This window comes from Paramisgurnus dabryanus, chromosome 2 (assembly GCF_030506205.2).
Source record: "Paramisgurnus dabryanus chromosome 2, PD_genome_1.1, whole genome shotgun sequence".
In the NCBI taxonomy this organism is placed as follows: Eukaryota; Metazoa; Chordata; class Actinopteri; order Cypriniformes; family Cobitidae; genus Paramisgurnus; species Paramisgurnus dabryanus.
The window spans coordinates 1,875,657-1,947,745 of NC_133338.1; the positions used below are offsets into that span (position 1 = coordinate 1,875,657).

The 72,089-nt window shown below is 39.4% G+C and overlaps 1 protein-coding gene across 1 annotated transcript; it reads right to left on the reverse strand.

The window, feature by feature from the left end:
• Positions 1-8,316: 8,316 nt before the first annotated feature.
• On the reverse strand, positions 8,317-52,156 carry LOC135783390 (uncharacterized). Its single transcript, XM_065294067.1, has 10 exons — positions 52,127-52,156; positions 51,994-52,045; positions 43,079-43,126; positions 42,441-42,705; positions 40,408-40,541; positions 39,133-39,153; positions 15,398-15,659; positions 11,535-11,677; positions 11,175-11,257; positions 8,317-8,472 (listed from the first exon to the last, which is right to left on the reverse strand). Exons 1-10 carry the CDS (start codon positions 52,154-52,156, stop codon positions 8,317-8,319), a joined length of 1,194 nt encoding a protein of 397 aa, XP_065150139.1.
• Positions 52,157-72,089: the final 19,933 nt, after the last annotated feature.

The following is a 72,089-nucleotide window of genomic DNA, read 5'->3' on the forward strand; positions in this document are numbered from 1 at the left end:
AAGTGTTGTTAAATAAAATGAAAAATAATTTATTAAATAATCTCAGTTTCAGTGCTCAGTTTAGATTCTTCGATGGTCTGACTAACTTCATCTGACTAGAAACAGATTCAATCAGGGGCGTAGCCAGTAATGGGCCAGGGCGGCACTGGCCTCGCCCACATAACTCCCTGGCCCGACCAGGCAAGTTTAACCAAAATACATTTTTAGTTTATTTTTATTATTCAAATGTATTTAAGAAAATACATTAATATAATCCGGATTTATTGTTGACTGGTGTGTGTTTAATTTGCTTTCTAAATAAAATGGAATTGTTGAAGCAAGTTGTAGGAAGCCTCCGAAACGTAATTGGTTGCTTGGTTGCTAGGAGTTCTGACAGATAGACTCTGTGGGGGGCGGCGGCCGGCGGGCTCTGGCAGTCTGCCAGCTAACTTTGCTAAATGCTTTTTTAGCTTATATTAACATTGCCACAATAATGGCTAAAGTTTATTTAATGTGTTATTTAAAAAAGCAAGAGTTGATGAAGAAGATACGCCACTGCCTCCATCTACCGAGTCTTACCAGCCCAGTTCTTCAGACTCATTAACCCACAAGAAGGCTAGTCAGGCGCTGGTGGCGCCGGCTGCCGCTTGCTGGCTACAGTTCCAGTGCTCTCTCCCGGTCAGTCTGACACAGGTTACCCGCCGATCTAACTGCAATTGATGAACCACCCTCAAAACCCAATTTGCATCCATGAGTTACTACCCGCCTCAACAACCTTTTGTTTTTTGAAAAAGAATGTGATTCTTTGGACTATAAAGAGATCATTTCTGTTTTCAACATTAAACCCAGGCAATTGCGTCTTGTTTTGTATTAAAACAACAAAGGTAGGCATGTTGTTTAACTAATTTCCTTATTTTTTGCTCGTGAAGAGATATAACTAAGTGGTGTGTTGTGTGTAGATGTATGCCAGCCTTATAGGTTAAACTTACATTGTTTAATTTAAATGAGTTGCTATTTTTGGCACAAAAGCTTAATTTCCAACAGGCTTATTGCACTGTATATGGTTGATTTAACATAACTTAGGCAGTGTGTTGTTATTTATTTCAAACCGTGCTCTGCTGAGAGTTTTCGTTATTTCAATTTATTTTTAGCCTACTTTATTTCAGGTGAACTGTTTTTGCACTGCTGACTAGCCTGAATAAGCCTGGTTTGTCCAGCCTTTATTGAGCTCTGTTGGTTGAACATGTTTAGACAGTGTTTTATTATTGACTTCGCCAAAAATTGAAAAGTAAAGATATCACTGTTTTTGCAGTTTGTCTATTCTTTTTTCCACTCTATAGGTTTAATTATTATTTAAGTAATTTTATTATGATAAACTATAGGCCCCCTCACTTTTGCTTCGGCCCGCCCAAAATACAATTTCTGCCTACGCCCGTGGATTCAATAGATATTATTATAGCATGCAAGATAGTGGTTATAAATTACATTATTGACATTATTATGAACCTTGAGATGATAACCACTGGAGACTATACACCATCACCATAAGTTTAAACAACATTAAGAAAGTAATGAAGAAAAAAATAAATAAGGTAGAATAAACGAAATATAATATAAACTATATATACAGTGAGGAAGTACTTATGTAGAAATCATGGAGGGGTCTGAAATTTTCATCGTAGATGCATGCCCACTGTGAGAGGCATAATCTAAAAAAATCTAGAAATCACAACGTATGATTTTTTAACTATTTATTTGTATGATACAGCTGCAAATAAGTATTTGAACACCTGTCTATCAGCTAGAATTCTTAGCCTCAGAGACCTGGGCTGCGTTCAGCCCCGACAAAACGTTGCACAACGTTTATTAAACTGAAACGGTGATGCATTGAACACCCTGTTGTGATGACGCAAGAGTTGCAACTACGGTAGCTGAGAGGCCATTCTTTGTGTTCTTTTTTAAATGTTTCTGAAGCCTGATGAAATCGTTATAAATGTGTGTTTAATACTGTAAAATACCCTCGATGTTACAGTCACTGACCTTGCCGTCCAGAATGAAAGACAACATTCCAACTTGAACCCATTGAGCGAGCTGTCTCTTTATTATCGCGTGGTTTTATACATCTTGCCGCTGATTGGGCTGACATTTCTGACACACCCACCAAACAAGAGAAAACGCTTCTAAAACCTGTTGCATTCCGTTGCACACCGTTTCAAGGAAACATGTCGTTCAACCCGGAAACCGTAGCAAAACGTTGCACACCGGTGTGAGATTGAACGTGCCCCTGTTAGTATGCCAATAAAATGTCCACCTCCACTCCATTTATTATCCTAAATTAGATGCACCTGTTTGAGGTCATTAGCTGCATAAAGACACCTGTCCACCCCATACAATAAGAAAAAAATCCAACTACTAACATGGCCAAGACCAAAGAGCTGTCCAAAGACACTTGAGACAAAATTGTACACCTCCACAAGGCTGGAAAGGGCTACGGGGAAATTGCCAAGCAGCTTGGGGAAAATGGTCCACTGTTGGAGCAATCATTAGAAAATGGAAGAAGCTAAACATGACTGTCAATCTCCCTCGGACTGGGGCTCCATGCAAGATCTCACTTCGTGGGGTCTCAATGATCCTAAGAAAGATGAGAAATCAGCCCAGAGGAGCTGGTCAATGACCTGAAAAGAGCTGGGACACCGTTTCCAAGTTTACTGTTGGTAATACACTAAGATGTCATGGTTTAAAATCATGCATGGCACGGAAGGTTCCCCTGCTTAAACCAGCACATGTCCAGGCCGTCTTAAGTTTGCCAATGACCATTTGGATCAGCCAGAGGAGTCATGGGAGAAAGTCATGAGGTCAGATGAGACCAAAATAGAACTTTTTGGTCATAATTCCACTAAACATGTTTGGAGGAAGAAGAATGATGAGTACCATCCCAAAAACACTATCCCTACTGTGGTGATGGTGCAGTGGATAAGACGCATGCCTTTGGTGTGAGAGACCTGGGTTCAAATCCACTGTGACACACCATTGTGTCTTAGAGCAAGACACTTAACCCCTATTTGCTCCAGAGGCATGTGACATAGCAATTGTAAGTAGCTTTGGATAAAAGCGTCAGCTAAATGTAAATGGTAGCATCATGCTTTGGGGAGGGGGGTTCTGCACATGGGACAGGGCGACTGCACTGTATTAAGGAGAGGATGACCGGGGCCATGTATTGTGAGATTTTGGGGAACAACCTCCTTCCCTCAGTTAGAGCATTGAAGATGGGTCGAGGCTGGGACTTCCAACATGACAATGACCCGAAGCACAGAGCCAATATAACCAAGGAGTGGCTCTGTAAGAAGCATATCAAGGTTCTGGCATGGCCTAGCCAGTCTCCAGACCTAAAACCAATAGAGAATCTTTGGAGGGAGCTCAAACTCCATGTTTCTCAGCAACAGGCCAGAAACCTACTACTGTACCAAATATAAACATTGATTTTCTCAGGTGTTCAAATACTTATTTGCAGATGTATCATTCAAATAAATAGTTTAAAAAATCATACATTGTGATTTCTGGATTTTTTTTTAGATTATGTCTTTCACAGTGGACATGCACCTACGATGACAATTTCAGACCCATCCAGGATTTCTAAGTGGGAGAACTTGCAAAATAGCAGGCTGTTCAAATACTTATTTTCCTCACTGTGGGTAGCACAGTGGCTCAGTGGGTAACACTGTTGCCTCACAACAAGAAGTTTCCTTGTTCGAGCCCTGGCTAGGGCAGGTGGCCTTTCTGTGTGGAGTTTCTGCATGTTCTCCCTGTGTCAGCGTGGGTTTACCCTGGGTACTCCGGTTTCCTCCCACAGGCCAAAAACATTTAAGTTAGGCAAATTGGAGATACCAAATTGTCCCTCCCCCAACTTGTGTATGAATCAACTTGTCTGAATAAAACTTGTGTATGGATTACCTGGTTCTCACCATGAATATAGCCGTAGATGCTGGAATGGCGTTAAGAAATAAAGGAAGAGGAAGAAGAGTTTCCTCACTGTATTATGGTGGTCCTTATTTTTTAACAATTTTTTTATATTAATTAATATTTAGAGGTTCAAATTTTTGAAGTTTAACACATTCTTTGTGCTAGCATGTATAATTGTTTAATAACATAAACTTATGGCAGCAATGGACTTATTAAACCATGGTCCATGCAATTAAAACTCCTGTCTATGTCTTTCAAAGCAAGAAAGCTTCAATGTGAATGAAGCACAATAGACAATATCTACTGAGACAATGGCTGAAGCAACACGAAGCATTACATTATTCTTTACTATATATATGTATATATATGTATATATGTATGTATGTATGTATGTATGTATGTATATATATATATATATATATATATATATATATATATATATATATATATGTGTGTGTGTGTGTGTGTGTGTGTGTGTGTGTGTGTGTGGCTGAAGCAACACGAAGCATTACAATGGCTGAAGCAACACGAAGCATTACATTATTCTTTACTATATATATGTATGTATATATATGTATATATGTATATATATATATATGTATGTATGTATGTATGTATGTATGTATGTATGTATGTATATATATGTATGTATATATATGTGTGTGTGTGTGTGTATGTGTGTGTGTGTGTGTGTGTGTGTGTGTGTGTGTGTGTGTGTGTGTGTGTGTGTGTGTGTGTGTGTGTGTGTGTGATCAGTCACAGAAAGTAGTGAAACAAGTCAGATCTGGGCCATTTTGAGTTATTCACAGATTCTGAAAGTGCAGTTTCTAAGCTTTCCAACGATGTGTAACAGACTCAGAAATACTCAAACCGAGAAAATCGAGAAGAAAGGGACTCTTCTTTCCAACTGGAAATACTACATAGCATCATATGTAGTATTTTATGACAGAAGTCCAAATGACAACATGCAAAAATAAACATGACTCTTTTTACCTTTGTGGGGAAGTCGAATCCAGTCTGTTTCAGATGTGTGAATTATCCATTGACCATTTTTGTCCACAAATGCGTATAATCCGTGAAATATAGATATATAGTCTATTGCAGGGGTAGGCAAGTTACTTTGGCCGCGGGCCAATATTTTTTTTAGCCAGTAGATGGCGGGCCAGCTGAATTTAAAAAAAAAAATTATTTTGTTTTTATTTCCTATTTAAAAGACGAAAGATGGCATTTAAAATTGCTTAAAACATGGTTGTTCTGCTGTTTCTTTGTCTGTTTGCACCCGCAATAGGCCTATAATCATGGAATATGATGGGTCCGTGTTTCATTCGTTCAATCGTTTTTTCAAATTAAAAACAAAAATGAAAAAATGAAAAAAAAAAAACTTTTTTTGTTTTTCCATTATTTATTCCTGAACTTAACACCTTTATAGGCATATATCAATGAAATCATTTTAAGCAGATCAAGTACTACAGGTATAGTGGTAACATTTTACAGGCATTTATGCTCCCATAAAAGTCTCTTACAGTCCGGCTTTTGAACTTTATTCCATTTTTAATTATCATTTATTCGGGACATATACATACACACCTAAGGTTTAAGGAGGTCTGCGCGGGACTGTTTTTTTTGTCCAGCTCCCACAAGTTTCTATTCAGCAACGCTTAAAATACACTATGTGTTCACACGCTTTATTTCCCGACCTGACGGGTCCGCAAAACCTAAATCTCGTTTCCAGAATCTCAAATTCAAATGTCTCTAACTGAAAGAGAGAGATTAAGTAGCCTATAACAATTATAAATGCTATACAAAAATTGTGTTCGTGTCAATATAAATATTATTTTAACATTGTACTGTCAGCAGAGAAAAAATGTCACAGAAAAAATAATGAAATATAAATAATATAAATTAAATAGGACAAAGCCTATCACTGAAATATCTAACCAACATAAACGGAAACCATATTGCCCTACTTACAAATGAAGTAAGCTATTTTCTGCCAAACTATTTCAAACATAATTGCACAAAAATAATGTTGTTGGCTGACAATGGTTTCAGTACCAAACAGCTCCTAAAGCTGTACAGGTGGTCAGAATGAAGTGCGGATACGCTGTCACAGGAGGGCTATTGTCAGTCAGACCACCCGCTCCGTCCAAAGTATAGGTGCCCCAGAGTCCCGCTACCATCTTTATACTTTAAAATTTCATCATGCGCCGCATGAATCCTTTTGGGCGTTTCATACAGTATGCAGCGGGGAAATCGCCGCGCGGCTACGGCTTTTCTCAAGTAGGCTAGTGGAAGAGTTTTGTGCAGCATTTAGTGCAAATATGTTTTATCAGGTAATACATATTATTTATTACGAATAAATAATAATGAAAAAAGTTCAAAAGTCGGACTCTAATAGAATAAAACTGGTGCATGGTTGCTATTCAAACCATTATTAAAACGGCTGTAATCTGTTACCACAATAGTACCTGATCTGTTTAAAATTATTTAATTGGTATATGTCTGCTAAGGTGTTAAATAAAAATTAGTCTTAACCCGTTTCATTATTTTTTTCTATTTTTGATCTGAGCGCACAATCAGAAAATCGGAAAACGAGACGTTAGGCCTATTTGTTTTTTTTCATTTTAGTTCAGAAAATAAATAATAGAAAAACAAGTCGTTTTTCTTTATTTTCTTTTTGGTTTAAATTTTAAAAAAAGAATGAAGGAATTATAGGAGCCATATTTGTAAACTGTTATTGTAAAATAAAAATAGTCTGATAAAAAAACGGACTTCCAAAATAATCTGGCGGGCCAGAAAATTTTGCTGGCGGGCCACTCTTGGCCCGCGGGCCGCCTGTTGCCGACCCCTGGTCTATTGTTTACATCAGATTTCGCATCAACTTCTTCAATCTGAGGATTATTTACATCGTTAAATGTAAGGGTATATGAGAATACACTCCGTAATTTACGTTCCGTTAAACACATGAACCCGCCTTTAAAGTTTGTATTTAAAATAGGGAGGTAGTATAATAGATAATCCAAAAACAGCACAGTCAAAAACCTGAAGTCCTTTAGGGATGTAACCAATCGCTCACTCGTTCTTCCATCAGCCAATGGCTTCATGGAAAATATTGATAGACAAAACATGAAGCCAATTATACAACAAATTCAACGATCTCTGTGTAACTTCTGTGTGTTTAGACTCATGCTGCGCTGCAAGAACTGACAGAGAGATGACGTCAAAGTACCGCAAGAGCGAGTCGAAATTAAACTACTCCGTAAGATTTCTTGAAGAGCTCTCGCCGGTACGATGCGGCTGACTGTTATTTGTTCTGCCCCAGCTTCTTTTATTTTTCTTTTGTTTTGTGCGCCCGAGCTTCGTTTACAGTCTGGGGAGACACACGCTTTAAGTTTGAAAAAAAAAACTTAGCAAACATGTCTGAGGAACAGGGCAGCCACGTCACTACAGTCACAAGACTTCACGCTCGAGCCGGAAGAGAAGACAATGCTGAATAAAGTCGTAATTCTTGCTATTATTGGACCAAACTGTATTTTCAATGCTTCAACACATTCTTACTGACCCACTGATGTCACATGGACTACTTTGATGATGTTTTTATTACCTTTCTGAACATGGAAACCGTACATAGATTTTCAATAAAGGGGACAGAAAGCTCTCTAAATCTAACGTTAAAACATCTTAAACTGTGTTCCGAAGATGAACGGAGGTCTTCCGAGTTTAGAATGACATAAGGGTGAGTCATTAATTACATTATTTTCAGTTTTGGGCGAACTATCCTTATTTAGTAGTCACGCTGTTCCCTTTGGGGGCGGAGGCGAAAACACAAGCTTATCCAGTATGTAAATATACACACAGACAATGACGCCCCCCGCTGCATGCTAGAATCTCCGGAAAAACAAGCCTATTTCAACCGCAAAATGTATGCTTTTAAAAATAAAAAACTGCTATCTCAAACATGGAGGGGCTTCTTCGTGATCTCAACTAACAGATTTTGCAATAAAATGAAAATCACAAATTTTGAAAAAAAAAAATTCTAATTTTCTCGAAACTTGCGCTGCCGACTTGTGTCACTGCATGGTTTCCGTGACGGGTCACACATATATACAGTCAAGCTCAAAATTATTCATACCCTTTGTAAATATGACCCAAAAGGCTGTGAAAATAAATCTGCATCGTTAATAATTTTAATCTTTAATTTAAAAAATCTACAAAAATCCAACCTTTCATTGGAGAAGAATCATTTTAAAATGGGTGAAAATCTCATTATGAGAGAAATATTTTTTTCTAATAGACACTGCTCACAATTAATCATACCCTTTTATTCAATTCTTTTTGCAACCTCCTTTCCCTAAGAAAACAGCTCTGAGTCTTCAACTATAATGCCTGATGAGTTTGGAGAACACCTGACAAGAGTTTAGAGACCATTCCTTCATGCAGAATCTCTCCAGAACCTTCAGATTCCAGATCCATGTTGGTGCTTCTTCTCTTCAGTTTATCCCACTCATTTTCTTTAGGGTTCAGGTCAGGGGACTGGGATTGTCATGGCTAAAGCTTCATTTTGTGCTCAGTGACAAATTTTTGTGTTAGTTTTAATGTTTGCTTTGGATCATTGCCCTGAAGGAAGATCAAACCATGGTCCATTATATGATTTTTTAACAGGGACGGTCAGGTTTTTATTTTTTATCTGTTGGTATTTCATAGAATCCATGATGCCATGTATCTGATCAAGATGTCCAGGACCTCCAGCAGACAAATAGGCCCACAACATTAAAGATACAGCAGTATATTTCATTTTACACATGGGGTACATTTTACCCCTGTGTGCACCAAACTAATGTTGAGTTTTTGCTGCTAAAAAGCTATTTTTTGTTTCATCTGACCATATAACCCATCCCATTTGAAGTTCCAGTAGTGTCATTTACTTTTCAAATGTTCTATGGTCAGATGAAGCAAAAAAAAAGCTTTTTAGCAGCAAAAACTCAACATTAGTTTGGTGCACGCAGGGGTAAAATGTACCCCATGTGTAAAATGAAATATACTGCTGTATCTTTAATGTTGTGGGCCTATTTGTCTGCTGGAGGTCCTGGTCATCTTGATCAGATACATGGCATTTGTAAAGTATAGTATGCAATATGACATCAAATTTAATCCTAAAAAGAGTGTCATCATGATAGTAAGAACTAAGGAGGACCAGCAGCTAAAGTTTCCCTCCTTTTATCTGTCTGAGAAACTCTTACGAAAATTAACCATGGTTTTATTGTGGTAAAAGTGTAGTAACCATGGTTTTTTGGTGTATTGATTACTATCAGCAAAACCATAGTTTTCCTACACTAACCATGGTTTTTTGGCACTAACTGTAGTATAACCATGGTTTTGTAAGGGAAGAACTAGATACTGTTACTAAAGTAAAATACTTAGGACACATTATCAGGGATGACCTAAGTGATGATGATGATATTTAGCGTCAGTGCTATAAATGTAATGCTCAGGCAAGTATGTTGGCAAGAAAATTTCATATGTGCATGTATAATGTTAAAATAGCTCTTTTTAGAGCTTACTGTACTCCACTTTACACAGCACATCTATGGTGTCGCCATACCAAAGGGAAGATTAATCAAAAAAAGGTGGCATATAATGATGCTATTAGAATTTTGTTAAAGTAGCCAAGGTGGGAAAGTGCAAGGAAGATGTTTGTGAATTGTAATGTTCCCACTTTCCAACCTTTGCTTTGGAATCTTATGTTTAAATTTATGTGCAGGCTTAATGAGTCTATGTCATTATAAGGTGTTTGACGGACCCTAACATAAGTGAGACAAGATACTCCTCCAGTCTCTGGAAATATTGGAATCAACATTTGTATGTTTTTTAATCAGTGAGCACACATTTGTGCTACGTGTTATTTATGTTATGTTTGATTGTGGTTGTTTAAGGATGTTTGTATATTGTGTGTGCTTTTTATATATTATGGACGTTTGTATGTTGTGTGTGCTTTTTATATTTGGACTTCGAGTCTGTCAATAAAGATAATAAAAAAATACAAATAAAGTAAATGATTAAATGATAAAATAAATGAATGAATATATAATATAAATTGCAAGTAAATAAATATATATTATTGAATTAATGATAAATTCAATTATTTAATAAATAAGATGAAATAAATGTGAAATGCATGTTTCTACTCAGATCTATCACAAGAAAACTATATTTCTTTCCTTCTCCAAAGACATTCTGTTCATTCAGTATCTGCCCTTAACACATGGACCTGTGAATAAAACGATAAGATGAATTATAAATACACTTTTATTTTATGTACTGTGGACTTTGAAAGATTTTTTATTGTTGTGTTTTGTAAAACTTACCACCCAGCTAAGTCTCCGATTTGACCTTCTGAGGGAGTTTTGTCCAGGTCAATATGAAAACAGATAATCCTTTAGAAGTCAAAGCGGTCTTCAGCTAAAATAAAAACATTACTATTGAAATATATATACATACTTTACTGAATCAGGGTAACTTTGAGACTCATGTGATTCCTCCAGCAACCACTGGATGTCACTGTGTGACATTGACACATAAGATGCATGTTTAACGGCTCAATATATATATCGTCAATTAAGAGAAAAGCTTCCCTGTCAATGATGAGAATTTCCGGCTTTCTGCAATACCGCTACTATCCACCAGGTGGAACTTATACAACCCGGAAGTAGCACCTCACGTGAAAGAGAAAGAACTCCGTGTATGTTTTAAAGATTGCCCTGCATCTGATCTCTATCAAAATTCCTTCACAAAATGGAATTATCTCAGCTTTTGCTCATAATTTAGTGTTTTTGAAGAAACCTACCCATAATTGAGAGGAGATAAAAAGAAGGTAGGATGAAGCGTTTTTTATTAGTTTGAAAGCAGAGGGTCTGTTCTTTCATTTGAAAGGCTATATTGTTTGTTTATATATTTAAAAAAAAATTTTTTTTGTGAAAATCATGAAGAATGTTGGCGCTGGCTGGCAACATTTTTTTTAAATGCTGGCGGAGAAAAAGTTCATAGGTTTTACATGTTTTCTACTCTAATTTATTCCTTTGGTATTTTAAGGCAAGGGGCATGATCTCTGAAACAAACACCCCCTAAACAAAACCAAAGCAAACACGCCCCTACCCCAATAGAATCTGGACCTTCTTTTATAGACCCCCTCCATTTATAGATGTCCTTTCAAAGGTCTCTTAAAATGTCTTTCGTACCTCATTAAGAATGTTTTTCCTCTCTGCTGGATCTGACATATCGAGACTGGAGTTAAATGTTATCCTTATGAAACCTTTTATGACTGGAAAACACAAACAATCGCAAACAAAATGGGTTACATAAAGTTTTCAAGAGGATCTCATTCAGATGTCAACTCTTCTGTACAGTAGAATTTCACCTAAACATCTGAAATACTAAAACAGACTCCCTTAACATCTTTGATTCATTCAGCTCTTTATTTTCATGATCTAACTTTACCAAAATCCTCAGTGTAAAAAACACTGCTTACTGTAAGCGTATACTCAGATATTTAAGAGTGACATTATGTTTACCTTTATAAGCTGACTATGCAAAATTACCTTTAGTTGCAAACACCTTTACATCACACATAGAGAGAACTTTTGAACTTCCAGGTATGATGATGTTCACATATCGTCCCTGTATGTCACAACAGGACACAGATACAACCTGACCCAATGCCACATCATTCAGCAAACCACATCTGAGGAGAAAAACACTCTCATTATCCACAGTTTTATGTTCATAAGTATTTTAAAGGGACACTCCACTTTTTTTAAATAGGCTCATTTGTTTCTTCAGTTTGGAATCCATTCAGCTGATCTCCGGGTCTGGCACTACCACTTTTAGCATAGCTTAGCACAATCCACTGAATCTGATTAGATCATTAGCATCATTTGCTACAGAAATATAATGAAAAAGGTCATGTAGTGTTGAAAGTGTCGCTGATGAATGAGATGGGCCTAGTACTGATCAGACAATTATGCTTCAGTCAGTAGAGTTCAAGAAGCTTATACTGCGCTTTCTGTAGAGGATTGTAAAGATTATTTGAAAGTAAAAACTGCAGTACTTAAAGCTTCTGAATTATTCCCGAAAGCGTATTGATTGCGTTTCCAATTTTGGTGGCACAGCAGTTTAATAAACCTTTTTAAAATCCAGGTGGATGCGGGGCAGGTGGGGTTCTTCTTCAGGCAGGAGGGGATGGGGTGGATCACACAGTTAGTTACTTTTCCCGTAAATGTAACAATTATCAAGCAAATTATTCATTAATTGAAAAGAAAACACTTGCTCTGATATGGTCTCTGCAATATTTCGATGTGTACATAGGGGGCGGTGCTCAAATTGTTAGTAAATTCCAATTTACTAAATTCCTACTTGCCCGTCTGTGTTGCTTCTCGTTAATGTTGCAACTACGAGCCAGTTGTAACGGTTGGGTTTGGGGGTAGGATTAGGATGAGAACAGTGCTCATCCGGCAAATTGTCATGAGATTTTGGCTATAGCTGTATCCCTTCTAGCCACAACCCACACGAGCAGTGTGGCAGCCATATTTCACCATAGCAGCAAGGTGTGAGTTGGACACTCATTATTGCATTATTCCTCAATAATAATCTTGATATGTAATAAACGTTAGGCTTTGTTACTTTATTTGTTTATCTCTAATTTAGTAATCTCTCATTTTTCATGACAAGAATAACCTATACACATTGAGGATCCTACAGGTTTACAAAATCAAGCTTTATGTAGTGGTGCACGATATATCAGCCGCCGATATAACATCGGCCAATATGGTCATTTTTTTACACATCGGCATCGTTCCGATGTCAAAATAAGGCCGATGTGAACAGGCCGATAATCATTCCTGTGTATTTGACGTGTGTGTAGGAGATGTGAGTGTGGGGGCGAGGATGTTTGTTTTTGCATGAGAGCATACGTTACACGTGTGCTGAAGCAGGTTCTGTCGTTTGCCTGGTCGTTCTTCAAAGTGTCTGAAAAGGATCCTCGCTATGCTGTATGACAGGGGTGTCAAATACGTCGATCGCGATCGCAAAGGCAATGCCGGTAGATCTCACATAAGTTAACTGTGTATCCTCATGCTGCTCCATGCCTCCAAGAGTAATTGTGAAACACGCAAGTGTTTTTGCATTGCTGTGCTTTTCTTCTCAAATGTGTTTTTATAAATCTTATGCCTGCCCGCTGCAGCTCTGTCGTGTTAACTTCTGAAATTTACCAGGATACAATCGCATCGGATTCTTGCAGGCACTGATGCATGCACGCACCCAGTGTGTGTTTGTGTCTATGTGTTTGTGTTTGCGCGCGCGCGAGCGAGCAAGCGAGGGAGAGAGAGCGGCAGAGTTGTGCTGATTTATATGCTTCTAATACTATTGTCATTTTACTTCTAGTTTGTTTTACTAAACCGTATCTCCGCTATTTTAAACAGTACTCGACATGTACTCCAGAATTTTTTTAAACTCCTTAAAAAAATAGAGTAATGGTGACAGCCCTAAATCCAATGTAGAGATATATGCAGTATAGTCCACGCATTTAAAGTGTTTATTAGCATGTAGAACTTGTCGGCTTTATCATTTTAAAAGTAGATCACCACCCAAAAAAGTCTGGACACCCCTGCTGCTGTATGGAATGAGAGTGAGGGCCGGGTGATGCGAGGGGGAGTTCGGGCAAAATTGTTCAATACAACCAATTTAATCACCCACTTAGTGCTGGGCGATTTGGCCTAAAAATAAAATCTCCGATTTTATTTTTTTTAATTCGACTTCCGATTTTTTCCGATTCCCCCCGCCCACTTATTAAGAAAAGCAATAAGTACAAACGGCAGACAACTTAAAGCAAATTTTGCTTTTATTTAATCAAAAGCAAGACAAATGTAACCTCATCGGTAGCCATGTTGTCGCTTGCTGTTGCCGTTTCGTGTGTTTGTGCTATGATGATGATGTTGTCGCTTGCTGATGCTGTTTCACGTGTGCTATGATGTTGTTGATGTTGCTATAATAACGCTATGGAAGCCCCGGGCAGCCAAAAATGCGCCAATTACAAAAAAATCGAATTAGTTATTTTTTAAATCGCCCACAACAAAAAATTCGAATTAATTCATTAAATCGATTTTTCGCCCAGGCCTACACCCACTTAAAAATAAGCATCCCGAAGCTTACAAAGAATATGGGAAATCAGCTAATTGATGACATTTTGCACATGGGTAAAGGTGCCCAATCAGTCATTTATGGAAATAAATTACAAAAGTAAAAAAAAAGTGTTTTTGGAAAATAGCTCTTTATCTGATTATCATAAAAAATGTGTTTTCTATATCGGCATCGGCAAATATCGGCATCGGCCATAACAGACAAGAGTCATATCGGTTATCGGTATCGGCCAAAATGTTCACATCGGTGCATCACTAAGCTTATGTAAGACAGAAACTCAACACATTAATAAACAAAAAATATTTTTACATTCTTCTTAGTGGACAGGAACACTTCACCCAGGGTTTGAACCCAAGGTGCCAGAATGCTAATCAAGAACACTATTAGGTGGGCTACAATCTGTTAACAGTTGTCTGAATCATTGACGAGGCTGTTTCACATCAACACGTGCAAGAGACCACAAGGTGTCACTGTGCAGGTGGTTTCAGATTGATGTTTCGAAGCTTAAACACTGAGCAGAGGACTGAGTAATCAAAGCCACTTGAATAAACAACAAGGAAAACAAGGGACAGGTGAAAAAGATGACTAATTATAAGGGCTGAAACAATTAAATTGAGTGGCAATGGGAGCCTCTAGTGGCCAACACAAATTCATAATCCTGACATGTTAATGGTTTCACTAGATAAGACCCTTATACCTCGGTTGGGATTGTTTAAAGCCATTTTGAAGCTGCACTGAAACCGTAAACTGTTGAGGTTCATTAAAGTCCACTATATAGAGAAAAATCCTGGAATGTTTTCCTCAAAAAACTTAATTTCTTCTTGACTGAGCAAAGAAAGACATAAACATCTTGGATTACATGGGGGTGAGTAAATTATCAGGATTGTTTTAATATAAGTGGAATATTCTTTAAGAAGTACTGACAGGAGTGTTGCCAGAATATTTCGTTTTGTCACATCATTGGCGATCATTCTCTGAGGACGTCAGCTAATTGGCTTAGGCGGAGCATCCGCTAACCTCGGCCCCGCCAACTGTCAGTCTGTGGTGAGTTCCGGTAAATTTTCTATATCCATTCAATTCACAGTGTAAAACACAAGCCACGCCCGCTATTTTTCTCATGTAATATTCAGTTTCACTTGGAAATACGATAGAGAAGTCGATCACAGTCATTTTAAGGTGAAATAACCCTTTAATACTACTTGGTGCAACACACTCTTTATCCTTCATCTTTAACCTTATATAAATACAGTTACAGTAATAACTAAACCTGGTATTATTGTTGCCATTGTTCACCAAAGAGTTTCCAATATGAATTTCCGCTCCATCGATTCGACCCACACAGCAGTCTGCTCTGTTAGTGACGACAACTCTGGAGATGTAGTAAGAATCCAGAAGATCCACTCTCCACCAGGGGTTTTTAGTTGTGTCCGTAATGGTGCAGGTTGAAAGTGAAGTGTCGAGAGCCCTTGCTGCTTCAAAAGTACTATATGTGGATGACTGTACAGCCTGTCCTCTTAAGGCCAGATTCTCTAGAATGAGTTTAAGAAAAGAGAGAAGCCTATATCACACATAAATTGATCAGAATTACTTTCCCAGTTACTTCAAAAATGTCCTGTTCACACACACAATGACGTTCTGTTTTTTTACAAGTAAAGTATCATTCACACATCAGTACCACAAAATTAGTAAACTCGCAGGAGTTTCCTCAAAACGGCGCGTGGCAAGGACGATGTTGTGTTGTAGACAAAGGTTTTTGAGCAAACAACATTGCATTCAGACTGAACTGTAGGTGAAAACGGTTGCGACCTGGCCCAGAACAGCAGTAATGTTTACACATAAAGCCTGGAGTATATTCTGTTTTTACTTGAATGTACGCGCATGGTCGAACACACAGCACAGCAACGAACATGTTTTCGGGTGCGTTCTCCGGAAGTCGCGTTGCTCGACCGCATACGTCATCGAGGTTCTCACATTTCAGTTAAAATACATTAGAAAATTAAGATCTATCTCTTTTAAGACATACAATCATTGTAGTTTCATTCTTACCTTGAAATGTAACGGTTGCTTTTCTGAAATTAAACCTGAAATATTAAACCTTGATGACGAATGTGGTCGACCGACGCGACTTCCGGAGAACGAGCCCGAAAACATGTTCGGGACTTGTCCGGCGGAACTGGCACGAATGGCCACCCTATACATTCTCCTGTACACACGTGCAACCTACGTGTACAAAGTACACACGGTTACAAAAATCTGGCAGTGCGCGTACATTCATGCATACTATTCTGCTGATGAGATTTGCATCACACACACTGTACAAGGACCCTCGCGTATTCGTATAAACAGGATTATACTTCTAGCTTTAGGTTTCACAGAAAGTGTAGGAAATGGGCAACTCTGTTAACAGTTTAAACAAACTGTGGTAGGCGATAACTTCAGGTTTGCTCGACTTTAAGCAGCATGCGTATTGTTAGAAACGTCCGTAAACAGCACGTTCTGGCACCTAGAGGGCTGGTTTTGTTCTGGGTAGGTCCCACAGCAAAGCCTTGATGCTATAGGCTATGCATCGTCGTCCGCGTTGACGTGTATTTACACAATCAGACCACTAGTCGATAGTTTTCACGCATGTAACATGCACATCTATAAATTGCACTTTACCGTAATCCTATTCTCGGATCACGTAATTCTATTCTCTGTTTACACATAGCGTCATACCAGTAAATTAATGGTAATCTTAAAACCTCTCTTAAATGTCTGTAAATTGTCTGATTTACCACTAAGGTTCCTTACATTATCTGTTAACTGCAGTTTAACAGTAACTTAACAGTAAAGACTGTATAGTATGTGTGAAAGGAACTATAGTGAGTCTGGATTGGTGAAAGCAGACTGTAAAGAATCTTCGTGTAACTCTTAATTCTGCTTTACAATTCAGTAAGTAACAATCTGGACTAACCAGAAACGTTTTAAGCATGAAACAGAATCTTCATTGAGATGTTACAAATTGTTTCAGTAGAGGTTTGTAGTTGTTACCTTCCTTCTGGGCATGTGTAGTGGTGAAAACTCCTGCACCTACAGTATAAAAGCAAAAGGCAAATGATAAACTGGCATGTAAACACTTCAGCTAGGAGACGACTATTTGTCACATAGTGAAACTGTCACAAAGGATTAATTTCGGTAACTATTTGGTTCTGAATCTTACATGCTTCTGTTCTCTAGCGGTTCATGACATTAACCAGTGTTTGCAAAACATCCTAGGCGGCACAGTGGCTCAGTGGGTAGCAGTGTAAGAAGGTCCACGGTTCAAGCCCTAGCTAGGTCAGGTGGCCTTTATGTGTGGGGTTTACTCCAAGTACTCCGGTTTCCTCGCACAGGCCAAAAACATCCAAGTTACAGTATGTGAAGTGGAGATGCCATATTGCCCCCGCCCCAAACTTGTGTATGGATTAACAAGTTCTCACCATGAATATAGCGATAGATGTTGTTAAAAATAAATAAACAAACATCACTCCATTGTTGACCCTGCTTATCAGCAGATTGCTTTATCATGCATTAAAGTGAAATATGTGAAAATACCATCAAGACATTTCTCAAGACAGTTTCTTGCAGAAGCATCATGCATACGCCTATAACAGCTTTGTTTCCATAATGCAAATCGGTCAAAATAAAACAAAGAAACGGTTTTAGTGTTACCGACTGGTTCAGAATTAGGCTATGGCCAGTTGATCTGTGAATCACTAATAAGAGGTTTACCAACGTCAAATAGAGCATATTTTTTAATTCATGTTCAAAAGTCACCTTATAATAAAGCATTCCGGACCCCTCCCCAACTACATTGGAACTGGATTTTTGTGGGTTAACACAAACATATGTACAGTTTCATCAGATAAGGGAGCTCGAACCAGTAACAGAAATATTTAATGGCTGACCTCAGGGCCAAAGCTGAGACGTGGACATTTTGATGGGTCTACACTATTTCTTCTTATCATTCTTTCAAACCCCCTTCATCCGAAGCCAGGGTGATTATAAAAATTCCTCAAGGAAACAGCATGGCTTTGCAAAGTATTGGATTATCAAAGAACAAATCTTTACATTCTTCCACCAACAAAATGGACTCTGTTCTTTATGCTATGCAAATGGATTCCTCACAGTGAAGAAGGGTGGGCCACATTCTGTGGGCTCCTTCTGACATCAACAGCGAATCACGGCTCTGCATCAGGAAAGCACCAATATGCAAACTCTTCCTTATCTAAAAAGTGCTAAAAAGAGAGACATTAACAGAGCACTTCTGAGTCTCCCCCTGAGAGAGACAATAACAGCAACGCAATCATTCTGAGTCTCCGGCCCGGTGCTGGGACAGATCTCCAAGAACCAACCAAGTTTCTGAAAAATCTCCCGGAGATTTTACAGCTCCTCGTTCTGCGTTTCACAACAGAGACCAAAACAGATCGACCTCAATTTCTGAATCTCCAGCCCATGTAGTAGGAGTTAAGAGCAAATCACAAGTTCTGAGTTTCTGGCCTGTGCGTCCAGAGACTGAGCGGATCACAAAGAGCAAACCTTTACTTCAAGGGACCTTCATCTGCTTGTTTCAGATTGCTAGGATCCTCTCTGTGCTCTAGGAGATCAGCATTTCACAGCACTTCCAGTTCAATGCTGTTAAACTGAACCTGACTCTATTACCATTGCAGCACGGGAAAGCCTGACACATGGCCGACGGGCCACCACCGGACTATTCGATTGCAGAGAAACCAAACCTCTTTCCTGAAACATTGGCATTGGTGTATTGTGTCAGTAACTATTTACCATAGATGCTTCTCAATATTGCATGACTGATTTCTTTAATGTTTAGCAGATAATTCTTTAATTATTTGGGTTATGAGAAATAAGGTTTCCATCTTAACCAGAAAAAAATCTGCCATAAGTTTAACTCAGTCCAGGACTCGACATTAAAGCTTGTCCGGGACAAGTGGATTTTTTGCAGGACAAGTGTTAGAGAAAATTAGTTGTCCGACTGGACAAGTTAAATTTCAAACAGAACATGCAGCGCAAACACCGAACGGAATATTGAACAGAGAGCGCAACACACACACACACACACACACACACACACACACACACACACACACTTCTTCAGGCTCCGGCTTGATTATAAATGACAGGCACTTCAACCGCGTTTTCATCACTGTGTGTCAAAAAAGCCGATTTAAGTCCGTATTTGTTCTCTTCTCAAGTTCGGTAAAAACACATAATGGGCTTAAAATCTTGTTTAATAATCTGTTTTATAATGAAAATCGGTCTTCTAGTGCGCTTATGTGTGTGTGTGCGCGCCGCGTGACAGCCGATTTGATTCTGACAGAGTTCGCCACTGTATATTCAAAACTCCCACACAAACATTACAGCATAAATGCTGGGATTAAGATTGATTTTATATATAACAGATAATCTAGATACATTTACCCTAATAAGTTTTTTAAAACATGGTAATGTTTTAATGTTTTTATATTGTAAATCTTTACCCGGACAAGTGACTTTTGTGCATGGACAATGAAACATAAATTTACTTGTCCAAAGGACAAGTTCCTCAAAAAGTTAATGTCAAGCCCTGCAGTCACTTCTATCCTTTATTCTTTGCATTTTAGATTCCATCTTTTTCTATTCTTTAGTATGTTTGTATCATTTAGTAGTGTTTTTAGTTTTCTTGTTTATCTTTTGTTAATAAATTAAATTTGATTACCAATCAATTAATCAATAAAACTTTGTGTTATCAGTCCAATTAATTTCAAATTTTCTTTAACATAATAAATCAGTAAAACTTACCGAAAAGTACACAGAGACAACTGAGCATCCACATCTTAATGAAAAAAAAAACAGCTCACAATCTCACAGATGTTTTTTTTTCTGATTTGTAAGAAACACATACGTTAAACATACAGTATATGTGTCTGTCTGAAATCCACATCCCAAATGCAGCATGAAGTTAAAACAACGTGGTTATCAATTTAACCTACTATTTTAAGTTTTGACCTGTGATAAGTTGACATAACTTATAAAATCATGTTAATTTGTTGAAGCCACACTAAAGAGTTTTTGCTCTTTGCTCCCCCTACAGGTTGGAAGCAGAATTGTCCATTACCACTGTCGTAAATAATTCTTCGCCTCCTCCGAAATTAAACCCTTCCTTTTCTTTGCAGGCTCCGCCATGATGACAATTGAAAAGCTGGATGAAAGCTAGGTAATGGTATCTTTCTTTTATATGTACCTGCCGAGTATGCTCCACCCACAGCCTGAAGGATGCTCCACTGCCGTAAAGCAAGTTTTTGTAGTTTTCACTCGAACTACAGGACTGCGACCCCGACGGTTTGAAACTTCTTTAGTGCGGTTTTGGCCGATAGAGGGCTGCAAAGCGAATGTGAAAGTGCCGTTCCCCTGTTTTGAGTGGATGAACGACTGAAACATTTTTGGAAACGTTATTTTAAGGTAAAAAAAAACTCGCTTTAAGTTAAAGTAACATACACTATATGTTGATTTTACCAAATATATGTATTTTTTTGTACAGTCTCATAGTGTGATGATGAGATTTGGAGCATCAAAGTTTGATTTCAATCTTTTAAACGATTATATTAAATTAAGATGATTAAATTTTCAGCACAGAATGTCCTGTACAATACAGTATGTTGGATGAGTTATATCAACATATATTTTACTTAACTTTAACTTAACAAATTAGGTTAAACAATTAAAACCTGTTTATAAGTTATATCAAATATATCAAATTAAACTTTTATATTTGTCAGTTATATCAAATTATCACAAGTCATTAGGTAAAATTGACTTATATGACTGCATAACCAAGTCGATTAAACTTCATGCTGTATTATTTTTTTACAGTGTGGGTTTTCACAAACAGATTTACAAATATCTTAAATGTCATCAGCAGTATAACATAAATGATCAAATGTTGTATCACACAAAAAAACTTTTTTATACAAAACAAATGTAGTTAGCATAAATTAGTTGTTTTGAGATAATATATATCTACATCTCAGTTTACTATTATTATCATTGTGATAAAGAGTGCAGGGTAAAGAAAAGAACTACAATTGAGTATAGAGTCTTTCTCTTTGATTTCATTTACTTTACTGGAAAACAAGACAGAAATATTTATGTAAGACAGAAGTATTTATGAATGCATACATTCAAAAGAAGAAGCTTACCTTTAGTTTTTTCTTTATCTTTGGCTATTTCTCACCTATTCGCTACTTTCTATCCATGACCAAATGGAAATATTCAGCAAAACATCTTGTCTTCTTGACCCATGTTAGGTTTATGCAAAGAAGCAGCTGTCCCAGCCTCTTTGTAAAGCAAATTATGTTTTAAAAATATGCAGGACAAGGAAATGTCTGACATAACTACAATATATTTAAAGTTTACATGTAATGTTATGTCATGTCATGTTTATTCAATTGCTGCTCCAGGCTAAATGTACTCCTTGGATTCTGTCTGTGGCCAGGGGAGCCCTGGACTTCCTCCAGTGCCCCTTTTTCACAAATGCAGTTTGAGTGCTGGTTTAGAGCTAGTACCTGATTTCACATCAGTTCTTTCTTTTTCGACAGCCAAAGCATCAGCTCTGAACCAAGAAAAGTGCTTTCTAAGTTGCACCAAAACATTGCTGGTCAAGAATTAAGAACTAATTGCTACATACTAAGGCTAACGTTCTGTGTAAATGATAAAATATGTTATTCCCGTACCGTTATTCTCGATTGCAATCTCCGTTTATATATATTATGTCAAGCTGCATGTACACGTTGGATTCACTGCGTTTGGATGCCAATGTAGGCATGCAAAGTCATGACCATTAAAAGTGTTTATATAAATTATGCTGAGCTCCACGTACATGTTCATTTGCAGCATTTGGATGCCAGTGTATATAAAGGCATTGACCATTAACAATAATGCAACATCCAACATTGTTATTGTGTGTTTGTGTTTGGTTCTGCCACGCTAACATTGCTGGGGAAAATTTAAAAGCCCTTTAAAAAAATGCAATTATCTCAGCTTTTTGTTCAACATGTGGTATGTTTGAAGAAACCTAGCCATATTTGAGAGATGATGAAGGAGAACAAAGATAGAATTAAACATTTTTTTATTTGTGTGGAAGCAGAGGGTCTGTTTTCTCATTTGCTATATTCTGTGTTCATTGTTCCCTTTCAGTCGGTCACTACGACGTCACGTCGTGACCGACGAATTGGGAACCGCTTCGCGGGTGACCTATCTACTTCGAGAACTATCAGAAACGCCAATGAACTTGGCATGCAGGTATTTGCATAATGCCGGCGCCGCCCCGCCAGGTGCATATATAAGCCGCAGGTGCATAATACCAAATCAGCTTTTTTGCTTCGAAGCCGGCAGACATCTGCTCTCGAGAAGCTTTCAAAACTGATCTTCGTAGATCCTGTTCTGGGAAGGGAAAAAAAAGATCTCAGCTTGCTGAAGTTGGTTGGGCAAAGACACCTCAGCGGAGGCTCGCAGTGTTTTCTCCACCCTTTCTCTCTCTCTCTCTCTCTGTCTCTTTTTTTAGGACTTGAGTTCGAGTGAGTGCGTTTGCCTCTCCCTGTGTGTTTCACCAGCTCGCACAAAAGAGTGATTTCCCTAAAAGAGCAGCACGTTTGAGCTTTGTGTCTTTTTAAAGACAGTCACTCATTCGTGTCACGGTCGGGTGCGTCTTTTTAAAGATGGCATTCCACCCGTGTTCCGTTTCTGGATGCGGTGTTCATCGGGATGGCCACGAGCGCTGTGTTTCGTGTCTGGGGCTCCAGCACGCAGAGGCAGCGTTGCGTGATAGTTCATGCTCCATCTGTGAGGGCATGACTATGGCGGATTTGCGGAGACGGGTGTCGTTTGCTAAGGGCGCAGCTACCAAACTTGCGAAGGATGACCTCCGTATAACGGTGCTGGGTCAGTCTGCTTGTTCGTCCAGCAGCTCCCAGCGCCCTGATCCGTTGCCAGCGGAGGTCCCGATGGAGACGAGCGGCCCGTGTTCTAAGGTGTCCTCGCGCTCTGTCGAGCCTCCACCGGACGCGATGTCCACCGTAACGTCGGAGGGGGGGTTGTCAGCCTCGGACGTCGATCCAGATCCGCTCCCGCCTTTGGGTCGTGTTGCGGGTCCTGCGTTCGACCCCGAGATGGCAGCCATGCTCGCTCGGGCGGCGGCGACGGTCGGCTTGGAGTGGACTGAACCTCCCCCACCTGAACCGTCCCGCCTCGATGATTGGTACTTCGGGGGTTCCAGGGCTTCTCAGTTCTCGCCCCCGGTGCCCTTCTTCCCCGAGGTGCATGAAGAGCTGACGCGGTCGTGGAAAAACACGTCAGACGCTGTGCGATCACAGAGATTTAACTCTAGAACACCTCGCTCGTTTGGGTCTTCAGGTCAACTGTTCTATCAGCAACATAATTTAGCCATATACATTTCCTATGCTGGTCAGCAGGTGGTAAAACAATTACTATAGTTAGGTTGCAATTGACAAGTTGTATAATCAAAATACATTATTTTATTAAACTATACAATAAGTAATATTTAGTGTTAGTTAGCATATTGTAATGAAACGAGTGACATGCTTTACTTTAATCCTAAACGTTTCTAGTCTTTTATTCAGTTTTCCCGACGTGGGCACCTGATGTCTACTTTTATTCTAACCTCTCTCTATATATTTAATCTCTTCAATGTCTAATGATCCTGCGTGAGTGCGTGTTCTTGAGGTTCTAAGTGAGATTTGTTGTGTTAGACTTGAAGCGAGACTGCGTGCCAATGTACATGTACAAAAACGAGTAATGAATGAAAACATGTTATTCCCTTCATGTCAGTTCACACGCATCAGTGTGTAATGGTGGTGGTCGCCCCGAACAACCATTCGAATCAAAAAAATATATATACACATTTACTTTAAGTTCGGGCGCCAGACAGGATGATTATTAGCCTGTCACTAATTAGTCAGTTAAGCACATTTTTAATTTCTACCCACCATTTACACACACAAAAAACTCAGATATAATAATTTTAAGGTTTTAAATAAGAAGGCTTAATAAACACACAGAAATTAAGTTTCCAAAAATATATTTCTTACAAGGAAAATAAAAGTTTGTAACAAATACCAATCAATAGGTTTCCTTACAATACAACAATAAACTCAAATGTATAACTAAATTTTTATGTCTTATACATTAACCAGCAAAGAAAAATAATAAAGCATCAAAACAACCCAACTTCAATTTTGGCATTTAAAAAAAAAGACAAGTCAGCGTGAACTTGCAAATAAGTAGCACATATTTCACACAAGCCGATTCACCACAATTTCTCATGAAAAAATAAAGCAAAAAACTTTAAATAATACAACCCCTAACAAGAAAAAATAACAATTTTCACTATTTCAGCTATTTGATTAGTTTGTGTAAATGAATTTAAAAGGCTAACCTTTTATTCATTTCTCAGATGTCACAAAGTCCAAAAATGCTGGCGTGAATAGTTCGCGTGTGTCCGTCAACAATGTGTGTGCATTAACTGTGTGTGTCTGCTTAGATTAATCGTGTGAGGGAAAGTTTGTGCAAGGGGAATGGTGACAAAAACACAGGGTATCAGCACGAGCAGGAGACAAAGGAGTAATTTAAAAGTTTTACGTGCTGGCACTGAATTCTGGCCCAAACCTTTTTGGCCAGTATGTAAGGAATCCGCCAGAATGAGATCGCCCACGGCGGATATAACTTAGCACCACCAAATAGCGGACCAACAGAGAGCGGCAGGACGCCGACCAGTCGTACTCTTCAGGTAAGTCTGATAATCCACTCGCCAATACTGAGTAACTTGTGAAAAACCCCTCTCGTGCGTAGCGTAGACCTCGCCTTTTATTCATTCATAAATTTGCTTGCTCCGCCTAGTTTTTGGCGTTTGAAACGCCCCGGCAAAAGTGAAAGTAAACAGTTAATTGCGCTGGAGGCAATTCATAAATTGATAAATTGCTACACTCTCCCCCCCAGGAAAAAAACAACCCATGGTTGTTATGGGAGATGGATAATAAATCAAAATCCTAGAAATTCTTCATCTTCATCTGATGTTTCGTGAAATATTTCCTGAAGTTTTTCCTTTTCCAGGGAATCCAGTTCATAGGCTGTCAGAAAGCACATCTTTAGGTTACAGATGTGTGCAGTGCGTACATCCACTCCAGTATCCTCCAAGGCTATTTTGTAGTTCAGAGGTGCAAGACGCTTTAGGATGCGGTAAGGCCCTTTCCATTTCGGTGCCAGTTTCGCACTGTAATTATGTTGTGCACTGGATTGAGGGAAGTTTCTCAACCATACTCTGACTTTGTTTTTAAATGTAATGTCTCTCCTTTTTTTTGTAATTCCTCAACTGTCTCATCTGGGCTTTTTGGCAACTTTCTTTGGCTTGCATTTGAAGTTGGTTAAGGTGATAAATGGTGTCATAAGAAGCAGAGTCTGGAGTGAGGTGTGGACCATGCAGCACTTTATCCATAGGCCCTTGTAGTTTTCGTCCAAGATGGAGCTCGGCTGGGGTCATGCCTATGGTTTCTTGAAATGCTGAATTAAGGGAGAAACGGAACTCTGGTAAGTACTGGTACATTTAAGTCAAATTTTTGCAGGCGAAGGACCCAGCAGATGAGGCGACTGGTAGTTTTTGTAGAATTAATCACCCATTGTAAGGCAGAGTGGTCGGTGACTACAGTAAAGATTCTATGCTCCAGATAATTTTGCCATTTTTCTAGAGCCCAAACCACTGCAAGGCATTCTTTTTCAGTAGCAGAGTAGTTGTTTTCGGCTCCGGTAAGAGTCCTACTTGCATAAGCGATGAACTCTTCTGTGCCAGAATTTTTCCGCTGTGTCAAGATGGCACCCAGACCAGTGTCACTAGCATCTGTATACACAATGAATGGAAGGGTAAGATCAGGATGGCCCAGAATGGGGGGTGAGGCGAGACAGGATTTTAATTGTTCGAATGATTGTTGACATTGTGTTGACCAATGGAACTGATTTCCCTTTTTTTCAGTGAGTTAAGTGGTTCTGCAATCTGTGAAAAATTGGGGACAAAGCGGTGATACCACCCAGACAGCCCCAGGAAACGTTGGACTTCTTTCAGGCTCCTAGGCACAGGGTAAGATTGTATGACCTTAGTTTTACTCTGGTCGGCTGTAATTCCATTTACACCAACCACATGTCCTAGGAAGGTGATCCCCTGAAGACAGAACTGGCTTTTCTTCAGGTTTACTGTCAAGCCCGCAGTTTCTAACCTGTGTAGTACCTTCTGGAGATCATTGAAATGCTGAGATATAGTTGGTGAGTAAATGATATCATCAATGTAAACAAAGCAGATTTTTCCTCTTAACTCTTCCAGAACTGTCTCCATTAGTCTCTGGAATGTGGCTGGGGAGTTTTTTAATCCAAATGGCATAACATTGAAGTGGTATAGCCCTTCATGTGTAATAAATGCAGTCTTGGCCTTACTACTGGGGTCCATGGTCACCTGCGAATATCCGCTATTTAAATCTATTGTGGAGAAGATGGATGCTCCTGACAGTGACTCCAAGATCTCTGTGATGTTTGGCAGAGGGTACGCATCACTTTCAGTGATGGCATTAATCTTTCGGTAGTCCACACAGAATCTCAAGCTACCATCTTTTTTTAGGGACTAGAACGACAGGTGATGCCCAACCTGAGTGAGATGGTTCCACAGTTCCTTCCTTCAACATTTCCTTTAGCTGTTCTTCTAAAGCAATTTGTTTTACAGGATTCAGACGGTATGGTCTCTGTTTGATGGGAACCTGGCTTATGGTGTAAATGTGGTGTTGCACGACACTAGTTCGGCCAATGCGGAGAGTACATACTTGAGGGTTGCTCTTAAGAATTTGTTCCAACTGCAGCTTTCTGTCTGGAGGTAAGCAAGCTTCCTTTACAGCCTTACTGATTAATGTCACCTCATCCAAACTCTCAGTCTGTCTCAAAGTAAGATGCTGTGGAGGCACAGAGCTTAAAAGAGAAAGGTTTTGATGAGATTTCTTTGGATGTTGTCTCTCTTTCTGGAATTGAAGATTGTCCATTGGAACACTTGCATTTCCAGGTTGGAAGGGATATTCTTCAGCAGGGGCACTCTTAAATGAATATTTTTGATCAATGACATTGATTTGCAATCCGGTGAAAAAGATGAAGTCCAGTCTTAGGACAACAGTGTAGGCAAGTGCCTTGAAAGACAGAACTGCAGCAGGTATGGTGAATACTTTGTCATGTATTTGTATGTTGGTCTTAATCCATCCCAGTGGTACTTCAGCTTCCCCATTTGCTAGGTAAAGGGGACCTCGAGACCAGGGTTGTAGGTGGTCTGATGAAATAATCTGTTTTTGAAGGCTCTCGTGGATAAGTGTGTAGCTTGCTCCAGTATCCACAATGGCTTTGCCAGTCCAGGTACCAATCTGAATGGGAACTATTAGTTGTTGGGGTATAGCTGTATGTACATTTGTGGTTGTGGAGGTTGAATGTTTCTTGGAAGATAATTGTGACTTGTGTGTTTTTGTAGCTGCCACAGAGTTGTTCGAAGGTGGACCACTCATCTTGGGAGACTGGTAAGGACGTTTGCCACTGGAGGACTGTTGCTGGTTTGAAGTTGGTTGAGATGGTGGGGAGCCATAGTGTGGACAGTTGCCAGGTGCATGATGTCCTCTACACCTCCAACATTGCACTAGTGGTTTATCACCAGGTCGGTTAAATGTGGGTCTATGTGGTATGGGTTGAGACTTATGGGTTAGTCGTCCTTCGTATTGAAGCTGGTTTTCATAATCCTTCTCTAGCTGATGTCCTAGTTTGACAAGCTCCTCTACAGTGTTCACCCGGCTTCGCAACTGGCTGGCAAGCTGAGGTTTGACATTCTTAAGGATCATCTTGACAATCTCACTCTCTGTTAGGTCTGGCTTCCACCTTTTACAAAGAGCTCTGTAGGTGAATGCAAAGTCTCTAATAGTCTCGTTGTCTCCTTGAATCCTGGTACTTACTCGCTCAGCCAGTTCATCTTGGTAGTCTTCTGAAAGAAACGCAGAGAGAAAGGCAGCCTCAAACTCACTCCAGGATGTGATGTTGGAGCGGCTCACTTCCCACCAATCCCGAGCTGTGCCATATAATACAGTACGAAAGGTAGCCATTATATCCACATCTGATAGTGGGTGTAGGGCTAAAAAGTCTTGGCATTTGGTTAAGTAGAGTAATGGATCCTCATCATCCGTAGACCTTCCAAATGTTGGAAAAGTTAATTTTATGTGATCACTTTTAATCACAGGTGCCGAAGGAGAAGGGAGTAATGTGTCTGCTGGTAAAGGAGGGGAAGTGGAACTAGTTTTGGAGACAAAGTTCAGAAATTCACAAATATTTCTCCAAAACAAAAACAAGCCTTTTAACCCAGTTCAATCCAAAAAGGTTCAGTAATTTCAAAATTCAAAAACACAAAACTTCACATATAAGGTTTTCAGTGTATTTGTAAATTTCATAGTTCAAGTCCCTGTTTGGGCGCCACTCTGTTACGGTGGTGGTCGCCCCGAACAACCATTCAAATCAAAAATATATATATACACATTTACTTTAAGTTTGGGCGCCAGACAGGATGATTATTAGCCTGTCACTAATTAGTCGGTTAAGCACATTTTTAATTTCTACCCACCATTTACACACACAAAAAACTCAGATATAATAATTTTAAGGTTTTAAATAAGAAGGCTTAATAAACACACAGAAATTAAGTTTCCAAAAATATATTTCTTACAAGGAAAATAAAAGTTTGTAACAAATACCAATCAATAGGTTTCCTTACAATACAACAATAAACTCAAATGTATAACTCAATTCTAATGTCTTTTACATTAACCAGCAAAGAAAAATAATAAAGCATCAAAACAACCCAACTTCAATTTTGGCATTCAAAAAAAGACAAGTCAGCGTGAACTTGCAAAAAAGTAGCACATATTTCACACGAGCCGATTCACCACAATTTCTCATAAAAAAATAAAGCAAAAAACTTTAAATAATACAACCCCTAACAAGAAAAAAATAACAATTTTCACTATTTCAGCTATTTGATCAGTTTGTGTAAATGAATTTAAAAAGGCGAACCTTTTATTCATTTCTCAGATGTCACAAAGTCCAAAAATGCTGGCGTGAATAGTTTGCGTGTGTCCGTAAACAATGTGTATGCGTTAACTGTGTGTGTCTGCTTAGATTAATCATGTGAGGGAAAGTTTGTGCAAGGGGAATGGTGACAAAAACACAGGGTATCAGCACGAGCAGGAGACAAAGGAGACGTCACTGAAAGAGATGTCACTGAAACCTACCATATCAAAATCTTATTTAGAGGTGGAATTTAAAAAATGCAAAGCAATTTATGATGTAATATTTAAGGTTTTGCATTATTTTTTGGTTGACACCTTTGTACTGAGGGGCAGATTTTTTCTTTCCTTGAAAACATACTTCAAGAGGCTGTTTGAAGCATTCTTAGTCATGCTGGGATAACATGTATTATTCTCTTTTGCACAACTTTGTAGAGTTCATCTCTCCTTGAGTGCAAACTAAAGCAACAGGTGCAGAAATCAAATACTAATACATTTTAAAATTCTTCCTCAAATATTCCCTAAAATTTTGGACCTCACTGTATATTTCTACAGTAGATAGAACAGTGTGCTACTGTAAATTCTTAATTACCTTTATGCTACTAAAGTTGCAAGAGTGATTCCATCCCAACTGCCACTGGTTTGGCAAATTACATAAGTAAGTAAATAACTTCTAGGAAGTTTAACATGTCAGGAGGAATGCAAATAAGCATCAGAATCACTGAAAACACAGACAACTTAACTTGGTTCAGCCAGGTGGGTTTGACTAAAGACTTATCTGCCTAATTGTCTTATCAGACTAATATTGATAAACTGGATCTAAAAAATCAACAACCGCAAATGTATTAACTTTGACATGCTGTTGGAAATGCTCACCTGATTTCTCACCCCCTCTGTTTAGCTTTACATCAGCAAGGCAAAATGTTAGGCCAGCAGTTTACTCTGTTAAACGTTACCTCCTAGAAGATCGGAGCCTTAAATGCCCGAGTTGCTGGAACTCAGACAGGGGTTCCAAACGCATGTCAAGCCCCCCAAGGTTGCATATGTTCTCAATTACTTACGGGCTGCGCTTGCGAGTGGGGGATCGCCGTCTGGAATGGTCACGCTCAGTGTTGTCACTCTTTTGAAGACTTTCGTGTCGAGATATCAAGGCTGTTTGACAGGTCCTCTTGGGGTGAAGAAGCCACAGTGTGGCTTTTTATGGTTAACCCAGTGAAATTCGGCAGTCACAGACTTTGCTATTCATTTTAAGACATTGATGGCAGTCTGCAGCTGAAATGAGGCATCTCTGGGTGCTTGCTTCTTAGAGGGGTTAAACATTACAATCGTAGATGAACTTGCTGTTTCTGAAATACCTCAGGATTTGGAAGGCATCATTACTTTATCATCTTGCATCATTAATCTTGCTCTATGTGTTGAAAGCCATTTTGCACTCCTCCGCCAACGTCGCCTCGCCTCGAACTGATTTTATTGATCATGCCACAGTTCTAAAGTGAAAGATTCCAGCCATCACTCTCGCTAAACCCATCTCGGTCTGGACTCTATCTGGGCACCTGCTTTCTTCTGTCACTCACATCACCCCTCAAGTAAGCCTTTTTCTTACTGGTAATCATTGTGAGTTCCAGTCTGTTACGTTCCTGGGCCATAATCACTTTAAAGGGGTTTAAGCCTGATACTGCTAAGACTAAGGCTGTTGCCAAGTAGCCAGTCCACGACTCACGCAAAGCCTTGCAGCGCTTCCTAGGCTTTGCCAATTTCTACCTGCAATTCATTAGTGGGTTTGGACAAATTGCTGCACCGCTCACTGCCTTAACCTCCTCCAAGGAACACTTTAAATGGAATTCTTTAGCACAGGAGGCCTTTAATAATCTCAAGTTCCGTTTTGTCTCTGCTTCTGTGCTGTGCTTTGGTTTCCAAATCCCGAGTGTCAATTTATTGTTGAGGTTGATACGTCAGATGTCGGGGTAGGCACGGTCCTGTCTCAGCACTCCCAAAGTACACCCTTGTGCTTTTTACTTCCATCACCTCAGCCCTGCAGAACGTAACTATGACGTCGGCAACCGAGAGCTTCTAATGGTGCGATTGGCTTTGGGTGAGTGGCATCATTGGTTAGAGGGTTCAGCACAGCCTTTCTTGGTCTGGACGGACCACAAGAATTTAGATTATATCCGTTCAGCCAAGAGGCTATGTGCTTGCCAGGCCAGCTGGGCACTATTTTCTCTCTTGTACCGGCCTGGGTCAAGAAATATTAAACCCATTACACTGTCCCATCTGTTCGAGATCTCACAGGAGGATCCTTTCCTGAAGGATAGAGCGACCTGTAGCAGAGGCCGGACCAGGAGAGCAAGTTTCCCTCTAATGGGAACACCGTAATTTTGACAATGGTGGACCGTTTCTCCAAAGCGGTCCTTGTGGTTTCCTCACACAAGAGCACAATTTTTTCCCCGTCACTTTTCACTTTCAATTGACTTTCTTGATCATTTACATTCCAAATTCAGCCACACATTTTTTTCATAAACATTTCTTCATAACTGGAATAAGTTGTATGCTTGCACTATATTTATTAATCAATTTGGTGTTGTGACTTTTGACTTTAAGCTTTAAAGAAAATTCTTCATCTTAGTCATTATCTTAAAATTGACATTTTGTACACAGATCTTTGCTTCTATTAATTAATTTTTACATGGAAGACCAGAAAACAGTATTGCGCCGAATACATACTTATTTCCTTAATCATTTACACTTACTCATAAATGTGTTAACTACAAATTATCCAAAACAATGACAAGAAAATCATATCAATTATTATAAAAAAATAAAAGCAAGCAACTGATAGATACTTTCAATTGACCACAAGATAGCAGATTCAGAGATGAAGGGAAAGACAGCAGGCAGGAGACAAAGTGTTGTTGAATAAAATATACAAATATTTATTGATTTATCTCAGTTGTGCTTAGTCTAGCTTCGTCGATATTCTGACTGACTAGAGATTCAATAGATATTATTATAGCATGCAAGATGGTGGTTTCAAATCATTATGAACCTTATGAACCTTGAGATGGAGACCACTGGAGATGATACAGCATCATCACAAGATAAGAAATAAAATAAGAATAAAATTGAATGAATAAATGATTAAATAAATTAACTACTTAATGTAAGAGTTACTAAGTAAATAAAATATAATTTAATTAATGATAAATGAAATTAATGTGAAACACAAATGCATGCTTCTACTCAGATCTATCACAACAACAACAAAAATTCTTCTCCAAAGACGGTTTGTTCATTCAGTTACCGCACATGGAACTGTTGATACAAAACAATAAGACTTTATGAATCATAAATACACTTTTATTTTTATGTAATGTTAATTTTGAAATGTTTTTCGTTGTTGTGTTGTGTAAACATACTTAGCCAGCGTAGTCTTCGCTTCAACTTCCTGAGGGACTTTTGTCCAGTTGAATGTGAAAACCGAGAATCCTTTAGAAATCAGAGCGGTCTTCATCTAAAGAGAAAACATTATGTTAAAATATACACACGCTATACTGAATCAGTGTAACTGTGTCATTTGTGTGATTCCTCCAGCAACCACTGGATGTCACTGTGTTTCCTGATTCCATATAGACAGAATTACTACAATATTGTGTAGTGATGGGGGAAATTAAGCTTTTCAAAACGTTCAAAAACACCACACACGCTGGCAACACCTGCCGGTCAAAATAGTGTAAAGCAACAAGATCAAGGCCAAAACATAATGCGACCTTTTACAATTGCAAATATCTTCGATAAATACCATTAAATATGAGTGTTCCCTATCAAAAGCTTTACTCGATGCTGCGCTGCTAAGCGCTATGGGGAAACGTCTTTATCGTTGACCAGCTGAATATAGTGTGCAAACACGTCAATGAAATTGACCCGGAGGTATATAGCCTCGGTTGATGACGACATCACAGCGCACCCGATGCGAGGCTATAAAATAGATGAGCAACAGCTGTGTCATCAGGTCTTTTTATTTTCAGACCAACTACTGAATGAGTGTGTGCTACACTAAAATGCAAATCTCTCTCTTACCTTTTGAACTTCACTTGAGATCTTTGTTAGGAGTTAGATTCCAACAAGATAGAGTGCAGACTTTCTCTCTTTCCGATTTTAAAGGAGTTTAAGTTAAAAGGAAAATATGAGTAAGAAGAGTCACGAGCAGTCTAAGTCGTGTTTGTTTTCGCTTTATGGCGAAGGACGACACACACTTAACTGTTTTGTGTGTTTGGGGGAGGAGCATGCGGTCATGGCTTTGTACAGTCTGATGAGTGCGAGCATTGTGAATCATTCACAATATAAATTATTCGTGCTCGCCGTGATTATTTCTGACCGCAACCTTAAATTAAGTTATATTTCTTCGCGTGATTCCGAAGCGCACTCCGGTGTTTCTTCGGGTAATGTGGGGGTAATTATAATAATGACGTTGATGATATCTCTCTTGGTTCTGCGGAGTTTCATAAACCAGCCTCCGAGCGTTTCTCGCGCGATGAAAGTCGGTCGAGGAGCTTCTCGAGGTGGTAATACGCGCCAGGTTGCAAATTGATTGGCCTCGCGAGCCAGAGAACCCCAAACAAAGCAAACTAGCGGATAGGTTTCTATAGTGACAAAGGGAGAGGACGAAACATGAGCCTCTCTCTTTCTTTGAGGATCTCCATGGTGAATTAAATAAATCATGGGAAAGACCATACTCATTGTGTGCTTCATGCCCACGGCGTCAATTTACGACTATCGTGGGTACGAAGACGCGCGGATATACCGAAATGCCACAGGTGGAAGAGACGCACGCAAGTTATCTCTCGCCTGGCTCGGCATCCTCATTAAAGAAGCCTACCCTGCCCACGAAACCGTGTAAAATAACTTCAGCTCTCGTGGGCAAAGCTTATCAAGCCGCAGGTCAGGCTGGTGCTGCGCTGCATACTATGGCAATATTACAGGCATACCAGGCTGATCTGTTAAAGGATTTGAGTGCAGGCGAGACGATGGACAAAGAGACATTTGACGAGTTGCGTATGACTACAGATCTGTGTCATTAAATAAACGGCTCGCGCTATTGGCTGTACTATGTCTGCTCTGGTAAACACAGAGAGGCATTTATGGCTAAATCTGTCAGGCATAAATGAGAAGAATAAAACTTTTCTTTTAAATGCCCCTGTTTCCCCATTGGGTTTATTTGGTGACACGGTTGACTCCGTTGTCACGAAATTCACTGAAGTTAAAAGCATGAGGGAATATTCCACTCTTTACAGTAGGGCTCGCCGGCGGGCGGGGCATATCATGTTACATCAGATCGCTCCGTCCCGTTGCCTTTACGAAGCCTCTCCACCTCCGCCGCCTCTGGGCTTGCGGGGGGGGGGGGGGGGGGGGGCGGTTTCCAGCATAATGTTAAAGGCCCTCTGTCTTCAATGTTAAAGGCCCCCCGTGCAGGGTTTTTAGCATTCCCCTAAGAGGAAATAATAAAATTAATACCATTATCAGAGAGTCTGGCAGCGTGGAAACTCCTGCCAGCCGTTTCTGCTTGGGTAATAAGCACAGTACACTTAGGATACATAATCCAATTTATTCGTCGTCCTCCGCACTTCAATGGCGTGATATTCACTTCCGTGAGACCGGAACGAACGCATGTACTGTTGCAAGAAATACAAACTCTACTGATGAAAGGGGCCATAGAACATGTTCCCCTTCCAGAGAGAAGGTCAGGCTTTTACAGCAGATACTTCCTGGTTCTTACAGTCTGCCTAGCTTTATCACTCCGCACACACACAAAATGTATGGATGCAGCACTGGCTCCATTGAGACTCCGGGGCATCCGCATTTTAAATTACATGGATGATTGGCTAATACTAGCAAAATCGCGATAGGTGGCGCTCCAACACAAAAACATTGTGTTAGCACATCTACTTTTTCTAGGGTTGAGACTCAACGCCAAGAAAAGCGTTCTTTCTCATGCCCAGAGAATGACTTATTTAGGGATAGTCTGGGATTCGATTACGATGCGTGCACATTTGTCTCCCGCACGAATCGAGGCCATTCATCATACCCTGAGCAGAGTCAGGCTAGGCCAGGATCTCACTGTGAAATAATATCAGAGGATATTAGGGTTTATGGCATCAGCATCCACAGTGATTCCTTTGGGGCTGTTGCATATGACGCCGTTTCAGCAAGGCTCTTGCCTCTTTCTGATAGCACCGCGTTGGCTGAACAGAGTATGGTCTTTTAGAGATAATATCTCTCCTCAACGGCTCGCCATGGGCAAGTCCGGAGAGGAGGGGCGTTCTGTCTCATGATAATGCATCTCAGGCCCGACCTGTGGAATCTCCATGTTTGGCTCCTAAGGGTACCAACTGAGGGACACAGGTTTGTCGCCTGATGTTACTGACACTATTTTGAGTGCTAGGGCTCCTTCCACTAGAAAGAATTATGCCTTTAAATAGGGTGTCTTTGAAGCATAGTGCATGACACATAATGCAGATCCTGTTAACTGCCAGTTTGCTACAGTTCTGAGTTTTCTGCAGGAAAAGCTGTCAGCAGCTTATGCCCATCCACTCTCAGGTTTTATGTGGCCGCTTTTTCGGCTTGCCACGCTTTGGTGGACGGGGTGCCGCTCGGGAGGCATCCAACGATTGAGGCCTACAGCAAGAACTAAGATTCCTTCGTGGGACCTAGCTATAGTCCTTGAGGGTCTGGTTCAGACCTCCTTTTGAACCTCTAGAGTCAGCGTCTGATAGACTTCTGACGCTAAAGATGGTTTTTCTAATGGCGATAACTTCTTTAAAAAGAATTGGGGATATGCAGGCTCTGGCGATCTCGCCATCCTGTCTAGATTTTGCCCCAGGAATGGTGAAGTTGATTTTACATCCTTATCTTGATTACCTGCGTAAGGTTCCCTTTTCGACTGCACATCCGGTCATTCTTGAGACTTTCTGCCCTCCGCCGTTCACCACGCCGGAGCAGGAGTTATACCACAAATTGTGTCCAGTCCGTGCTCTTCAGACTTATGTCCACCGCACTAGCCAGTGGCGTAAGTCAGAGCAGTTGTTTGTCTGTTTTTGGGGGCCGCAACAGAGGTGCTGCGGCCACCAGGCAGTCCATATCACATTGGGTTAGGGATGCCATTGCTCTTGCCTTTGAGGCGCGCTGTCAAGTCTCGCCAGCAGGTCTGAGAGCTCACTCCACCAAGGGAGTAGCCTCTTCTACTGCTTTAGTAAAAGGGGCCTCCTTGCAGAGCGTTTGTGATGCGGCAGGCTGGTCCTCTCCACATACATTCATAAGATTTTATAGCTTGGATGCTCATGTCACTCCAGGATCTCCTGTCCTCGAGTCAACATCTCAAGCTGATGTCTATGCCATTTGTCCATAAAAGGGGTATCCCCCACTGCTACTTTTAGTAAGGGGTGCCTCCTTACAGAGCGTTTGTGATGCGGCGGGCTGGTCCTCTCCGCATACATTCATAAGATTTTATAGCTTGGATGCTCATGTCACTCCAGGGTCTCATGTCCTCGAGTCAACATCTCAAGCTGCTGTCTAAACCATTTTTCCATAAAGGGGTATTCCCCACTGCTATTTATTAGGAAGGGGTGCCTTCTTATAGATGTTTGTGAGGCGGCAGGAGCATCCTTTCCGCACACATCCACTATTTTTAGCTTGGTTGTTTATGTCTGAGATTTCTTTGCGGTCCTTGTGCTCACACTTACACATCCGTAAGGGGTCCAGACATCTCCAAGCACGGCAGCATGGGTATTGTCGTTCCCCATAGCGCTTAGCAGCGCAGCATCGAGTAAAGCTTTTGATAGGGAACAGAGGGGTTACTTGACTGTAACCTTGTTCCCTGAAAAAGCGGAACGAGATGCTGCGCTGTCTTGCCGTACAGTAGATGTCCCAGGACTGGTCTTCAAACAAAAGATCTGATGACACAGCTGTTGCTCATCTATTTTATAGCCTCGCATCGGGTGCGCTGTGATGTCGTCATCAACCGAGGCTATATACCTCCGGGTCAATTTCATTGACGTGTTTGCACACTATATTCAGCTGGTCAACGATAAAGACGTTTCCCCATAGCGCTTAGCAGCGCAGCATCTCGTTCCGCTTTTTCAGGGAACAAGGTTACAGTCAAGTAACCCCTCCGTTATTGTGGTAGGTCAGGTGTTGATCACATACTGTATTTTGCATTCTGATTGTAAATCAATCAGAGCTTAGTGAATAATACAGAGCTCAGTGAATTTAATTATTGTTAAACAGAGCACCATTATTTTCTTCAATAATATAAATATTAGAGCACATTTATTTGTGTCTGTGTTCGATGCTTGTACTGTATAACCTCTGCTTTATTGTCTCTAAAACACTTGTAGATAATCCTAAAGCTAACAAACACTTAACTTGTGGTAATTTTAGTGAGATTATTTGAACAGGTTGCAGATATATACTGTAATAATGAGAGTAGTAAATGATTGTGTTAGTCCTGAGATTAACTGATCTGTTCTTCCGACTCGTATATGTTGGGACATGTACTCAGTGAGTGATTGTAAAAAGATGTCTTATAAAAGTCTTTCTAACCTCAATAAGAAGGTTGTTTCTCTCTGCTGGATCTGACACATTGAGACTGGAAGAAAATCTTATCTTCAAGACGTCTTTTATGACTGGAAAACAAACATAGACAAAATGGGGTATTGCAGAGTTTTCAAGAGGATCTAAATCAAGAAACTGTACAATATATTAATAAATCCCCCCACACAAGAAAATCTGATATACACAAAGAAATGTAACATCTTAGATGATGATAATAAAGAGCTGAATGAATTAAACATCATAATTTTATGCTTATAAATATATACAAGTTCATATGGTGTATGTACCCGGTCTTCTGATCATGTTGCTAATTTATCTCTTCAAACACGGATTGGATATCTGGACTGAGTTATTAAAGCATTCTTGTGTTTGTTAAAAAAAGAAACATACTGAATGATACAAAACAACATGATGATGTCATAGATTCTTTTGTGAAGAAGTGGTTAAAGCGGAATTGATCCCAGACATTTTAGCCTGCTAACACGGGTCATTTAGAAATTTGCACGATTTCGATAAATTAGATTGATTCTTTGTTGAAGCAGTATTTTTGTAACGGTTTTTGATGGACTCAATTAACCAGAATGCACTGCGTAGCTCCACCCACTAACCACTGATCGATGCAGCCTTCAGGTTTGTTCGACTATGGAAGTCTATGGTCACTCTCTGCTGTGTGTTTTCCATCATTTCTCAAATCTTCTTTTTTGTTTATCAGAAAAAAATTAATTCATACAGATTTAGAACAACATGAGGATGAGTGAATGGTGACAGAATTTTAATTTTAAAGTGAACTGTCCCTTTAGCCCTTTCCACGCCAATGACGAGTTACCATAAATAATACAAAAAAGTTTCATCTACCAATGACGTTTCCCTGTCGAGTTTTTAAAGTTATCTATAATTTCGCTGTTATACACTAGGTGGCGCTCTTACCCAATTTATATTAAACTGAAGGATCAACTAATTCAACAACATTGTAAACTGAAGAAAGTTTCACATCAAGTGTGTGTGCGTGTGTGTGTCAGATGCTTGTGTGAGAATATATTTATTCCTTGCCCGGAAATTTTTTGCTTGTGCGATTTGATTTTATGATCTTTTTAACTTTCTTAAAGTTATATTTTTTTGGCCATTTTTGCCATTATTTGACAGTGATTAAGGAGAGGGCAGGAAAGTACAGGGAGGAGAGAGGGGTTTGGGATCAGCAAATGACCACGAGCTGGGAATCGAACTCGGGTTGCTGAAAGTGCGAAAGCACCACCTGTCGGAGCGCTGCCCACTACACCATCGGCTCCGACCTTTTTTACTTTCTAATGATAGAAAAGAGTTTTCTGAAATGAATGATAAAAGAATCATTAAGCATAATTTCTGTACATATAAAGTGAAAACAGAGACGATTAAAGATAAAATCATTAATTACATATTTTTGAAATTTTTATGGTCATAACAACATTGACGCTCTCAATTTACTTAGCTAGTGTTTCAGAGGCACGGTCACATTTAATAATTTTCCAGTTTTCTATTATTTCTTTAAACCTTTAAATCTACAATTAATATGCATATTTGTATACATTTGAATTTGCACATCATATTTGTGCGCTGTGTGTGTGTGTGTTGTGTTTATATATTTGTTATATATAAGTATGTGATTAAGCAGTACATTTTATGTACTACATACTGTGATTCATACTGTAAAAATAATTTTCTTAACAATAAAATGGATATATCATTTTAATTTACCACACCATTTAAATCTTAAATTTAAAAACAAATATATAATCAACGTAGTATAGGCATATAGCAAACACTACACTAAAGGGGAACAGAATTCCACAGAAGGCGTTACGTTTTGTTAGCAAACACTGGTCTCTCACAGATACCTGACCGGTTCTCCACTGGTTCTCCCCACACAACAACTTAAAGTGTCTACTGAGGCTCATTATAGTTGTGCGTCCTACAGCTTAGCCGCGATGGCGTAGGCTACACGTTGGTTTTCATACTTCTGCGTTGTCGTCCATGGTGACATGCAAACACGCAGACCGCTACTAGGCAGTATCTACGCGTGTACCCACAGTAGCAGCCCAACAGTCAAAGAAGAAGCAGCTTGGCCAGTAAACCCACAAACGAAGAAGCAGCAGCCGCTTGTTGTATTTGAGAAGACAGCAGCAATGGAGGTAAAAAAACAACAAATTTTTTTTTTGCAGTTTGAGTTAAACCACTCCTCAACTTGGCTCATCTTTGCTCTTACTGTCGCAAGCGGAAATGCCTATGAAGAAATGCGACGACCTGATGGGAGGGGTTCAAGTGGACCAATCACAGTGCTTGTTGTTACATTTTTGGCAAAGTGCGTCTTTTTCAAAGTTTGTCTTTACATTTTTTTTTTTCTCTGTCTGCTTCTTGTGAATTATCTCTCGAGTTATTATCACCTGCATTTTTTATTAAATACAGCCTGTTCCTCTCTCAGTTCTTGGTTACAAATGGACCAGGTTGTATGCCCACTTTTAGCTGTCTATGCCAAAATTACCTTTCACACTATACACCTTTACATCACACACAGTGAGAATTTTTGAACTTCCAGGTATAATGATGTTCACATATCGTCCATTCATCTCAGCACAGGACACAGATACGGACTGACCCGCTGCAACACCATACAGCACACCACATCTGACAGAGAAAAACACTCTCATTATCCACAGTTTTATGTCCATATGTTCATTTTAAGAAGTGTTTCCCCCTACACTTTGTTTAAGCGACAGAAACTTTTCGGGTGGGTTGCAGTTGCACCAACATGTGAAAAAGTGTTGGCCCCTTCCTGATTTTGAACAAAATCCAAACCCGCATGGCCCAGTTTGAAACAATGCTTGCCATTTAAGTCATTTCTAAAGCTTTGGGACTCCAGCAAACCAAAGTGAGAGCCATTATCCACAAATGAAGCACTGGTGAACCTTCCCAGGAATGGCTGGCCGACCAAAATTACTCCAAGAGAGCGGCATCGACTCATCCAAGATGTCACAAAAGACCCCACGACAACATCCAAATAACTGCGGCTTGCCTCAGTTAATGTCGGTGTTTATGACTCAACTGAAAGAGACTGGGCAAAAATGGCCTGCATTTGCTGAGCAAAAAGAACATAACGGTCGTCTCAGTTTTGCCAGAAAACATCTTGATGATCCACTTCTGGGAAAATATTCTGTGGACTGACAAGACAGAAGTTGAACTTTTTGGAAGGTGTGTGTCCCATTATGTCTGATGTAAAAGTAACACAGCTTTTAAAGAAAAAGAACATCATATCAACAGTTAAATATGGTGGTGGTATTGTGATGGTCTGGGGTTTTGCTGCTTTAGGACATGGAAGACTCGCTGTGATAAATTAATTCTGCTGTCTACCATACAATTTTGAAGGAGAATGTCTTGCCATTTGTTCGTGACCTCAAGCTAAAGCGAACTTGAGTTCTGCAACAAGTCCACCTCTGAATGGGAGAAGAAAAATTAAATGAAGACTTTGGAGTGGCCTAGTCTAAGTCCTGAGCTGAATCCTATTGAGATGCTGTGCTATGACCTTTAAAAGGTGGTTCATGCTCGACAATTCTTCAGATCTGGCTCAATTACAGCAATTCTGCAAAGATGAGTGGACTTATGTAGCTTTTCCACTAACATGTGACGTGAAAATACTGAAGATCACTGATTAGTCTGAGAGAAGTAGCTTTACCTTAGTGCTTGCGCTTTCACTAAACTCGACGAAAAAGCTAACCAAGTCAAAGTAAAGTGAGCTGACACGACCTAATCCGACCTGACCTGTGGGGTACTATGCAATGGAAAAACGCCACAAAGTTCCTCCACAGCGCTGTAACAGACTCATTGCAAGTTATCGCAAACGATGGATTGCAGTTGTTGCTGCTAAAGGTGGGCCAACCAGTTATTAGGTTTAGGGGGCAAACCCTTTTTACACAGGGCAATGTGGGTTTGGATTTGGTTTTCCCTTCATAATAAAAACCTTCATTTAAAAACTACAAAGAAAGACATAAACATCTTGGATGAATGACATGGGGGTGAGTAAGTTATCTGAATAATATTTTTTTTTTAAATGACGAGTATTCCGTTAAGAATACAATTTTACAAAGTAAAACCTGGTAAATCTAGTAAACCCCTGCAAATAATCAACAAATAAAAGAAATGTTCAAAAAGAACTTAAACCCCACTTAACCCTACTGAAAAATCCAGCTAAGACAAGCATAAGCTGGTAGCTGGTTTAATGTGGCAGTCGCTGGTTTAAGATGGTCCTCCCAACCTGGCAAAGGGTGGTCAAGGTGGGTCAGCTAGACCAGCTTAAAAAGTGACCAAAACACAGCTAGACCAGCTTGCTACACCAGCTGGGAGACCAGCTAAAACCAGCTCACTTATGCTGATCTTAGCTGGATGTTTCAGTAGCGAAGAAGTAAAAATATGAAGATATTTTAGCCAATTTGTTTATTTATACATATACATGTATAAAGACCGGGTTAGCACTGCTTCAGACTTCATCTTTAACTTAATATGGATGCACAATTACTATAATCACTTAACCTGGTATTATTGTTGCCGTTGTTTTCTAAAGAGTTTCCAATATGAATTTCTGCTCCATCGAGTCGCTGCGCACAGCAGTTTGGTCTGTTAGTGATGACGACTCTAGAGATGTAGAAAGAATCCAGAAGATCCAATCTCCACCAGGGGTTATCAGTTGTGACTTTAGTATGGGTGCAGGTTATGGGTGAAGCGTCAATGGCCCTGTTGGCTTCCCAACCAAACCCTGTGGATGACTGTACAGTCTTTCCTCCTAAAGCCACATTCACTAGAAAAGATTGAAGAAAGAAGAGTCAGTCTGGATTGATGAAACAATACAGTTTCTTTTTGTAACTCTTAATATTGCTTCACAATTCTGTAAATTTTTTAACGACGTTCAATGTGTCTTCCTGTATCTCAATTTGAAGAGAATTGTGTTAGCTGTGCAAACGTCATGGGTTTGATCCCAGGAACACAAATACTGATTAAAGAAATTGCTTTAGATAAAAGCAGCATCTGTCAAAATGTATCTGCGTAAATGTCTTCAATGAGTAAATCTGGGCATGAACCAACCATTTAAAATTGATGAGGAATCCACATAAAGATGTTATGATTATTAGTCTCAACAGCAAAAAAAAAAAAAAAACACTTTGGGGTCTTACCTTCCTCCTGGGCAGTGATGGCACGTGTAGTGGTGAAACCTCCTACACCTAAAGCAAAATGCAAATCATAAACTGAAAAGGATAGTCATCATGTCATCATATTACCCTCAGGTTGTTACAAACTTGCATACATTTCTTTGTTCTGCTGAATACAAATGAAAATATTTTAAAGAAATTTTGTAACCAAGCAGATCTGGGGCATTGATGATTTCCATAGTAGGAGAGAAATATATCTTGTCTTCAGCAGAACAAAGAATTATACATTATTTATACAGGTATTTATACATTATTTTACAAATTTGTCACAGCTGGGTGACAAAATGTTGACAGAATTTTGTTTTTAAAGTGATGATGCATAAAAAATGAAGAACAATTGAAAAAAAACAATACATAAAGAAAAATGTGGTGCGGGCACAAAAGATGCTTCTAAACCAGGGGTAGGCAACGTTGGTCCTGGAGTGCCGATGTCCTGGAGAGTTTAGCCTCATCATTGTGCATCTTGAAACAGCCACACCTCATGTTTTCACGGAGTCCTGTATTTCACCCGAAGCTATTTGTGGTTTTTCTTTACATCTCAAACTATTTTCCTGGCAGTTGTGGCTGTGGGTTCAACAGAACCTCTCATTTTCACTTCTTCATTACAGTTTGAACACTGCTGATTAGCATTCTCAATTTCTTGGATACCTTTTTACAACCCTTTCCTGTTTTATACAGTTCAACTACCCTTTTCCCTGCAGATCCTTTGACAATTCTTGTGCTTTCCCCATGACTCAGAATCCAGAAATGTCAGTGCAACACTGGGGTGAAAGATGCAAGTGTCCAGAAACTCATTGACCTTTAATACACACACAAGGCAAGGCAAGTTTATTTGTATAGCACATATTTCATTCACAGAGGTCATTCAAAGTGGTTTACATAAAAATGGGAAAACAATAAAGAAAGACAAAAAAATGTAAAAATAAGAGTCACACAATTAAATCACAATAAAAACATAGGTACATGAGAACAGCGGTACACACTAATTACAATCATAAAGTCAGGAAATGTAAACTTAAGAGCACAACTGTATAGTAACAAAGTTCGTTCTCAATTCTGAATAGATTGCTGACCTGCCTAAAACACCTCAACCTGAAATGCCCCAAAGCATTTCCAACTTGTCTAGGAAATTCACGCCCTTTTGATTCACAGAATTTAGGTGTGTTTAAATAGTTAAATCAATGACTTTTCAAAACTACAGCTTACAGAATCTGTGTTAGTTTCGTTTCTCACATGTAAGATTTGCATAAAGGGAATGACTATCTTTACCCTAAGTGCAGGAGTGTTTTAAACAGGTATTTTAGGTAATGGTTCAATTAAATGACCTATTATAAATGTACAAACTATTAATAAACCTTCCATATGTTGCCAAGGCATTAGAGTTATAAATTATTATACCACAGGTCTGTTAAATGTTTTATTCTGATTGGCTAAGAAATGTTGCATGTGTGTTGATTATTTTTCAGTAAACCGCACACCTAACTTGTCAAATGTCTTGAAAATAGGCACCAGAGCAATGTTTGTGGTAACGTGGTATAAGATAAATAATTGACTCCGGCCCTTTGAATTATTTGAAAATAATGCACACTTTACAATGTAAATTTACCGCATGAGTATTTGCACATGATGTACTCATTGAGTAAAGCTGCATACATGCCAAAATGGTGTGAACATGCACGTTTATGAGAGCAAAGCATGCTGGGAACTCAATCCTCTTCCTCTCCTCCTCGACCCTCTTCTTAGTTTCCAATAGTCAGTGAAAATGATTGATGTTGTCCCAACACAAATGGATTAAGTAAACCTCCAATTTATCTTAATTGAGTAAACTGAGCCCTAATCGTCTTAAAGGGACACTCCACTTAAAAAAAAATATTCGTAGTTTCCAGCTCCCTAGAGTTAAACATTTGATTTTTACCGTTTTGAAATCTATTCAGACGATCTCCAGGTCTGGTAGTACCACTTTTAGCATGTGTTACACTTTTCCTGTTTCGTGCCCAAGGCCGGTCGCGATCTCCCTTCACGGACTCTGCTACCTCTCGCTCTCTTTGCTTGACAACACACTCACTGACGTCACTCACTTTTACGCTCGTGCAATGCATGATGCATGATTCGCGGGCTAAATGTTCACATTTGTAAAATGCAGAAAGACGTCCCCTGGATTGTGAAGTTCGCCTATGCGAATTTTGCTTCTAATGCTGGAAAGAGCAGCGCTAAATGTTGTGTGTGTAATCGCACAATTGAGGAAAAGACTGGGACAACCTCAAACTTTAACAGACACCTGTCACGGATACACCCAGAAAAGTAAGTAAAATGCTTTCCATTGCCTAACGTTAGCTTTTTACAAAAAATATTATTGACTAATGCATATATAACAAACAGAAGAAGCTAGGGTTAATGTATGTCTGGTTCAGATTACAACATTTTTTTGTCTGTTGATAACTTAAAAAGAGTAACTAAACCCTAATCCAAGTTTTTTTAGTTACTGATCTGTAAGAATGATGGTTTATTAGTCCTGTTCATTGATTTTGATGTACGTTTTTTGACATTTGGATATAAAGTGTTTCAATAATACAATATATGGTGTAAAAACGTCTGAGTGCTGCCCTCTTCAGGTTGAACGGTGGCTACTGCAGTTGAATTTTCCTATTGGATGTTGGGTCCAAAAAATGACTTGTGACGTAAGCAGGTTCAAGCTTACCACGCCCTTGTTATGGAGCTTAGTTCGTCCCCTCTATCTCCGTTGGGATCTGCCCACTTTTCTTGCATTTTTCAAATATTGCCAGTGGGTGGAATCAGGCTCTGACCAGGGGTTTAGTTACGCTTTAAGTTATCAACAAACGTTACTAGTCACTGTGCCAAGGTCACCCACACAATCTCTCTCTCTCTGCATATCGTATTGATTTTTACGTTTTAAGTATTTTTAAAATACAGTGTCCTGTAAAATGCAGGTTTCTTTTTTTCGCTGAGTGTATTTCTGTAATACAGTGTTAAAGGATTAGTTCACACAAAAATGGAAATTTCTTAATCATGTACTCCCCCCACTGCCATCCAGGATCTTTTTTTCTTCAGTGGAAAATAAATAGTTTTTTTTTAAAGAAAATAATTTCACGATGTTTTCTTAATGGACTTCAAAGCCAACTCAGTTGTTTGTTCTTGTTTCCTCAAAAAACAAAATGCAGCATGATTAAACATGCAATTTGTAAATTTTCTACGCTAGTTCTCAATCACAAGTTCACAACAATGGAAGTAAACATATGCTTTTGATGGCGTCGTAAAGTTGCAAAGTGTGTTGCAAAGTGTATATGTCAAATCAGTAAATAAACTCCCTTTGCAATCGTGACAGTGGTGTCATTTTTGTTTAATGTAGAACCTCTTTAATACATTTTATCAGTTGTTTGAAGGTCCCAGAGTGGAGACATGTAGGCACTTTCAGACTCGAATACGGGACTCGAGACTCGACTCGAACTCTGGTAATGGTGACTCGACTTGGACTCGACTCGGACTCTTCTTTGGTGACTCGGACTTGGACTCGGACTCGAACACTGGGACTCGAGACTCGACTCGGACTCGACAGTCGATGACTCGACTACAACACTGTCTACAACAGGGGTTCCCAACCTTTTTTGTGCCAGGGACCAGAATATTCATAAAAAAATTCCAGGGACCAGTTGTCAATTTGAATGCCTCAATTTTAAGATGCATTGTTTGAAAAACAGTAACAGCCTATCATTTAATTACATATAATGAACTAGGTGGCGACAAAGGCTATACTTGCATGAATATCTTTTAAAACTTTCAGACTGGTTCACAAAATGTTTCCCTTTTCTCCCATACAATTAGGTCTACTTCAAAAGCAACTTACACAGCACTCACTCACTAGCAGGTGGCAGTAATGGCAAAATGTATGAAAATACCTGTCAAATCTCTCCAGAACCACTAAAGACAATCACTTCAATAGCAACTTAGTTTTTTCACTTACCAACAGGTGACAACAAAGACTATGAAAAAAGAGCCAGTTTCAACAGTCAGACCGTTTCAGAATACAATATCAAACACACAGTAATTTCTGTTCAGCCTAATCACTAATCAGCCAATAATTTTTAAAAGTATTAAATTAGAGACTAAGCTTTAACCTTTAACAAAAAATACCAGACCAGACCAATGAGAACAAAACTATTTTAATGTGAAAAAACATACCCATTCAAAACAACGCAGAGCGTGCCGGAGTCATGTTTGGGATCATTTTACACCATCATGACTATAAGTTTGCATGTTCATTCGCAGCTTTTGGTAAATGTAAGTTACAATATTGTGTTTATTTTGTGTAGGCATATCTCTATATCTGATTTATCTTATGATAGGATGCATTTGGTTAAAAATGAATGCCGAAAGTTTTACCTGGTGATCCGCAGCTTCAGCGCGCACAGCTCAAATGGCACATGACTAATAATGACTATTGGGACTGTCATATTAAATAACATTATAAAGAGAACAATATTGTAACAAAACATTGAATTATTTTGGTTTAGTTGCCGTGTCGCGTCGTTCCAGAAAGAACACGTTCACAACATGAGCATTCTGAATGCCACATAACTTAGTTCAAAATTCACTTGTGCATTCTCTTAATTTTGTGCAGATATAATTTGTAATGTTATGTTTATTTTGTATATATCTGATTAATATCATCTACTCAGGATACGTTTATTTGCGTTAAATAAAGCGCTAGCAATGCTCCAGTTTACTGGTATCTATTTAAGCACGCACCTCAAACAACAATGCACAGCTAATAATAACAACGATGAAAACACTATTTTATTACTAAATTGTTGTGAATTTATTGGTATTTGTTATTTTCAGCACGTTGTTCCAGGAAGAGCGCATCCACAACAGTCAAAATAATATTTTTAAATTAATTAAATATAAAAAGTAGCTATATTGTTTGAAAATCTTCATTTACTGATATTTCTATTTTGCCAAATTGAAAATTAAATAGAAAATATACTTTGGGGACGGGAGTTATATGAATATGTAATGCGCATTTACTCGGAGTGGGTTGCGCATCCATTACTTGGGTCTTTTTCAGATGGAAAATAACGCTCAAGCTCATCGGACAGTGATGTTAGGTCGCAATGTATCAACTAATGAAATTAGCCATTGAAGTTTGTTGAAGCCCGCTCATCTCTCATACTTCTCTGTCACTTCAGGTGCACCGCGCTTAATTTGTAGTCCGTTCAGATACGATGCGTTGCTAAGCAAGGCGCAAGGTGCTCAAAGAAACACATTTTAATTCATTTATTGTTTATGTTTTGGATTAAATAACATTACATGTCATAGCATTTAAAAAAGACAATTATTATTATCCAGGGACCGGGGGTTGGGAATCACTGGTCTACCACACACACCGCTTTTCGTTCTCTCCCCTAGTACCCTCTTCCCTGAGGTGGTATCTTCTCTTCCATCTCACTTCCTGTCTTTAGATGCTGATGAACCAAAGAGTTTCGATATTTTTCCTATTTAAAACTTGACTCTTCTGTAGTTACACTGTGTACTAAGACCGATGGAAAGCTAAAAGTTGTGATTTTCTAGAATATAGCAACAAACACTAAAAATATATTTAATTTAGGTGTATACAGTTGCTTTGGAACAAAACAAAGACCTCAAAATCGTTGCAATTTTTTTTATACACTTCAAAACATATCAGCATGTCCAAACACAAAATTTAAAGAAGAAAATCAAGGTAAACTGGTTTATCTGAAAGCTTAAAAATCAAAACGGGTCAAATTGACCCAGAACAGGTTTAACTATACTGCTTAACAACCTTCATTATAATTTGTTTAAGAGTACAGTACCAATCTGCCAAATTCACAATATAATAAAGTTGCAATATTTTGTTTAGCACAACATTTTAAAACCATATAAATCTATTGCTGATCATTTCTCAATTGCGGGGGAATCTCATATCCAGACATTGCTAAATACACCTATATACATACAGTGGACAAATTACCAATGCCATTGTAGATATGTGTGTTTTGTAGTGTCCAATAACATAGATAGTGTTACTAACATTTTTTTCATCTAAAGTGAATTAGTCAAATTAAAGTTTGTGTTATCAGTTTTGTGCTATCAATCAAGTGTATTTAGAATTTAGAACAAGTTAAACTTACCAACAAGTACACAGAGACAACTGAACATCCACATCTTACTGTTAAACAGGTCACAATCTCACACAGATGCTTTCTATGTAAGACACACATGAGATGAACATAAATATCTTACATGTCATCTGTATTGCAGAATAAATGATCAAATAAATATAAAGGAGCTGTTATGAGAGAATAGGCTACATCTACATTAAAGTGTATTATTATTTATATGTAAGTGCTGTAAAGAAAATAACTACAATTCCAGATAAATTATTTGATTTCTTTATTTATTTTACTGGAAAATAAGACAGAAAAACTAGTTAGCAATGTATAAATGCAATTTCCCCCATAAAATACATCCAAAAAGACAGAGCTTACCTTTAGTTTCTTTCTCTCCCTCTTTCCTCTTTTTTTCTCAGCTATTCTCTATTTGGCACCAAATGGAAAATCATGTCTTATTGATCCCATGAATCCCAAGTTTATGCAAAGCTAGCTCTTTCAGCATCTTTGTAAAACAAATGAGAAATCACAGACCTTCTAAAGTAAGATGATTCAAATATTCCTTAAAGAATTATGTCAAAACGAATACCTTTAATACAAAGCTGTTAACATCAACTTTCCCACTCAACTTCACATTGTTGTAGTTTACTGCCCTCCAGGTCCACTTCCGAACTTTATAGAGGAGCTGGACATGTAGCTCTCCACATTCCCTGAAGATGGCAGCTCTCTCATCGTACTCGGGGACTTCAACGTCTACCTGGAGAAGCCCTAGGTTGCGGACTTCCACATACCCACCTCCTCACTCGACCTAACTTATAAAAAAACTTTTTTCACACGGAATACTTTTAATGTGTATCTTACGGCAATTTTACTAGGTTCTCTTTACAGGAGTGATCCCAGAACATTTACGGGATGTGGTTGTGTTGACACGGTAGCCTCAAACAATTTTAGAGAATATATTATAGACCATGCTGTGAGTCAGACTTCACCAAAAAGTCTTTGACAACATGCGATTGACTTGTTTATCCATTAAAGTTTAACTTAATTATGCTGAACATTTTCACACAACATTCTTACATAACCTGCAGTTACAACACCAATGTGCAAAACATGATTTGCCTCAAGAAAAAATAGCTTTTCAATACACAAATAATGCTTTGACTTCGTTGCACCTGAACTTGTAATGCATGTAGCGTGGACTTCTCCTCGCACTAGCCTGGTTAAACTACACGCTGGATTTAAAATCAATGAGAGAGTTCCGTTCTCTGCTACAAAATAATTTTCAGAACGCCAAGGCATCAGTGATGTGCAACGAAGTTTAAGAGGTTTGCAGACGAAAGTGTTGCCAGCTGCTGGTCGGTCTGGTGACTTGTATTGAAATATATTAAATAAGAGGAAATAAATTGTCACATTCCCAGTGCTATCGGTTGACAATCTCACGGGCTGTGATATGATGATCTCTCTGGATAATATCGCACAACACTTGATCAGAAAGTTTTTTTTAATGATGTAACTTACCTCACACCAAATTAAAATGACGGTGCATTTAATTCCACAATTCTTATGAAATGCAATAAAATGATTTAAACTGTGTAAGTGACACGGCGTTTCAAACAGTCGTCGGATGAAACAGTGATAATTGCACATTTGAACGACATAACCAGACAAACACTCGCGATTTGCGCAAGAAATGCAAGTTGAGCGTCAACTGTGAGCCATCTGCTTTGTCAGTGTTTGGATTCTCCCCTGGACGAACCCTCGGTCCAAACGCAAGGTGCTGACCTTAAGTCACTAGAGTGTGTGAAGTGTATTGGGTGAGTCTGAGTTGACGGATGTACACCTGAAGATTGTAGTGCTGTGCCGTGTCCCTGTTGTCTGCACTTACCCTTTAGGCCGAGTAGGAAATCCTGTGGGGAAGGACGTACACTGTGCCAGTAGTGACCACCTCTTTTATGTATGCCTGCTCATAACTCCCGACCCTCTTTCTCCATCTGGAGGCAGGTGAAACGATAACAACAAGTAAGGTACACTGAATGGACGTTAATCAAAGCAAAGAGCCACTTACCTGAGTACGCCCCTTGTATGCTAAACTGAAGAGTCCCTTACCTGTGGATACACACCTGTATGCCCCAAAGCAAAGAGCCACTTACCTGAGTACGCCCCTTGAATGCTAAAGCGAAGAGTCCCTTACCTGTGGATACACACCTGTATGCCCCAAAGCTGAGAGTCCCCTGTCTGTGAGTGCGTAGCTGTAAGCCACTTACCTGAGAGTACGCCCCTACAAGCTAGAGCTAAGAGTTCCCTACCTGTGAATATGTATCTGCATGTCTAGAGAGAGAGAGAAGACCTAGCTATTCATTTGGTACATGTACCCGGATGCCCACAGTGACATACCACTTTCCTGGGAGTATGCTCTTGTATGCCTAGAGCTGAGAACCACTTACCTGTGAATATCTTCTTGTATGCCTAGGGTGGAGCCGCAGTTGTCTGCCTTGGACGCGTACCTGTGAAGAACTAGTCACCCCTGTGTATCTGTCTCCGTGCAAGCGAGCCACTTACCTGGGACGTCCATCTCCGCAACGAAGAATACTTACCTTTCTGTGTAAACACCACGGGCCAGCCATAACGAACCTTTGTGTCCTAAAGGAAGTCTAGTTGCACTTGGAGACTCCAGTTGCCCCCGACATAGATGCTGCAGTACAAGGTACTTACCTCCGCTCACGTGTTACTTACCGTGTTTCTCTCTTTGCCTCAGGAAGACGGAAAGGCGCCACGGATAGTCCATCTGAAAGACAGGAAACAGGTTAGCCGGGAACAGTGGATGAAAGTCACTCGAGAGAAGAGTACATATTTTGGAAAGACTTACCTGAGTACTCCTGTGACGAAGTCCAAGCATCCTTGGCCCACACTCTCTGGTCCGAGAGTTTGATTTTATCTCCCCTTTCCCCCTCCCCAACTTACATTTTAAATAATTTAAATACAGTTTGTTTTAAGTATAATTACCTCTTCTCGTGTGTTTTGTCATTGGGGTGCTCTTGGGAACCTCCTCGAGGTGGGAACTAGGAAGGGGCGTGACTTACGACACCTGTGGTCCGCTCCGACCTGTGACATATTATTATTCACTCTGATTGTACTATTTTTCTTTGAAATGTAAGTTTATGTCCATCCATCTTCCCTATTTCATTTTTTTTGAAATGTTATTTTATGTTACTAATTTATTTTTCTATATATGTTCTTGTATGTATACTGTAATATGCAAAATCCAACATAAAATAATAAAAAATATATAAAATAAAAACTATTGACTGACATGTCTGTCGAAAATTAACCTACCGCCAGCCACACAATATCACAAGGGCTCTTGGCAACGGAGGAGAGTTTTGAAAAGCACATTGACGCACACACGCAAGAGAGGTCAGTTTTTCGGGTCCTTTCAGCAAAAACATTTATTTTAAATTACCCGATGGCGCTAATATTATACTCGACCCGTGTCCGAGGCACACGTGAAACTTTTAGACCCGAACCCGATCGGGTCTCAGGTCAGACCTCGGGTTTTCGAGTCTTAGTGGACCTGTGAAGACCTCTAGTCTCAAGTCCAGTGGTCTCAAAGGCATCAGAGCTTTGTTCCCTATCTGTTGTGCTTCATCTGTTAGCTACAGCCAGAGGTGTAAAGTACTTGAGTAATTTTACTTGATTACTGTACTTAAGTATTATTTTTGTGGATTTTTACTTTACTTGATTACAATTAAAAATCAATACTTAATTACATTTTTAAGACAAAAACATACTTTTTACTCCTTACAATTTTAATTACAGTCAAAAAGTACTCATTTTTTAGAGATTACTTAATTCTATTTTCCCTTGCTCTTACAAAACCAATGAATTGTGCTGATGGCCAGTTTAATTTAAATGTTATTTATATTTGAGCCTTTGGACCACACTAAGGAATTGGCCAACAGTTCATCTGATTATGAAGATTTTTTAGCTTCTTTGAAACCGTCAACACATGAAGTGTGTTCCCATGTGACACGTTCCCTGCTATTTGTAGGCTCTCTATCAAGACTCAGACCTTGTTCACACTGTCAGTCCAAATCTGATTTTGGTGCATATCTAATTTGACAGACTCTCTGTCCAGATTGTGTTTCTCAACTGTTTAGATCTGATCTGTGCGTCCTGTAACGTTCTGCCGTTTTCGGGATTATCTGCACAGTTTCTATGGCAATGACGTCATGCTGCCTCGACGTCTGACGTGTTTACGTGACGTGACAGCATGACGTAATGAAAAGCTACACAAATGCGATCAGGGCGGTCAGATTGAAATGGATTTCCAAAAATGCAATTTGAAAAAGATTTTTGGATCAGCCTCAAACGGATTAGGAAAAAAAGGATCTCATGTGGTTTTTGGCCATTCACACGTTCTAAATTTGATTGGATTCCTATAGGATATACAACAAAATTGGATTTGGACTGACAGTGTAAACAGGGTATAATACACCTCTTCCTGCATCAGCTGCCTGTGAGAGGCTTGATAGATCTTGAAATTTAAGTTAAATTCAAGGTTTTACAACTTTGAGTAGCATGTTGCATACTGAAATTAGGTAGTAGTCTTATACAGTAGTTTGATATTAAAAAACAATTAAATACAAACAGTTGTAAAGCAGGATAAAACCTTTTATGTTGTTCATTCACTTCATGTTTTTAGAGATTAAAAGCTTAAACAAGAATCTCTAGTTTTCATTCTTCCTGTTACTTTTACCTTTTTAATACTCAATTACAATTTTAATGTGTTACTTTTTTTACTCCAGTATGATTCTGGCCAGATACTTTTACTTTTAATTGAGTAAAATTTACACTCAGTACTTGTACTTTCACTTAAGTAACATTTTTGAATACTTTTTACACCTCTGGCTACAGCCCATGAACCTAAATCTCCTGAACTTCTTGTCATGGTTGAAAGAGGATGAATCTGAGTCCCCAGAGTTTCATGTCATGACCATGTGGGATAAATCTGTATTTCCTGTCACAGCCAGGATGGTCGCTCCTGAACTCCCCAAAACACGTGCCTGAGCTCCATAGACTCTTTATGCTGAGCGATTTGACTTCTCAGACCTGTCTAAAACGTCCACTCTCTGTTTTGTGTTTTTATCCCTGTCTCTGTCCAGGTTCCCAGTTCCCCCTGGTTCCTGTCTCTGCCGGCACCACCATGGTCTCGGGTTCCCCCCTGGTTCCTGTCTCTGCCAGCACCACATGGTCTCGAGTTCCGCCCTGGTTCCTGTCTTCAACGGCTTCTTCATGGCTTACTGTTCTGTCGGTGCCCCCCTGGCTTCCTGCTCTGCCTGCGCCGCCTTGGCCTCCTGCTCTGCCTACACCACCCTGGCATCCTGCTCTGCCGGCTTCTCCCTGGCTTTCAGCCCTGCCCCGCATTGCCCTGGTCTCCGGGCTGTCTGCCACTACACGAGCAGACGATTTTCACAAATGTGACTAGTCATGTAAAGTAGTGACACAAGTCGGATCTGGGCCATTTTGAGTTATTCACAGAAGGAACTTTTGAAAGTGCAGTTTCTAAGCTTTGCAACGATGTGTAACACATGGAAATCTGATAAGATTTGGAGAAGTTGTGGCCATTTGAATATAGGAACTCAGAAATACTCAAACGGAGAAAATCGAGATGAAAGAAACTCTTCTTTCCAACTGGGGGAGACAATAGGGCTCATTTACATCTCATTTAGCTAAGCCATACCCCCTGTAAAGCCGTTTTGAGATACAGATGTTCTAGCATCTTATGTAGTATTTTATGACCAAATGACAACATGCAAAAAAAAACATCACTCTTTTTTACCTTTGTGGGGATCACAAGTCGAATCAGTCTGTTTCAGATTATCCAATGACCATTTTTGTCCAGAAATGCGTATAATCCGTGAAATATAGATGTATATCTAAATATAGATGTATATATAGACAATAGGTGTGTTCGACATCGGCTGTGGCTGGATGTAACCAATCGGCGAGATTAGCCGCATGCAGGAGGGGAGGAGCTGAAAAGAGAGACGTGAAGTTGGACATGCTGTGGTTCCCGTAGTTTGCTGCAATTACGTCAGACATGGCTGATCGAAGAGGCTTACATCGTCTGGTTTAACATGAATACAGTTCAACATAAGCATATATTACTTAAATACCAATGTAGCGGGGTCTACGTTTTTTATCCAGTTTATTTTGATGAACATGACACAATATAACATCGCGACTACATGAAAAGAGCTTTAACTGTTATGAAAAATACAGATTTGTGAGCATTTGTGCAACTGAGGGTGTGAAAATAAGCACGAAACACACGTGATTGTTTTCATGTGGTGAATCCGACCAATGGTGAAACAGCTGTGTCGTCATTACAGCCCGTGCAGCTCCTCTTCGCGAACTGTGCTGGCTAACTCAGGCGGCTGATCTCGAATCGCTCTCGCGGTACTTAAACACCATATGACACAGTCACATGCCTGCAGCGACACCTTAAGTTGGACAAAATTACTAACCGGAATGCACTGCTTCAAGTCAGCCGCCGATCGGTCTGCGCAGCACCGCATGAAGTCGAACACACCTATAGCGGAATAAAGTCATAATTCTTGCTATTTTTGGACCAAACTGTATTTCCGATGCTTCAACACAATCTTACTGACCCACTGATGTCACATGGACTACTTTGATGATGTTTTTATTACCTTTCTGGACATGGAAACCATACACCCCTTTCAATGAAGGGGATAGAAAGCTCTCGGACTAAATCTAACGTTAAAACATCTTACACTGTGTTCCGAAGATGAACGGAGGTCTTCCGAGTTTAGAACGACATAAGGGTAAGTCATTAATTACATTATTTTCATTTTTGGGCGAACTATCCTTATTCAGTAGTCACGCTTTTCCCTTTGGGGGCGGAGGCGAAAACACAAGCTTATACAGTATGTAAATATAAACAGACATTAGTCCCTTTCACACATACAGTCTTTACTGGTAATTTACTGGTAAATTGCAGTTAACATGTCATGTGTGAACAGAACCTTTCCGGTAAATCAGTGCTCCCAATTTACCAGTAAGACAGGTTGTAAGATTAACGGTAATTTGCCGGTAAGCGCTGTGTGTGAACGAAAAATATAGCATTACCGGCATTTAGATGACGTCAGACCGCGCTGACAGATCGGGCGGGCCAATCAGAAAGTTTTTTATACAGGTGACGCGGTATCCCCCAGACTGTTTACAGACGTTTCCACACACATGTTGCTTAAAAGTCGAGCACACCTGAAGTTAACATCCACATTCTTCACCAAAGTTGTTTAAAACAGCTTACCATCTAATTGCCAAATTGCCGACGTCCTTAGCACACCATCTGTGAAGCCTAATGTGCAAACGCGCAGGTTCCGTTTGACGCCGCCTAACGCAAGGTTGTTTGGTCATGAGCAACTTCGCGACCGCTTGCCACCGATGTGAAAACAACAAAATACGGACCGTGGATATTAAGTCATAACCCGCCGTTTACAAATACGACACGGACGGAGCTCGCCGGCCGCGCGCCACAGGTAACTTCCGCTTTCTCTCCGAGTTTACCGGTATTTTGATACTGATGTGTGAATGATGTCTTACTGGTAAAAAGACAGAACGTCACTGCATGTGTGAACAGCATATTTTTGTATTTACTGGTAAATTCATTCTGGTAAATTCATGGTAATTTACCAGAATTATTGTGTGAAAGAGGCTAATGACGCCCCCCGCTGCACGCTAGAATCTCCGGAAAAACAACCGCAAAATGTACGCTTTTAAATATACAAAAACTGCTATCTCAAACATGGAGAGGCTTCTTCGTGATCTCAACTAACAGATTCTGCAATAAAACGAAAATCACAAATTTTGAAAAAAAAACGTTGTTTCTCATTTTCTCGAAACTTGTGCTGCCGACTTGTGTCACTGGTTTCAGTTCGGGTCACATATGCAAAGAAGAAGGTATGGCTTTGTTTATCGCTGTAGCAGGGGAGAAAATGCGGGACAAAAGTAACAAAGCGATTTTCTCAATGCCCTAGCTACATCTGCTTTCCAAGCTAAGAGAGCATATTCAGCAATCAAAATTCCACATGGTATTGATAGACCACACTTGTAAATTATTGACCAAAGCAAAAAATATCCTTTAAAATTTGTTTTTTCCTTGCCCCTGCTCTCCCCTAGTTCTAACGGTGCCACCATGTCAGCGTTGGTGTCAAAGTGCTTTACTTCTTTGGATGCCAAAGTGCTTTAATTGGATTTCTAAATGAGGACACAATTAAAAATCAGTGGTTAGGTTTTAATTACAAAATTCCTCCTGAAGAGTACAACCAAAATATTTGAGTGTGAAGCGCATTATATGTAGGACAGAACCACTTTTCTGAGTAGGCAGGCAGTTGTTTAGTGCGCATGTTTTATAAATTTGAGCAGATCCGGATTATCCATAGACGGGATTGGGCAAGTGGGCAATCAGGGGGCACCAAGGACACCAAGGGGCACCAAAATATTACATATTAGAAAGGTCTTAGGCATCCGATGCCCAGTTAAGAAAAACTGGATAGAAGACGAGAAATGTGTAAAGAATACAAGTATGTATATTGCCCTGCCACATCTCATTACAGTATGCTATCTGGATATAACTTATTGTATATGTATGTATCTTATGCATTGAATTAGTCAAGGGGTTGTATGATTCTTTGGTTCATAACTATTTATTCTGAAAGCAACTGCATAGAGTTAAGTCTATTAAGTATTTTTCAGTAAAGCAGTTGAGGAGAATGTGAACAATTAAAGGCTGATTTAAGGTGTGCTACAAAATTTTCTGCTTGTGCTCCTAACATTTTCTGTCAGGAGCTACAGTGCTCCTAACAACAAAAAAGTTAGCCTTGAATGACCAGAATACATTTGTATACATTTTCATTGCTGGCTTATTTTAAGGAAAGTGTAGTGCATGCGAGAGAACAACCGCTGTGTTTAGTGCACCTTCAAGAAACCAAGGTTCCCTGGTTCTCAGCACAGTTGAAATTGAATTGAATGTTGGATATGTTAAGGGTATGGCTATAGTATAGTATAATCTCCTATTTTGATCTTTAATCTCCTATTCCCCCCTCTTTTCAATGACATACATAAACATGTTAACCAAATAATAAAAATTAGCTCATAAAACCAAACAGAATTGCTTTTCAAACATATTTTACTGAACTTTATGTATGCAAAGCATAGGGAAAAATTTTAAATAACATATTATACAATTAAATAAGAGGGAGTACACGAGAGCTGTTCACAAACACATGACTACAAATAGGCCTAATACAGACAAACACCCAGGAGGCAAATTGTTAAAGACAACTTAGAAGGCCAGATATCATTTGCACTGTATAATGCAAAGCTATCATAAAATGTCATTTTTCATTCATTAATAGTGAATCTTTCAATCATTAATAGTAAATAAATGTAAAGCTTTTAAGACGATTATTATGTGCTATTTATTTGGAAGGGGTGCCCTTTTTCAGTTTCAGCACATGCCCCTCAAAAGGTCTGTGCATGGCCCTGTATAAGAATGTACAGTAAGATGATGGCATATTTCAATTGTGTTCAGCTGATAAAAGGAAGTCATATATATCTGGGATATAAATGTTGAGAAAATTGTGTGCGACACAAACTATGTACAGAAAAACATCCCATGCATACAGTTTTGGGATATGATTTTTTTATTTAAACTGCCAGGATTAACTGTATTTATTTTACACATTACACTTTTCAGGCATTTAGGGAAAATAACATATTTATTTATTATTTAATATAAATCTCAGCATCCAAAACTGTCACAATTTTTTTCAGAAAGTATATTCCAAGTGTACCAAGGTCAACAAACTGATTTATATGAGAATCTGTAAATCTCAGGTGTGCAGGTTCAGGTTCAAAAACTGCTGCCAGTAGAAGCGATACGCCATCTTTGATCGTGAAAAAAGCATTGGCTCTCCTGCATTTTGTGACAGACTGCATCATAAAGTCAGCTTAAAGTGTAAAATGCTATCAGCTGTCTTGACAAACTATTGTTTAGGTTTATGTTTGAATACAATCTGACTGCGTTCACTGAGTTCTTAATATATAGTAGTCAACATTTGAAGTGGATCAAAAACATTCATCAAAGTTGTCCTAAGACAAGAACGGGTACTGGGTATTGGTTTTAAGACAACTTTAAGGAAAGGTTTTGATCCACTTCAAATGTTGACTAGTGTATAAAGTTATCGTATGGCTTCAGTTTGCAAGGTTTGCGACCTGAGTAATACTTTTATACTGTTGTTTATTTTGGTCAATTTATCCAATACATACCCGTGACTGTACTTGTGTTTTATATGGTTGAGAAGTCATTGGGTTTAAGGTACGGATGGTGTTAGATGCTTTAGAAGTATTGAAAACATGTTTTAATTGTACAAATGCAGGAAATTAAATGCTTCTAATGTGGCGCAGAAGGAAAATGTCACGGAGTGACTGTGAAAGGGCGGAACCTTAAGTAAGGAAGATTAGTTCCGCCTGGACCATGATTTTCAAACACCACTAATTTCCTGGATTTCCATGGCAACCCAAATGGGGTTTTATCAGCAACAAGTGTGGAAATAAGCGTGGCAATTGTTGATTGGGCAATGCAGTGAAGGGGAGACATACAAATAGAGCATCAGAAACACAGGAAGGGGCGGACGATTTCTGGGTGAATTTATTTCTGCCAAAGGCAGGCGGAATGTAGACCTTCTGAAGAGTCGGAAGGCCCCGTTGATCCGGCGATCGCATAGAAGCGGGTGGAAAGAGTACGGGGCTGAAAGAGACAAAAGGAAGGGGAGTGTTATTCCCAGCAGTTTGTTCCAGCCGATACGGCGAGTGGGTTGGAGTGTTTGGGCGAGGGCAGCAGAAAGAAGGCGGAGGATATTGTTTGCTGGGCGAAGACAGACCGTGTGTCTCAATCAGCTCCCTTGTTCAGTAGTCAGGGCACTGATCAGGGAGTCGGCCATTTTAAGGGCTGTCTCAATCGCAAAATCCGTTCAGTGCACTGGAACTAAAAATTCCCACAATGCAACGCAAAAACCAGTGAGCATCGATGTTCCCTATGTTCCCTAACCGGAAATCACGTGACCTTTTCTGACGCTCGCCACCCGAACATCACGTGATCCAACTCAATAAACTTTATGAAATGTAACAGAACTTTTATAAAGACAAATGTTTGTTTTAGTTGTAAATATAAACACACATTGCTACACAGTAAGGGACCACAATCTACTCAATATTTAAAATAATAATATTTATTTAAAATTGTAAATATATTTATTACATTTAAAATGTAATTATATGCCTCCAATTTTATGCACAGATATGTAAGAGAATAATGACAGCATTTTCCACAATGTACTGTTTTTTAAAATTAAGTCAGAGAGATGTTGGTTTTGCCGGTTGTTGATGAGTAACAGCTGTGAATAATCACAACGCGCTTAAGCAGCCACGTGACAGAAAAATAAGTGAACATTGTCCCAATGTGAAGTGAGCTAGGGTCCTTACCAGTGCCCGAACCTGTGTACACGATATACTGATTCACGACCTCGGGAGCTAGGGAACGAATTGAGACACACGGAGAGACAAGGGTTTGGCAGAAACAGAAACCGGGCTGAGTATATTGAGATGTCCACTTAACTGTGAAGTGCTCTATGGACATGTGTAACAAATTCTGAGTGGTTGAAACCAGGAAGACTCACCAGAAGTATCGCCGAAGGAGGCCCTTTCGACCAGTCACGTGGCATCAGGCAGTGGCGGTTCTACACGGAGGCCAAGGGTGGCCCGTGCCTCTGTAGACATGTCCCTGGCCACCCCTGTGGCCACCCCGTGCTGACCAAATAAAAAAGTATACATTTATTTAGATTTTACACGCGAGCGCCAAAAGCGGAACTAATGCGACGCAACGTTCTACACGGGCAAATTAGAGCGGCGCTCCCAATCACTGTAGCCGGCTGCGGGTGATGCTCGGCGAATTTGTTCCCAATCTCCCGATGTTGAGAATGTGTACTGTATGCAGGTTTGGGCACTAGTAAGGACTCTAGCTGACTTGACATTAGGACACTGTTCACTTGTTCTCCTGTGACGTGGCTGCTGAGGCGCGTTGTGATCATTCACAGCTGTTACTCATCAACAACCGGTAAAACCAACATCTCGCTAACTTTTTAAAGTTTACACATTGTAAAAAGCGCTGTTATTATGCTCTTACATATACGTGCATACAATTGGAGGAATTTAATTAAATGTTACATATAAAAATGTTTACAATTTAAAATAAATATTATTTTAAATACTGATTAGATTGTGGTCCCTAACTGTCTAGCAATGTGTGTTTATATGTAAACTAAAACAAACATTTGTCTTTATAAAAGTTTGCATTTTATAAAGTTTATTGAGTAGGGTCGCATGATTATCGGTTGGGGGGCTTTAGAAGAGCCCAGCTCCTTTTTTGCACCTGCACTCACTCTTGTATTAAATACATATTTATATGATTGTAAAGTAAAATAAAGTTTACGGGGCAGTTTCCCCGTAAACTGAAAACAACTTGCAATGCCATATCTTAAAATACACCAGTGCCCTTTGTTTTGCTTCAAAATGCACACAAGTAATGTATTTAGTAAGGCATGTTTGTCAAAACTAGTTATTTTTCCTAATTAAACTATAAGGCCTAGTCCTGTCTTAAACTGATTCCTGTAACCACCCCTATTATCTTTAAATATAATTTCTTGCCATTTTTATGTGCCCCTCTTGTAAAACACTGGCCCCTCCTCGGCCCCCCTAGTGAAATTTGTCTAGAACCGCCACTGGCATCAGGAGAAGTATCCAGGAGCTGGAAAGAAGAGGGAAAAGAGACCTCATGTTAGTAACGGTGTGAGTACCCTAAATCATCGTACAGCAGTATAATCATCTAGAGCAGTGGTTCTCAATCCTGGTCCTGGAGGTCCACTGCTCTGCACATTTTGTATGTCTCCCTTGTTTAACACAGCTGATTCAAATCATCAGCTCATTAGCAGAAATCTTATTGTCCATCAGATAAGAGAGACATACAAAATGTGCAGAGCAGTGGGCCTCCAGGACCAGGATTGAGAACCACTGATCTAGAGTGAACTATCTGTGAGCCTTTTTGTGAGTTTGTGGCATAAGTATGTGAGCGGCCCCACCGTGGAGGAGGATTGTGGGTGAGCCGGGACCAGTGAGCGAGAGAAGACGTTGGGGTGTCGTGGCGGCGACGTTTAAATATGATTATTCGTTGCATAAGTGTCTTTACGATTTCCAGGACTAGTCCCTGGTCAGAGTGGGTTTTGACCCTAATTTCACCAAGAGTGTGTGATGCAGTGGGTGAGTCTTTTGCTGTGAGTGTATGCACTTGAAGATTGCAGTGTTGTGCTGTCTGTTGTCAATAACCACCTCGAGTAAGAATGGTGTGGATACATTGGGAAATGTTAACGGTGAGAAGTTGGCTGCTGTAAGAGAAAGCCAGCATATTGTGTTGTACGCCCGCCTGCAAGCCCAAGTTAAGTCCCAGTTGCCCTTTTATGTACTTACCTTATGCCTAAAGCTAAAGCTAGCCTATTGTGTTGTACACCCGCCTGTATGCCCAAGTGAAGCCCAGTTACCTTTGATGTACCTACCACATGTCAGAAGCTAAAGCCATCATATTGTGTTGTACGGCCGCCTGAAAGACAAATGGAGCCCTAGTGCCCTTCTGTATGCCCCCCGTACACCCGGAGCCCAGAGCTCCTGAAGCCCCCCCCCTTGCTATGAAGGCCCTAGGACTGAGAGTTTTTAAGTATTTAATCCCCCCTACCTGTTCTTTTAATATTAAATAAAGTTTGTTAAATTTTAATTCTTTGTCTGTCTGGGTGTTTTGGGACCTCCTCGGGGTGGAAATAGGAGCGTGACCCGCGACAGGGGCGGTCCACTTCTCAACCCTGTGACCCAAACAACCTTAAAACGTTAAAATAAGCTGCTTGCACAAATGACCTATAGTGTCATTATTTTTGGAGTATTGTTTTTGTTTGTTTCCTTTTTGTTTTCAGTCCTTGCTTGCAATGTGTGTTTGTGTTTATACAGACAGAACCAGGCAGATACCCCCAAATAATACACATCCAAAAACTCCAATAAATTCTGGACACACCTAAATTCAAGTTCCTACAAATTTGTGATATCCCTTACGACCCAAAAGATGAGACCTAAAACCCATCTGTCAATTGGGTCTGAAAATCCAAACCAGCACTACTGAACAGAAACAAACTATGGAAAGAAAGTCAAAATTCATATTTGGATAATTGAAAGTATTTAGTAAACTTTAATATTATCAGGCTCTAAACAGAAAATACAGTCTGTCAGATTATCTCTATACTCCGTTACAGACATTTCAGAGGAAAGAGAAAAACATGCTGTGCAGAAGACATGGATTTCATGATCATTCATATTTACTCACATATATAAACATTTGTTAACTACAAATCATCAAGAAAATAACACCAATGATTTAAATAAAGCAATCAATAAAACTTGTTTCTTTCATTCTCCAAAGACTGTCTGTTCATTCAGTACCTGCCCTTAGCCCATGGACCTGTGAATAAAACAATAAGACCGTATGAATCATAAATACACTTATTTCTTGTACTGTGGACTTTGAAAGGTTTTTCATTGTTGTTGTGTAAACATACCTTCCCTTAGTCTCCAGTTTGATCTTCTGAGGGAGTTTTGTCCAGGTCAAAGTGAAAACAGAGAATCCTTTAGAAGTCAAAGCGGTCTTCATCTAAAATAAAATCTTTACTGTCAAAATATATACACACACTATACTAAATCAGTGTAACTGTGACATTCATGTGATTTCTCCAACAACCACTGGATGTCACTGTGTGTCCATATAGACAGAATATTGTGAACTGATGAAGGAAATTGAGCTTTTCCATTGGACTTTCGGTCTCGTGGTCTTAAATTGTGTGTGCTCGCTTAGTTTGCCAGTTCGTAGGGTGTCCCATCTGTCATCCCATCTGAGAGCCCTGACTACATTTGCATTCCAAACTGTAGCTGCGTTTCCATTAACCTTTAAATTGTGCAAATTGACATTGCAAAATTGAAAATACGGCAATGGAAACTGTTTATTCTCATTTTCAGGTCACTTGGGGCAAGTCACATAATTATAATATGTAGATGACGTAACAGGTATGTACAAATACAAAAACCTCCCAGAAACACCTCAATAGGCTCAAGAGGCTTTCCTTGCCAACAATGTTTGGATAACAATCCTACATCTCTTTTAATTTAAAATAATGTATTATTACCTCCAAGAAAGACTTATACGTTGCCGCTCCTTAGTATAACGGGCTTTCCTTGGCATTAATGTTTGGAAACTACTCTTACGTTTACTTACCAACATCATCACTATGTTTCAGTCGCATATAATCTATTAATGGAAACGCCGCAATAGTCTTTTGTTTAAAGTTTTGCGCAAATTTGTAACAAACAAATATCGCATTACTTCATCATTGCTTCACGCAGTATTCGAGGTTATTTAGTTCTCTAACACATCCTGAAGTTTATCAGTATTAAAGTAAATCTGGTTTAAATGTCAGGAGTTCGGGTCCAATGTGCAGCTTATGTTCAAAGTGAAATTATACTAAAGTCGTTCTACTTTTGTACAAAATCCCACCTGGTATTGATAGACCACACTTGTGAGTTATTGACCACACCAAAAATATCTCTCTGTCTCTGCAGCTAATCTTAAAGGGACACTCCACTTTCTTTGAAAATATCCTTATTTTCCAGCCCCCCTAGAGTTAACCCCCAGGAGTCCAAAAACGCCGGGACGCGTTTTGACGTGTGTTCTCCTTATCATAGCAGAATCAACTTAAAATACTCCATCATTAATAATCAAACACGTGTTTGACATCATTTGAAACTCTGAAGGGTGCTCTTTAATTAGTGTACATTCACAATAACAAGAGATCTTTGTGTTTTTGTCAAATACTTAAAATAAACAGGGTGCGCATTCAGACATTTCTGTCTCCGTCAGCTGTCTCTCAAATCACGTTACAAAAATCAGTTGAAACTCCGTGAATACTTGTCACACAAACATGATACACATATCCAAAGAAAGCCTGAAATGTCTACTTTTAAACAATCTAATTATAATCAAAAACAAATATTTCCTGTTTATATAATCTGCATTGAAGTAAAGAGAGTACTGAGAGTGAAAAGAGTTTTTCCTGGCTGACTTCATTATCTTTAATGCGGTCACGCCCAGAGGCTGTACACGCTGTTGACATGGTAATGAAGAGATGAGCAGTTCCAACTTTTTACACACACGTGAGGAATATCTTTATTTATGTCTGGACATTGAGGAATATCTTTATTTATGTCTGGACATTGAGGAAGAGAAGCGTTTATCATTAACGTTACCTAAGAAGAAGATCAATGTAGGACCCACTGGAGGAGAATATATACTTGAAGTAAGTAACAGTTAATTTATACCATTTATATTTGCTATCATGTAATATGCTTATTACAGTTCAGCCTACACAAGCGACCTCAGCAGACTGCACGCTTCTGATTGAAAAACTTTCGCATTGTTTACAAACAAGGACGCGTGATCTCACGTAATGGCGGATTTCATTGATACATGCTGTACAGTGTTAGACACAGTTATTCACTTTCGTATCCTTCATGGCAACTTTGAGTAATGCTGCACTGCTGTATCTTTTAAGTGTGTGCTGTAATATGATTCCATGTTTACATGCTTATTTACAGTACAAACGAGTACGCGTGACCTCCCGTAATGGCGGATATCTGTTACATGTTGTACAGTGTTAGACACAGTTATTCACTTTCGTATCCTTCATGGCAACTTTGAGTAATGCTGCACTACGGGATCTGCTGTAATATGATATTGTTTACATGCAACGCATTCCATACATTGCGCTTTACACGCGACACCATTTTTTAATGAGCGTTGCGTTGTTTACACGGAGACGGGAGCTCGCGCACATGGACGCCATATGCTATGTCTTTTTAAAGTTCATACGCGCTTACAGAAACGCATTGAAAACAGAAGCTAGATGATAAGGGGATTGGCATCTGAAAACAGTCATCTGAAAACAGCTTTTTATAAAACTAATCACTGCAGATGTTTATCTGAGATGTTCTGAATTTAGTTTATGTGCATAGTAGCGATCTCACGACGAGACAATATCAGATCAATAAGCAATAGTTAACTTTATGAAGTAGGATATTTACAAATAAAGCGTTCATCTACCTAATGTGCTATTATACTATATACACAATATTTTAAAGAATATAACGAGTCCTAGTTTTACATTTATGTAAAATAATCTTATTTTAAAATACAGGTATGCACGTGTGTCTAAATACGTAACATTAAGTTTGTAATTATAGTTCTATGGCGATGTAAACATACTTACACATTATAAGAGGCATCTTTAATCATGAAAACGTTAATAGTTGAGCATCACATGAAAGACAAACTGTCTAATAGCTATTTCAATAATGTGTCAATAAATAAATACTTTTGTCTATAAAGAACTGCCTCAAATAGCTGAATAGGACTGAAAATCACTTTACTTGCATCTCAAAAATAAAAACGTTTGAGAAATCATTAGAAAATGTACTCGTTAAGAATCAACTCTGAATATACACAAGTATTTAAAAAGCTATGTTACTTATGTTATATATTTTATAGATCCAAAATATGTTAATAAAATGAAGATTGAAAATGAATGGATAAAACATACAATAAAGGTATGGGTAGAAGTAAAGAAAATGCTTAAGGATGTTGGAACAATCTCACGAGCTATGCCCATAGTGGGTAATATAGATTTTCCACTTTCAATGTGGGACCACGGTCTTAAGAAATGGGCGGTTAAAGGCCTTTTTATTTTAGACCAGCTTTTTGAAGAAACACACTTTAAGTCTTTTACACGACTTCAAGAACAATTTAATCTTCCCCTAAGTGATTTTTATAGATATTTGCAAATCAGACATTATATTACAAACCATAAGGAAAAAGAAAGAATTTGCAAAATCCCAAATGGCATAGAACAATATTTTATTACATTTATTGAAAAATGTTTCCCTGTTGGTAGACATGTTTCTCATCTCTATAAAAGATTGTTAACAGGAATGGGTGGAAACACCTACAATATCAAGGAAAAGTGGGAAATAGAAGCCAATATAGAAATAGAAGATGAGTTGTGGGATAAACTTTGTTATAAGTGCCACAAGGGAATTAATAGCCAACAGTGGAAGGAATTTGACTGGAAAATTAAAATACGTTATTTTCATACTCCTTTGGTTATTTCAAAGTTTATAAAAGATCCATCTTCAGCTATATGCTGGAGACAATGTGGTAAAACAGGCGACCATACACATATATTTTGGGATTGTCCAGTAATCCTTGAGTATTGGAAAAATATTAAAGAAGAAATGGAGAAAATTGTAAAAAGAGAAGTTCCCTTAAATGTGCAGTCTTTCTTACTGGGTGTTGTATCAAGTGATGTTTTCAATGCTGAACAAAGATATATTATACGTGTGTTACTACTAATCGCTAAGAAAAACATAACTGCTAATTGGAAGTCTGTGAAATCACCAAGTGTAATTGAATGGAAACATAGATTAAAACAGATATACATGATGGAAAAAATGACTGCATCATTACAACTGAAAACTGACCTTTTCAATCAGAGTTGGTACATGGTTAAAGAATACCTAGATTTATAAATTGGAAAAAATGTGTGTTGTTTTTTGAATTTTTTTTTTATTTTTATTTTTTTATATGGCTGTACAATATATGTTTGTTGTCCATATTATGTGTAACAATAATTTTTTTTTTTTTTTTTTTTGCCTCAGATAATGTTTGTGTTGTTTTGTGGTGTAAAAGAAAAGAAAAAAAAAATATATAAATAAAAAAGCTATGTTACAGTGGTTAAGTTAATGATGGTTATATTTACCATTTTGTTGCATACCATTTCTGTGTTTCAGATGTGATCCTTATTAAGCAATCATTTTCAATAAACTGACAAGCAGCCGTAGTAATAATTGCGCGGTACTTTATTTACATATGAAGTTTATATCAGTGCACAAACAGGTGTATTTAAAGACATCTCCTCCGGACGGATTTCAACATCCATGGCTCCTGTCATCTCATCATCATCATCTTCGTTTCATCTCCTGCTCTTTCATCTGTTGCTGTGTCATCTCTCATATACTAAATAAAAACTCCTGGATGACAAACTGAAAGCTTTACGTTGGCATTTTTCTGTAAAACGGACACAAAAGAAAGCAGCACATGTGATGTTTTGTATAAAGGGTTTGTAAATACACATACAGTATACCGACATATAAAGTTTGCTACATTCATATGAGAGTCAAAATAATCTCCAAAATGCCAGAAAGCATGGCTATGACTAATATAATAAAACCATGGTTACTTTTTCTAAGGGCTGACAAAAAAATTCAACAGAGATGACTATATAACACAATAAACACCCATGTAAGACACTTATGCAATCGTTAATTGTATTGTATTTTAAGTGTTTTGTATGCAAACATTATGTAGCATGTTAACTCACTGACTGTAGATACCATCGTGACTCGAGTGATCGCTTCTTTAATACATGGACGATGAAATGATGATCCAACACACATCCTTAAATTCTTAGCACTGTTGCACTTTAAACACTTTGTTCTGTGCCCGAAACTTTATAAACTTCTCCCGAACCGGTAGCGGTGTGCGCCGGATCCTTTGCATGGCGAGTTACGCGTCTTTGTTTTTTACATATGCAGATCATTTTCTTCAGTCCGAGGTACAAACATAGCAGGCATCTTCCGTTAAACAGTAAAACACTGGTGATCCCGATTATTTTTAAAGTTTTACATCTGCAGACAGATGGATGCGCATCTTGCCAGAGACTCAGATAAACTCAGCCTTTGACCTTTACCACTCCCCTAGCCGCGAGAAGCCCGCTCTGGCCCAAGGAATTCGGCGGGCCAGAAAAGCCGGGCCTTAAGCCCCAACGAAGCACCAGTGAAGCACGATCATGCCCCGGAAGTGACAATGCAAACGCCACAGGCCTCGGCAGGCACTGGCACGCCAGCTTGAAGCCCGATAGTGCAAACACGGCTATTGGCGATCATCCGCTAACCTCGGCCCCGCCAACTGTCAGTCTATGGTGAGTTCCGGTGAATTTCTAATATATCCAATCAATTCACAGTGTAAAACACAAGCCACACCCGCAATTTTTCTAGTGTGATATTCGGTTTCACTTGGAAATACAATACAATACAATACAGACAATACAATACAATACAGAAGTCGATCACAGTCATTTTTAGGTTAACTAACCCTTTAATCCTTCTTCGTGCAACACACTCTTTATCCTTCATCTTTAACCTTATATAAATACAGTTACAGTAATAACTAAACCTGGTATTATTGTTGCCATTGTTCACCAAAGAGTTTCCGATATGAATTTCCGCTCCATCGATTCGACCCATACAGCAGTCTGCTCTGTTAGTGACGACAACTCTGGAGATGTAGTAAGAATCCAGAAGATCCACTCTCCACCAGGGGTTTTTAGGATTAGTTGGGTCCGTAATGGTGCAGGTTGAAAGTGAAGTGTCGAGAGCCCTTGCTGCATCAAAAGTAGAATATGTGGATGACTGTACGGCCTGTCCTCTTAAGGCCAGATTCTCTAGAATGAGTTTAAGAAAAGAGAGAAGCCTATATCACACAGTAATTTTTATAAATTACCATAAATTGATCAGAATTACTTTCCCAGTTACTTCAAAAATGTGCTGTTCACACACACAATGACGTTCCGTTTTTTTACAAGTAAAATATTATTCACACATCAGTACCACAAAATTGGTAAACTCGCAGGAGTTTCCTCAAAACGGCCCGCGGCAATGACGATGTTGTGTTGTAAACAAAGGTTTTTGGGCAAACAACATTGCATTGACTTCAGACTGAACTGTAGGGGAAAACGGTTGCAACCTGGCCCAGAACAGCAGTAATGTTTACACATAAAGCCTGGAGTATATTCTGTTTTTACGTGAATGTATGTGCATGGTCGAACACACAGCCTTGCAAAGCGTATATTTGATTTGTCCGCGTACGCAGATGTTCACAATGCAATGCTACATACTACATTCTCCTGTACACACGTGCAACCTACATGTACAAAGTACACACGGCTACAAAAATCTGGCAGTGCGCATACAGTCACGCATACTATTCTGCTGATGAGATTTGAATCACACACACTGTATGAGGACCCTTGCGTATGCGTAAAAACAGGATTATAATTCTAGCTATAGGCTTCACATAGAGTGTGCTAAGGACATGGGCAACTCTGGTAATAGATGGTAAATTCTTTTTTTAACAAACTGTGGTAAAGAGATGTAGTCGATAACTTCAGGTTACTTCGACTTTAAGCAGCATGCATATAGTTAGAAACATCCGTGAACAGCATGTTCTGGCACCTTATGGGCTTGTTATAGTTCCCTTTCAGTCGGTCACTACGACGTCACATCGTGACCGACGAATTGGGAACTCGCTTAGAGGGAACAATCTGCTTCGTTTACTACTAAAACGCCAATGAACTTGGCATTGAGGTATTGGTATTGAGGTATGCCGGCGCCGCCCCGCCAGGTGCGTATATAAGCCGCAGGTGCAAATAGGGAAATTAGCTTTTTTGCTTCAAAAGCCGGCATATCTGCTACTGAGAAGCTACTCTCTGCTCTTCTGGGAACGGTTGCTGAAGCTGGTTTGACAAGCAGTACTACCACAGCGGACGCCGCAGTTCCACTTCTCTTATTTATTATTTTGAGTTTCAGTGTGTGCGTTGCCTCTCCCTGTGCGCATCACCAGCTCAGCACCTATAGAGTGATTTCCCTGAAAGAGTGATATGTGAGAGCTCCGTGTCTTTTTAAAGATAGCCACTCTCTCGTATATTTGGAGATCAGCGTCTTTTTCAGGATAGCTTTTCCTCCGTGCGATCTTGGATGCAGAAGTACAGGAGTTCCAGAGATGGTCACGAGCGCTGTTTTTCGTGCTTGGGCATCGAGCAGCCCGAGGCAGCGTTCGTGAAGGTTTTTTGTTCTCTCTGTGAGAGCATAAACCTCTTGGATTGCGAAGGCGACTGTCGTTTCTACGGGAACGATGCCGCGCCCTTGCAGTGCTGCCGCCATGGTGCGGCTGCGAGGCGCTCGCAGGACGCTCTTCGCATCACTACGCTTAGCAGGTTGGGGGATGCGTCCTCCAACTCCCAGCCTCCTCGTCCTCCGGTTGAGGTCCGATGGAGACCACAGAGTCATGTTCTACGATTTCTGCTGAATCCATTGGACCTCCTTCTGGTCCCGTCACTTCAGCAGCATCAGAGGAGAGCCCCCTTTCCATCCGAGGCGGAGTCTTCCCGGAGATAGCGGCTGTGCCCGCTATAGCGGCGGAAGCGGTAGAGTTGGAGGGGTGAACCTGTATTAGTTCGCACCGACAACATTGCGACTGTTGCGTATATCAACCGTCACGGCGGTTTTGCGCTCTCGTCACCTGTCGCATCTCGCCCGTCATCTCCTCCTTTGGAGTCAGAAGTATCTGAGGTCCCTTCGTGCCATTCCGGGTTCACTCAACACAGCGGCAGACGCACTTTCCCGAGCTGCACGCCCCCCGGCGAATGGCAACTCCACCACCAGACAGTTCAGCTAATATGGAAGAAGTTTGGTCATGCGCAGATAGATCT

Bases quoted from the DNA above. Each gene is read 5' to 3' on its own strand.
- LOC135783390 (XM_065294067.1), bottom strand. From the start codon at position 52,156: ATGCTTGGACTTCGTCACAGGAGTACTCAG. The intron at 15,660-39,132 runs GTGCTTTCGCAC...AACTCATTCTAG, and splicing joins GGGCAGCGCTCCGACAGGTG to AGAATCTGGCCTTAAGAGGA. The intron at 11,678-15,397 runs GTTTAGTTATTA...TTTTCTCCTCAG, and splicing joins AATGGCAACAATAATACCAG to ATGTGGTTTGCTGAATGATG.